The 64,657-nt window shown below is 37.1% G+C and overlaps 10 protein-coding genes and 1 pseudogene across 15 annotated transcripts; 6 read left to right on the forward strand and 5 right to left on the reverse strand.

Moving 5' to 3' along the window:
- The first annotated feature begins 1,432 nt into the window (after positions 1–1,432).
- On the forward strand, positions 1,433–2,012 carry LOC117617175 (annotated as a pseudogene).
- Positions 2,013–5,691: 3,679 nt separating this feature from the next.
- Positions 5,692–7,002, forward strand: LOC117620091. Of its 2 annotated transcripts, XM_034350194.1 has the most exons (3): positions 5,692–5,931; positions 6,156–6,425; positions 6,634–7,002. In XM_034350194.1, the coding sequence occupies exons 2-3, from the start codon at positions 6,207–6,209 to the stop codon at positions 6,745–6,747; spliced, it is 333 nt and encodes a 110-aa protein (XP_034206085.1). In that variant the 5' UTR covers positions 5,692–5,931; positions 6,156–6,206; the 3' UTR covers positions 6,748–7,002. The 2 variants fall into 2 exon arrangements, with proteins under 2 accessions (XP_034206085.1, XP_034206086.1); XM_034350195.1 differs by lacking the exon at positions 5,692–5,931 and having other exon boundaries at positions 6,139–6,425.
- A 1,257-nt stretch (positions 7,003–8,259) lies between these two features.
- Positions 8,260–8,875, forward strand: LOC117620092 (low temperature-induced protein lt101.2). The gene is made up of 2 exons (XM_034350196.1): positions 8,260–8,555; positions 8,656–8,875. The coding sequence occupies exons 1-2, from the start codon at positions 8,475–8,477 to the stop codon at positions 8,737–8,739; spliced, it is 165 nt and encodes a 54-aa protein (XP_034206087.1). The 5' UTR covers positions 8,260–8,474; the 3' UTR covers positions 8,740–8,875.
- A 5,451-nt stretch (positions 8,876–14,326) lies between these two features.
- On the reverse strand, positions 14,327–16,240 carry LOC117620364 (40S ribosomal protein S23). Its single transcript, XM_034350542.1, has 4 exons — positions 16,137–16,240; positions 15,205–15,360; positions 14,969–15,095; positions 14,327–14,784 (listed from the first exon to the last, which is right to left on the reverse strand). The coding sequence occupies exons 1-4, from the start codon at positions 16,139–16,141 to the stop codon at positions 14,644–14,646; spliced, it is 429 nt and encodes a 142-aa protein (XP_034206433.1). The 5' UTR covers positions 16,142–16,240; the 3' UTR covers positions 14,327–14,643.
- A 348-nt stretch (positions 16,241–16,588) lies between these two features.
- LOC117617348 (probable serine/threonine-protein kinase MARK-A) lies at positions 16,589–20,712 on the reverse strand. 3 transcript variants are annotated; one of them, XM_034346683.1, is made up of 9 exons: positions 19,698–20,712; positions 19,362–19,496; positions 19,061–19,252; positions 18,727–18,966; positions 18,574–18,608; positions 18,399–18,491; positions 18,126–18,276; positions 17,348–18,015; positions 16,589–17,217 (listed from the first exon to the last, which is right to left on the reverse strand). In XM_034346683.1, the coding sequence occupies exons 1-9, from the start codon at positions 19,735–19,737 to the stop codon at positions 16,675–16,677; spliced, it is 2,097 nt and encodes a 698-aa protein (XP_034202574.1). In that variant the 5' UTR covers positions 19,738–20,712; the 3' UTR covers positions 16,589–16,674. The 3 variants fall into 3 exon arrangements, with proteins under 3 accessions (XP_034202574.1, XP_034202573.1, XP_034202572.1); XM_034346682.1 differs by having other exon boundaries at positions 18,745–18,966; positions 19,061–19,496; XM_034346681.1 differs by having other exon boundaries at positions 19,061–19,496.
- A 297-nt stretch (positions 20,713–21,009) lies between these two features.
- Positions 21,010–26,432, reverse strand: LOC117617347. Its single transcript, XM_034346680.1, has 3 exons — positions 26,313–26,432; positions 22,055–26,100; positions 21,010–21,495 (listed from the first exon to the last, which is right to left on the reverse strand). The coding sequence occupies exon 2, from the start codon at positions 26,087–26,089 to the stop codon at positions 22,064–22,066; it is 4,026 nt and encodes a 1,341-aa protein (XP_034202571.1). The 5' UTR covers positions 26,090–26,100; positions 26,313–26,432; the 3' UTR covers positions 21,010–21,495; positions 22,055–22,063.
- A 2,255-nt stretch (positions 26,433–28,687) lies between these two features.
- On the reverse strand, positions 28,688–30,095 carry LOC117619932. The gene is made up of 2 exons (XM_034350009.1): positions 29,135–30,095; positions 28,688–29,037 (listed from the first exon to the last, which is right to left on the reverse strand). The coding sequence occupies exons 1-2, from the start codon at positions 30,055–30,057 to the stop codon at positions 28,812–28,814; spliced, it is 1,149 nt and encodes a 382-aa protein (XP_034205900.1). The 5' UTR covers positions 30,058–30,095; the 3' UTR covers positions 28,688–28,811.
- Positions 30,096–31,499: 1,404 nt separating this feature from the next.
- On the forward strand, positions 31,500–34,598 carry LOC117620365. Its single transcript, XM_034350543.1, has 9 exons — positions 31,500–31,702; positions 31,803–32,289; positions 32,403–32,520; positions 32,701–32,804; positions 33,235–33,320; positions 33,426–33,535; positions 33,630–33,662; positions 33,801–33,860; positions 34,374–34,598. The coding sequence occupies exons 1-8, from the start codon at positions 31,501–31,503 to the stop codon at positions 33,846–33,848; spliced, it is 1,188 nt and encodes a 395-aa protein (XP_034206434.1). The 5' UTR covers position 31,500; the 3' UTR covers positions 33,849–33,860; positions 34,374–34,598.
- Positions 34,599–35,819: 1,221 nt separating this feature from the next.
- On the forward strand, positions 35,820–39,348 carry LOC117619764 (nuclear transcription factor Y subunit B-1-like). 2 transcript variants are annotated; one of them, XM_034349791.1, is made up of 7 exons: positions 35,820–36,089; positions 36,279–36,529; positions 36,647–36,776; positions 37,040–37,045; positions 37,178–37,261; positions 37,381–37,422; positions 38,867–39,348. In XM_034349791.1, exons 2-7 carry the CDS (start codon positions 36,294–36,296, stop codon positions 38,909–38,911), a joined length of 543 nt encoding a protein of 180 aa, XP_034205682.1. In that variant the 5' UTR covers positions 35,820–36,089; positions 36,279–36,293; the 3' UTR covers positions 38,912–39,348. The 2 variants fall into 2 exon arrangements, with proteins under 2 accessions (XP_034205682.1, XP_034205683.1); XM_034349792.1 differs by having other exon boundaries at positions 35,942–36,089; positions 37,384–37,422.
- Positions 39,349–49,563: 10,215 nt separating this feature from the next.
- LOC117619269 (probable RNA-binding protein ARP1) lies at positions 49,564–51,905 on the forward strand. Of its 2 annotated transcripts, none has more exons than XM_034349185.1 (6): positions 49,564–49,921; positions 50,023–50,182; positions 50,300–50,432; positions 50,527–50,569; positions 50,667–50,901; positions 51,490–51,905. In XM_034349185.1, the coding sequence occupies exons 1-6, from the start codon at positions 49,733–49,735 to the stop codon at positions 51,507–51,509; spliced, it is 780 nt and encodes a 259-aa protein (XP_034205076.1). In that variant the 5' UTR covers positions 49,564–49,732; the 3' UTR covers positions 51,510–51,905. The 2 variants fall into 2 exon arrangements, with proteins under 2 accessions (XP_034205076.1, XP_034205075.1); XM_034349184.1 differs by having other exon boundaries at positions 51,513–51,905.
- An 8,413-nt stretch (positions 51,906–60,318) lies between these two features.
- Positions 60,319–63,431, reverse strand: LOC117618354 (protein NRT1/ PTR FAMILY 2.3-like). The gene is made up of 4 exons (XM_034347941.1): positions 63,329–63,431; positions 62,979–63,196; positions 61,892–62,427; positions 60,319–61,105 (listed from the first exon to the last, which is right to left on the reverse strand). Exons 1-4 carry the CDS (start codon positions 63,429–63,431, stop codon positions 60,319–60,321), a joined length of 1,644 nt encoding a protein of 547 aa, XP_034203832.1.
- Positions 63,432–64,657: the final 1,226 nt, after the last annotated feature.

Genomic DNA, 64,657 nt, shown 5'->3' on the forward strand with positions numbered 1-64,657 from the left:
GTGAGGTGGGGGTAAGAGGTTGGGTTGGGGAAGTTAGGGGAAGATGGTTGCTACTTGCTGGGATATGTTTTTGTTTTTTATATTTTATATTTCAGAATTTTTGGATAAATATAATAAGGTTTAAAAGGTTAGGTTTAATACAATTATGTTGATGTGGACTTGTTAAAATTCATTAAATTAATTTAAAGGTTAAAATTTTTTTAAATGCGTGTAAATATACATATGCTAAATATAGAAGCTCGGGATCCCATTCTAGGTGTATTTAATCCAGACTTTGGTGTATTCAATTATGACCTTAAAATACTCCATTAAAATTTGAGTGCATTAAAGAATAATGCTAGTCTTACCACATTTTAATACCACAATTTCATACCACATGATGTGGCAGCTGATGTGTACATACTACATCATGTAAAATAATAGTTTTTGTTTTCCTAATTTTATTTATTAAAATACACTTCATTCATTTAATTGATGTGGCATATGATATGGACATGTCACATCATGTAATATAGAAATGTGAGATAAAAATGTGGTAAGTGTAGCATTACTCTTTAAAAAAAACTCATTGATTTTAAAGGAAATACAAATTGTGGTTGATTTAGATAGATTTTGATAGGGAAGATTGTTAGGTGGTGTTTTAGTTTTGTTGTGTGCAGTGGTACTCTTTTTCCTTGACTGGATTTTCCTCGTTTGGGGATTTTTTAAGTCAAGGTTTTAACGAGGCCACATAGTTGCACTATAAATTTCTAGTAATTATGGTTGATTGTAAGATGTTTATCTGTTTTGAATGAAGTTCATTTACTTTCGATTATAAAAAAAAGAAAAAGATTTTAGACCTTTTTTTTTCGTGAAGAATCTTTGCTTCTCCCCAGAAATTTTGATAAATATATTACTTTTATTCTCAAGAATAGAGTTACCACCCCTACTACCATCATCTTGTCATGAGTATCACCACCACTGCCTCGCCGCTGCCACCACTTGACATGGCCATTAATTCATTACCACCACTCTCCCCACCACCACCATTAATGCAATTATCATCCCTACCACCATCATCTCTACTACCATCACTGCCATCATTATTTCGAATTTATAGAATTTATAAAAATCTAATAAACTTTATTTGCCTTGCCTGTTGCTTCTATAGCTTGTGTGTTATATTGTAAACAGCTTAAAGGTTCTGCTACTTTTGTGATTTTTTTTTTTATAACCTTAAGTAGACCTTTAAGCAATGTTCTTGCTGAATTTATACTTTGTTAAATCTACTAGCTTTGTTCAATTTTTGCCTCCTTCCCTTGTGAATAAGTTTCAAATATATGTTTTTGTCATTGAGTTTGCAAGATTTGCTTCTGACCATACAGTAAACATTCAATTATTCCTGAGGCAGGATGGAGAAATAGGGGGAAAAAGCTTGAGATAAAGGTTGAAAATGAGTGCTGAAGCTTTGCAAGTAGCTAAGGTGTACCGCCACCTTCTCAGGGCTGTCAAGAAACACGTTGTCAAAGAAGACAGGGCGGCGAAGCATCTAACTGTCAGATCCATCTTTCATTCAGCAGAAGATTAAGCTTGCCCATAACTACACTTTTCTTCCTAGCAGTGTACACCAACAACAGGTGTTGATGTAATTTTTCAGATCAAAGTTTTTTTTCTTTTTGCAAATTGTAAGATCCCTGTGATGTTCCATTATGTTGGTTTTCTTGCTTACTTGCTCTATCCAATATTGGGATGATTTCTTTCCAATTGCAAGTATGAATTGTGTCATTTCCAGTTCATTGTCTTTGTTTGCTCTATTTACCATGTAACTTCGTTATCAAAGAAACTATATATCTCTGCATCAGAAAGTTTCTTTAAATTACTTTTTTTTATCTCCATCAAGCATCTAACTTTGTATAATGGCTATGCAGGACCTATTATTCCCTTACAACATTGCTGTGGATAGATCATATGAGATGAAAAAAGTACTTGGAAAATCAGCTGCAAGCGTGGGTCTTCAACCTTATCAGCCTTGATATTTAGTTGGGTATGATCTACATCATCCTATTCAGGCAGAGAAAATATGCCTCCAGGGAAAAATATGCCGGCATACTATTTCTGCCTTCAACGCAGTTAAATTTGCAGGAATGAGCCATCAAGTTTCCTCAAGAAGCAAAGGATATAAAGACGAAGAGGCAAATATATTGAGAGAATCGTCAAATTTTCATAGGGAAATGTATTAATAAGGAAATAAAGAAGATTAGGCATTGTGAATCATATCATACGATGATGGGAGTAATAGATCATTTAGGTAATTTAAATCCCAAATCCCTGATTAAGAACAATGTATCGTTGATGATGAAATTATTTAATAATTTTGATGTTCATGAGGGTAAAAAGAACCTCTGCTACAGATCTAGAACATAACATGTAGTAGCTGGCTGGACTCTCTCTCTCTCTCTCTCTCTCTCCAAAAATAAAAGAAGTAAACTTTTGAACCGAGCAATCACGAGCCACCTTAGAAATCTCTGCCCTTGAATTCATCTTTCTACTGCTGAACGACCAAAACAACTGTGACAATCTGCGTCCCCTTTCTCTCTTCATCTGCAAAATCATCATAATTAGATATATAAAACACAATAACAAGATGCTTTAGTTTATGATTACAAATACACAGACAGGAATCTATACCTTCGCGGAAAACTGCTAAATCTCTCTTTCCAAATCCAAAGATTTCATGGCATCCCCCACTTCTTCTATCTTCCTCTTATGTTTTTTTTGCCGCAGCTAAAATGGAAATACAAATATAAATATATGAATTGAGTACAAGGCAATCTAAAACCTGATATATATATATATATATATATATATATATATAACAAGTACAAATTTAAAGTAAGGCATCTACCATGAAAATCCGTTGGGCTAAGATCTCGTCTCTGTTCTCATGCCAGTTTGACTCCTGAGTCATCATTAGTTAAGCAATGTGATAACAGTAAAAGGCAATCAAAAAACAGAAAAACATGATGCATGCATGCATGCATGGATATATGTACATATATAGATGTATGTATATATATATGTATGTATTTAGTTCCTTTTTTTTACCTCCTCAAGCCCATACGGAAGACGTCCGGGAAGTTGATCACCACAAAATAGTGTAGCATCGGACTCACAAAGAACGCGTGACAATTGTGGGTTTGTCCTTAAGACGATCCCAGCCGAGCACTGGGTACAATTGAAGTGAAATCTGATGTGTTTAATCCCCAAATACTCCTGTATTTAAGAAAGAAATAGAGAACACCAAAGCTTTCAGAAACTAGAGCGAGCGAGCATGAGCATCCAACATTAACAAAAATAAACGAACCCTAGAACTAGAAGAAAGAGAAAGCAAGAACGAGATACGAACTGGGCAATTAAAGCTTCAAAACCCAGACGAGATTATTATAACAACCCAAGTACGTACCAAGTTGCCGGAGGATTTTTCTTTGCGGGAATTGATCTTGGTGTCTTTGGCCATGGTATTCCTACACTAGTTGCACCGAATGTTCCTAGGCTGGCCATGGTTCAAAACAACATTCTCAATCTGCAGGTTCTTAGGCTGGGCTGCCAATGCCATCACAACTATTTGGGGTATGATGAATTCCAACAGGAGGAGAGAAGGGAAGAGGTTTAAGAGTCTGGAAGGTAATTTGCGTTGCAGCAAGGTGTCACGTGTTTTAAGTTTAGCCAGTTTGATCGTTTATTTTATTTTTTGCCAAAGTCAGAAAGGGATAGTATTAGTAGGAGATTAATCCATCAAAATCTTACAAACAAGGAAAGGATTGTAGGAGATTAAGCATTATCATCAATAACATAATGGTGTATATATGGAAAAAATAAGAGTAATAAATTACATCATCTCAACGACAAGTCATGCAAATATCAGAGCCATCAATTTGAATCCGGATCCAATGTTTTCTTAATTAAACAAATCTGATGAACCAATAATATCCAAATTGGACCATTGAGGGAGTGATCACTGCTAAATCTCGAGATCATTCTTGTTATTAAGAAAATGCTAGGGAAAATCATTTTGGTGGATTAGGGTTTATTCTAGAACAAATAAAAAGTCTCAGGTTCTAGCCTAGTGAAAAAAGGTATTGATTTGTATACCAAGGTCTCACGTTCAAACGTCTATGGCATCCTAGTTGTGTGTGTGACCATCTCTTGTACTAAAAATTTTTTATTTCAACTTTAGTGTTTGGTTATGTGATAATTATTAAGGTGGTGAATTCGAACTTCGGTGCAAAAGAGCATGCACCGCCCTTAGGCATGTACCGGTCAGTGTCACTAAGGAAATTACTTGACAACACAACATTATTCCATTATATCATACATTTCAATCATTAATAAGAAATAAAGCATACACAAAGAAAAACAGAATCCATGGAATCAAATGAAATTGGTGAATTTGAAAATGTCTTTGAAACAGCTTTAAGCAACCTGATAATAACACAATAACACATATTTATTGCCCCTAACATTTTATTCCAAAACAAATATAAGGGGTAATTAAAGAATATTGGGCAATCATATTTTTAATTGGTCAAATTGGTTTAATGCTATTTTATTAACTTTAATAAATGATTTTCTATTTTTGTAGTGTGCATGTGTGTGTGTTGTGAGAAGAATAAAAAAAAACACATGCATGACTAGAAATGTCCCCTTGAAAAGAATGAATTGTATAAACAAAGATGAAGAAGAAATGGAGTACAACCAACAAAGTGAAGCATCCAATAAATTAACACATGCAAATGGGATGGAAGCAAGAAAGAATCAATTGAATTCACATGCTTGCAAACCATGATGAGTTTGATCCAAACGATGCTTAAGTTTAGAAATTCCTCCACTGCATCTTTGATCACAAAATATGCATCTCAAGTAATTTTTTTTCCCCTCTATTTCTTTTGCATACTTCTACGCAGGGTCTTTTCGATTCATAGCTATAAAACAACACCATTAATATTTTTAAGATACAAGTATGATGCATATACGACAAATTTCACATAAACAAATAAGATAACTAATATATTGGGAAAAAAATTATATGGAACTTCAAATTACAGTTGTGAAGAATTACATAGAAAAATAAAATGGCTTACTTGCAGTCAAAAGATGAAGAAAATTCTTGAAATTGACGGAGATTATCTAGTAAGGGTAGAAATTAGGGTTGTACTATACAATATATATATATATATATAAGTCTGCCTTCTCTGCCTTATCTCGTAAGGGTAGAAATTAACCAAGGGCATTTTCTGGTATTTTGAATGTTTTACCATTCTCTGCCTTTTGCTTTATATATATAGATTAAGAATTGAAATTATTAATTAAATGAGGATAATATGGTAAATTCACTTTTTTCATATTTAAAAAAAAATAAAAACAAAAAAAGATAATAAGTCCTATTTTTATGAAACATAACTACCCATATTATCTTTTCTTAATTCTAAAATTAAAACATAAAATATAAAATAAAACCAATTGGCACGTGTGAGCATGTGCCAAGGGCTAGTTACAATAAAGGTAAGAAAAAAAAAACAGAAACTTGGGTTTTTTTTAGTCATAACACTCCAAGTGAACGATGTCGTTTCATTTAAATTTTTCTAAAACACTGCAATTGAAACGACGTCGTTTTATTACAATAAACCTATTAAAAAAAAACACGCGAGTCGTCTTCCTCGCAGAGTCGCAGCCAATTTGCAGACTCGCAAAATTTATTCCGTTCAGAAGCGTCCAGATCTGGCGCGCCTTGCTCCGCTTCGCTCGGCCTGACCACGCCTTGCAACGCCTCCTCACGCCTTACCCGCACTAAACGTGCAACTCGCGAAACAGCCGACAGCCTCGGTTGATTTCCTGCCGCCTCGCTCCGAAGCGGTCGCCGACGCGCGCGAAGGCATGCCTTTGAAAACACTGGTATTGACAACAGCTCAATGTTTCTACTAGTTTTGTATTTTGTTCTTTTTTGTACCTTATGTAGATCTATAAGAAATTTTCTTGTTGAATTTGTACTTTTTAATTAGCTTTGTTCAATTTTTACTGTCTTTCCCTTATGGATAAGTTTCTTAAATATATGTTTTTGTCATGAGTTTGCAAGATTTGCTTCTGATCATGCATCAAACATTCAATTCCTGAGGCAGGGTGGAGAAATATAAAAAAAATTAGAATAAGCTCTGAGATAAAGGTTGAAAATGAGTGCTGAAGCTTTGCAAGTTGCTAAGGTGTACCGCCACCTTCTCAGAGCTGTGAAGAAACACGTTGCCAAAGAAGACAGGGCGAGGCATTTCAAAGAATACGTAACTGAAGAATTCAGGAACAACTGCAAACTGTCAGATCCATCTTCCATTCAGCAGAAGATTAAGCTTGCCCATAACTACACTTTTCTTCTTAACAGTGTGCACCATCACCAGGTACTGATATAATTCATTGCTCTGACTGATCAATGTTTTTTTCTTTTTGCAAATTGTAAAGTCCCTGTCATGTTCCATTATGTTGGTTTTCTTTCTTACGTGTCATTTCCAGTTCAATGTCTTGCTTGCTCTGTTTACCATCAGAAATTTTTTTGTTTTAAAAATAAAATCTCCATCAAGCATCTTACTTTGTATAATGGATGTGCAGGACCTATTGTTCTCTTACAACATTGCTGTGGATAGATCAGATGAGATGAAAAAAGTACTTGGAAAATCTGCTGCAAGTGTTGGTCTTCAACTTCCTGAGGTTTATGAGCCTTGATATTTAGTTGGGTATAATCTGCTACTGTTGGATATTTATCCACTATTGTTATTTGTTTTATTTAGTTAATTTGCTTCTGCTAATAATCCCTATTTGTCAGGAAACATGGTTAGTGTTTGACCTAATCTTTAGGAGAATCCCAATAGTCTAGGGTTGTTAGACGTGGGATATTTTGTTGCTTATTTTTTTTATTATTGTTCCTTGTACGGCTATTTATGCCAGTCTTTGGAGTCAATGAATAATCACATTCTCTCAGACTTTTGCACTCTTTAGCTTTCAAAGTTCTAGTTCTTAACAATTGGTATCAGAGCTCCCCACTGGGGCCTGGTTTGATAAAGCAGCAGCTTTCATCTTGCAGCAGCAACTTCATTATCAGGCTGCAAAAAGAGTGCTCCGCTATTTGAAAGGTACTGTGGATTATGGGCTGTTTTATAAGAAGGGTGAAAGCAATGAGTTTGTGGGATTTAGTGACAGTGATTATGCTGGGGATTTGGAAGATAGAAAGAGCACATCTGGTCATGTGTTCATGTTAAGTTCAGGGGCTGTTTCATGGTCTTCAAAGAAGCAGCAAGTTGTCACTTTGTCTACAACCGAAGCTGAGTTCATAGCAGCTGCTTCTTGTGCTTGTCAGGCTGTATGGTTAAGAAGAATACTTGAGGAATTATATTGCATTCAGAAGAAGCCTACACTGATATACTGTGATAACAGTTCAACGATCAAACTTTCCAAGAATCCAGTGCTGCATGGAAGAAGCAAGCACATTGATGTCAGGTTTCATTTCCTTCGTGATCTTACAAAGGCAGGCGTTGTTGATCTAGTTCATTGTCAAAGTCAAGATCAAATTGCAGACATATTGACCAAGCCTCTGAAGCTAGAAGCATTTGAGAAGCTGCGTGGTCTACTTGGAGTTTGGTCAGGTTCTACTGTAAACTGATTGCTTGAATAGCATTCAGTTTAAGGGAGGGAATGTTGGATATTTATCCGTTATTGTTATTTGTTTTATTTAGTTAATTTGCCTCTGCTAATAATCCCTATTTGTCAGGACACATGGTTAGTGTTTGACCTAATCTTTAGAAGAATCCCAATAGTCTAGGGTTGTTAGACGTGGGATATTTTGTTGCTTATTTTTCTGATTACTTGTTCCTTGTACGGCTATTTATGCCAGTCTTTGGAGTCAATGAAGAATCACATTCTCTCAAGACTTTTGCACTCTTTAGCTTTCAAAGTTCTAGTTCTTAATAGCTACATCCTATTCTGGCAGAGATAATATGCCTCCATGGAACAATGTAGCCTGTGGAATTTTGGATTTTATTCATAAATATTCAGTGCTATTTGTTTGCTGCCAACAATGGCAAAGAATAATTTGTTTGACTGGTTATCTATTTTGACCAAAAAAACAAAAACAAGTTCTACTACAGCGGCTGAATTGATCAATTGTTCTTTTTTCCTGAGAAACAAACTGAAAAATAAAACATATTGGTATGCAGGGAACTAACCAAACAGCAAGGCCTAAATCTGACACGTGTCAATCCGCACCCCACGTGGCATTACCAGAATTTGCAGTGTGCCACCTATATGTAACTGATAAGGGTTCTTCCTTCTCTTATATATCCTCTACTTCTCTTTCACTGAAAGTAAATCTAATTCTCTCGGTCCACATTATCCTTAGCACAAGCATAAGATCCTCAACCAAATTTAGCACAACTGGTCTCATCATCTTCATCATCATGGGTTCAGAAACGTTTCTAGAAGTGATATTGGCAATTATCCTGCCACCTGTTGGGGTCTTCCTCCGCTATGGCTGTGGAGTAAATTCTTTTACCCTAATGCCCAAATGCCATTCTATTTCTGTTCTTTTTTGAGTTTTGAGTTTGATTTAATTGTTAAATCATATTGTGGAAAATGCAGGTGGAGTTCTGGATTTGTTTGTTGCTGACACTGTTGGGATATATTCCGGGAATTATATATGCGTTATATGTACTGGTCGGATGATCAAGGTTTTCTGGAGGTGAAAGAATAATAATATGGCAAACGACATGTGTGGTGTGGATTAGTTTGGTTAATGTCACTTTGACTTTGTAATTCAGGATCATAATATAGTTTTCTTATAAATTTTCCTTGTGTGCTCTGTTCTTGTTCTTTATTTTTTTGATGAAGCAAGCAATTGCACACTGTAATTACATTCACTTAATGCTAATTGACACTAATGTAGAAAGTGGAAAGTCTGAAAAAATCAAGTATAATGTTCTAGTCTCGAAAACAGAAGACAGAAAACAAAAATGTTCTAGTGTGGAAACACAAAACATATGAACACAAGTCATGGATTTGTATCTTGAAATAATAATGATCAATTTGCATGATGAGTTTCAATAAAATACAACTTTCAATGCGGTATGTTTTATATTAGGAAAGGAAAATGTTCATAATTGATTTGAACATTTTGACTTATGTGGTATGTCTTATATATGTAAATGTAAGGTATTGGAGCAAACTAAACAAGCTTCTTCAAAGTAGTTCATTTGTCAGCTCTGTATGCATGACATAAGGGGAATACTTTTTATTTATGGATGCATATTTCCTAATTCCTCCATGTCTTAGTTATTATCAAGAACAAATGAGAATGAAAAATTATTGGCAGGTTTGAGTTGTGGAATGGTTGATTTTGGAAGAATCTTAACTGTAATAATTGTAAGCTGGACGTCTAAAACAAATTGTTAGCTATCATAGTGATTGCAAATTAGTAATATTTTATACAATAAATATTGTATATTGCAACCACGTCTATAATTCTGGTTGCCATTGAAGATTGACAATGAAATTTTGATAATGTTACAATTCTTTTTTATTTCATTGTGATCCATATTTGGATAGTAGAAACTGTTTTTCATCAAAATCTCTCGTCATGTATGGCATGAACAATTTTTAATAAAGAATTAACATTACAAATCATAACTTCCCGATAGCATGTAGTCATTTCCAAAATATGTCTTCCTTGAACACATCCAATTGAATTTGAATTGGATTGATGATAATTAGGGTTGAAATAATGGGTATAATGGCAAACGACAAGTGAGGTGTGGGTTTATATTTTTGGTCAATGTCACTTTGACTTTGTAATTCAGGATCTTAATTTAGTTTCCTTATAATTATCATTGTACAAGCCAATGTGATCATTTCTGGTTTTTTGTTAAGTTTTTTTCTGTCTCAAAATATAAAACAAAAAAAATGTTCTAGTGGGAAAACACAAAACATATGAACACGATGTGAAAGATCATACAAGTCATGGCTTTATACTTTGAAATAATGATGATTAGTGTGCATGATGAGTTACAATAAAATACAACTTTTGAACATTTCGACTTATGTGAGATGTTTATATTATTTAAAAACATTTTTACTTATATATAAGATGTTGGAGCGAACTAAATATGTATATCAAGCTTCTTCCAAGATGAAAGACATAAAAAGTAACCTTTTTTTATTGGGTTAATGACCTAAATGGTCCCCCAACTATCGTTCCATTATCATTTTGGTCCATCAACTAAAATTTTCAATTCAAACGTCCTTAAACTTTTTATATTGTACCAAAATCGTCCTTCCGTCAAAGTCTGTGTATTATTCCGTTAAATTGAGGGACAAAACCATATTTTTAGGTGAGTATCCTCTTCTAAAACGACTTGGCCCCTATAGTATCGCATTCCCTCTCAATTTTGTTAGAAGCTCCACCAAAACCCCCAAATTAGAACCCAAAACATAATGCTACCAGTTGCCCCAAAATTAATAATTAAAAATTAAAACTTAAAAAAATTAAAAACCAGTAAAACACCATCGTCCAATACTGTGCTTGCTAACATGGCAAGATCATCGCTTGACCCTGTTAAGATAGGAAGATTGAAAAGAAATGTAGAGCAGAGAGAAAAGAAGTAAAGTAGAGAGAGCAGAGAGAATTTCAGAGATAGAGAAGAGACTTGTTGTATTTCTCATTAAGTTCAACTGAGCACAACTACAGACTTTATATCAGCTGAGTTAAAGCCTTGTTCACGTGTTTTCTAACCTCTCTAACATCTCTAACCTTCTCTTATCAATACTAACAGTTTTTCTAAACTGCCTAACAGGTCTAACAATATCTCAACAGCTTTATTCTTCAATATTCTTACACGTGGCAGCACTAGGACAATTGATATCTTTACAGACCCGACAACCCAAGCCCAGGACCCTATCCAGCCCTACAAATTAAAACGAGCTTCTTTATTACACGCTACAAGTCTCACGACCGGGAGAAGACGACAAAGTATAGTACGGCGGCGAAGCACAAGGAGTCAAAAACGATGTCATCCCGTCGTCCACCTCTACACTCATCACCATCACAGCTACGTCTAGCAGCACCGTCGTTGCCGTCTTCACCTCTTTCTCTGCGCACGACGAATGCGTCGTCGTCTCTGCTGAGTCCAGACCCCTTCTCTCCTCCTCCTCCTCGATCGTGAACAAAACCCTTGACGACACGCCGTACAATGCATGCTGCCACTTGAACACTTCGTCCACGTCAACGTCGACGCTGCTGTGGTGCTGTGAGTGAGGCGGGTTTTTGTGGTGCTCGATTCGGGTCTGAGACTGAGACTTCGGCCGGCGCCAAATGAGGAAGAAGAGCTGGGCTACTAGGGCTGCAAGAATGGCCGCAAACACTACAGTGAGCGCAGTCCCGAGCTTGCTCAGACCACTATTCATGTGTCTTTGCGTATAACTTAATGTCTGCAAGTTGTTTGTGTAAATGACTCTTTGGGTTTTTTCAGTGTTTTAAGTTAACGGGTGTAAATGACTCTCAAAAAGTGGCATATACCTTTCAAAACTCAGTCACGTGGCCATCGCGTGATCGAAATGACGAAATCTGTCACGGAAGGACGATTTTGGTATAAAATAAAAAGTTTAAGGACGTTTGAATTGAAAATTTTAGTTGATAGACCAAAATAATAATGGAGCGATAATTGAGGGACCATTTAGGTCATTAACCCTTTTTTATTTATGGCTGCATTTCCTAATTACTCATCCCTTAGTTGGTATTAAGAACAAATGAAAAGGAAGAATTGGAAAGACAAATAGGAACATTTTTGAGTTATGGTTGTATTTCTCCTCCAACTCCCAGTTGTTATTATGAACACATGAAAATGGAAGAATATGGTTGCATCTCCTAGTTGTTACAAGATGACTAACAATTTTAAAAATGAGAGGTAGATCTAAATTTGTATAATAGAAATTGTTTTTCATCAAAAGCTCTCTAAGTGGAAGAGGCCCAAATCCTTTTGCCTATTCAAGGAATCTTTCGGGTTCATCCACCTATCCCTTTCAGTACATTTCTCTTCCCCTCTCACGAACTCTTTAACCCTAAACCCTTCCTTTTCCCTAGGATTTTCTTGGTTGTCTCCTGGTTTGTTGCTGATGTTCATCTCCTACAACTCATCCTCAAATCTGAGTTTTTGCTCTGGAGGAGTGGGCTCTGTAGTTTAATGGTCAATTTAGACCAATCCATGGATCGTTTGAGCTTGATGCATGGTGGTGGCTTGCTTCCCCGAATACACGCTCTTCAGATCTCCTTTGTAGGTTCTCATGGACCTTCTTCTACTGGCGGCGACGACAAATTGGGTAGCAGCAGCGAATGCTTAATTCTTAGGTGAGATTTTAGGATTTTTTTTGTTGTGTTGGGCCTAATTTATGTGTATTATAGTTGGGCTTTTATTTTGTTTTATTGTGCTTTTGTTTTATTGTTATGTTTGTTGTGTTGGGCTTATTTGTAACATTCTAAGGAAATGAAATCTTTATTCCCTCGGAAAAAAAAAATATATATTCAAGGAAACTTTCCCTTCATTGCAACGAACTGAGACACCAACTATTGACTTTCACTTTCGGTGATACTTTTTTTGGGCACCAAATATGAAGGACAATGTATAAGTGGAAAACTCTTGAGAAGTCAAAGTACAATGTTCAAGTCTCAAAAACAAAAACAAAATGTGAACACATTATGAAATAATATTACAAAGCATAACTTGTCGATAAAATGCAATACCAATTGAATTGAATGATTCTACATTTCCAATATTCCATCTTCCTTGAATACATACAATTGAATTGTGAATTGGATTTACTAGTTGGATACTAGATGATAATTAGGATTTCGGGTCCTGAAGAAATAATGGGAACAAACATGTGTGGATGTTTAGTTTGGTCAATGTCACTTTTAACTTTGTGACCTTAATTTAATTTCCTTCCATTTTCCTTGCACGTGTGACATGTCACTGTGATTATTTCAAGTTTTTTATCTGAAATTTTTTGTCAAATTAAATGGTAAGTGAACAATACACAGAGTAAGCGCTTAGGCTATTTGATTATTGAGAAGTATTTTCGTCTAGGTCTTGTCACTTCCATTCCATTCCATACCACAGTGGTTGAAACTTTGAAGGCTGTTTTCACAAAAAGAAAAAAGAAGCTTAATTAGTAATAAATTGATCATGTTAACAAAAATATACAAGTGGAAACCCTTAAAAAGTTCAAGTAACATGTTTATGTTCTAGTCTCGGAAACACAAAAAATATGAACACAAGTCATAATTTTTTCCCCTGAAATAATAAAGGATCAGTTTGCATGGTATGGTACAATAAATAAAAGATTTGTTGTAATAGGTATGTCGGAGTGAAATAGAACTTGTGCTTGTTTATGTAAGGGAAAAATACATTCTAAAAAAAAAGCATATTTGGAAATAATAAGACTTTAAACATATGTTTATTTACTTTAATTTGTCGATTTATGTAAGATATTGGAGTGAACTAAATATGTTTGACAAATAGTGAAGGAGGGGTGATTTGTTGGACTACGGAAGATTATTAAAGCTTGTGGTAAGGTCTATGATTAGTTGACGAAAGACAAAGAATTCAATTAAAAACAAGCAATGGGATAGTGTATATGGATTATGGAATTGCAACTAGTGTGGGTTTTCAAGAGATGGCATAATCGGACTTGTAACAACTTTGTTGTTGTATGGGTTTCAAGTGTTGTCATAGCCTGGGATTGCATCAGCTTCCGTAGTTTTTTTTGCATGGAATAACAACTATGTTTTTGTTGTAAGAAACTATTTACTAATTACAATTACACTGGTGTTTGTTTTGTAAGTTCGGATGACATTTCTACAAAAATCCCTTGTCATATAATATAAATGAGATTCCTAGTTATGACAACTAAGACATCTCAGTTTTCTCAAATGCATTATGGCTTTTGTGATGTTAAGGACGACATCTCAAAGGTGTTTCGGTTTTAGTGATATGAAGAGCTTTGCGGTTTTGGCGATCTCAAATTCAACATCAAATTGTTGACAAACCTTTTGGTATTAGTGATCTTGAAGGCTTATGGTTTGAACAATCTTAATTTGAATTTCAAGTTGTTGACATGAAACAAGAATTCAATGTCCTAGCCTAGTAAAAGAGTCGTTAACTTGAATTTCAACTTCGTAATATGTGGGCGAGACCCTTGTAAATAGTTAACCCTACCATGTAAATGTAATTTATGGGATGCTGTTCATATCGTCTTTTTTCGGTTAATAAGAAAATGTGAGCTTTTATTGGTTAATAACCAAGTAGGAGCAATGCTCAGTCATAAAATACAAAAAAGATTTTACAAAGACCTACGACGGTACCATATTATGACATCACTGAGATCACAACCAGAACATCACCATAGATAAATACCAATTGAATTTTGACAATCCTACATTTTCAAAATTTTGTCGTCCTTGTCTAGATTGGGATAAGAAACTGTTTTCACCAAAAGTCACCGATAGGTTGAAACAACCATCATCTAAATGAAAAACAAAGCTACATGACTGAGATTTGAGGATGAGCTCACTCAACAAGCTTAAGACCTTGGCTTTTCCTTTTTCTCCTTAAAGAGGGCCAACAAAGACACACCAGATACCTTCACAACCTTGAATCTGACTCCAGGAATATCTCCCACGGCATGCCCCTTCCGACCAAATCCAGCAATCAACACCTCATCCTGCACCAAACGCAACAAATATATCATTAACTTGAGAAAATATAGGAGATGAAAGCACGCACAAACAAAGGATTCCATGACTTTATAAAAGATTTAAAACTCTTCACTAAGGTTTCCTTCCCTTTTTTTGGTCAAATTCACCAAGGTTTCCTTGAAATCTAACATGCTGAAAGATGAAACTTACATTTTCCTCAATGTAGTTTAAGCAACCATCGTTGGGCACAAAAGCTGCAATCTTCTTCCCATTTTTGATCAGCTGAACACGAGCACATTTTCTAATGGCAGAGTTCGGCTGCTTAGCTTCAATTCCACTGCATTAACAGTCCACAATTTGTGACAATTCAGTTTAAACCTGAAAGTAGCATTAGTTATAATATCCCATGTTTTAGAGCAAGCGAGGAAGAGTATCAATAATCTCACATCTTTTCTAGAACAATGCCCTTGGCATGAGATGAGCCAGCAAATGGCTTTTTCCATTCATTCCCAAGGTGAGACTTCTTGTATGACTTGTCAGCCCACCTTTGCCTTCTGCGGTGGTCCTTCAGCTTACGAGCAGCTCCCATACCACGTGTCTTCCTGCAAAATAACCACAATCTCTTCATTTCAAAATAATTTCACTCAAAACCAGTATACAAGAGCAAAAAAAAATGCAATCCAATCTCTAGGCATGAGTAATATTTGGCAACTGTTAAATTCAATGCAATCACAGAAGCATCACTGAAATGAACAATGTAAAGCCAGTTGCACAGAGTAACAAGACATGCTTCAGCTTTCTTGTATTTGAAAAAAAGAGTCAAACTTCAAGTTCCCATGCCTGTTTTGTCAGTCAACTAATACATGCCTCTTGGGCACAATTGGACATTGATACCCGCTTACCATCAGTTATAAGAATGGGGCTACCTAGAAGCCAGAAGTAATCCAATGCTGCTTTAACATCAGTTATAAGAATGGGGCTTGAAACACATTGATTAAGTTTAGCTAATTCAGACCCTATAAATAAGCATGAACTAATATCATCATCCCCTTAAGCCATGTCTAAGCTTAAGACTCGTTAGAAACCTAACAGAGCCCTACTGAAACTAAGATGCATCTCTTTTAAACCTAAAATTCAATCCTTTCATTTTTTCAGATGCTTTCTAGGCAACCAAGAAGATAATTTTTATATAAAAGAATAAATATTACATAGCAATTTCGTTGCAAAAATATGAACCCAAATTCAAATGCTTTAAAGATTTGAAATTTATCATGAAACCCCTCATTGAGATTGTAGAAATAGCCATAAACCAGATCTGAACCACTAAATTTAGCCAAAGTAAAACAATGAGATTGTAGAAACAGAAGAAATCAGGTACCCCATGGCGGCTGAGAGGGTAGAGTCCTGGACTTCTGCAGCAAAGGTACTGAGAGCACTGAGGCGGAGAGGAAATGCCGGCTGCTGGAAAACCCTAACCTTGGTTTTTCAATTCATAGGTGGGAGATTTTATATATAGCTCTGTATTGCTTCTTAGGTTTTCAGCAGGTCGAAACGGTGTCGTACCAGAAAATTACACATATGACCTCGTGAGTGTATTATATTTAGCTTCCTTTCTTTTAATTTAATTTCAGTTTATGACATATCTTATTTGTTTTTATTTATATAATATAATCTACAAAAATGTTGGAAAATAAAACCATTTTTTTTTTTTATAACGGAGGAAAATTAACAAGACAATTTTAGTGTTTATTTACGTCTTGAATCAAAACCCATAATATTGACCATGTTATAAATGTCAAAATCAGTTGGTTGGAAGAGAACAAATTTTCACAAAATTATTAGAACTGGTATTTTGTTCACAGAAGGATTTCAAGCCCAATGAGAATTGGCATTCTCTGAATTTTGTTAAAGCCAAATTACAAGCCAAGATCAATGGCACCAACATGTTTAGTTAAAGCATCAATTTGGTCTTTGAAGTAATCATTTTGAAGGGTGCAAAGGTTATTTCCAGGACAGGGCATGTTGGGGTCTTCATTCTCTTTGGTATCTTGGCTGTTCACCTTCTTGAGGACCACCATCCCAATATTATCTTCAGTTCTCAAGCATTTTTTCGTGTTCACTTTGTGGGGCAAGTCATTCTCAACTTCTGAAGTCATGGCAGCATGAGTCTTAATGGCCCTCTTCATGTCAAGCTCATTAAGGGAAGCATTTTGAACTCCAATGTGTGCTGGACGCCGAGGACTGATGCCAAAAGCAGGGCATGGAGATCCAGTTTTACGCGATGCAAGCTTTGTATTCCTTGTCCCATGGCTCCCATCTAAAGTTCTAGGAGTTTGAAGCTTGCCATATTGACTTGCCGCTCCATTGTTGTTACTTTTGCCAGTTGCACTTCTAGACACTATGCTTTGTACACCAGAATGGCACGGCATGCTGCCACTTGATCGCACGAAAGAAGTCTCCTGTCAAAGGAAGGAATATTGTACAATTAGGTATTCACTCAGCACCATGTAGGAAAATTGGAACATCAAACATTAAACTCAAAAGCAAGCTTTCATTCAGTACTAGAATGGCCCATAGATATAAACCAACCTCATCAAAAAACCCAATCTTCGGTGATGGCACTCGGAGACACGAGGGCTTGATATGTTTACAAACACTGCTAGAAACAGAGCCACTTCCCACTGACATCTTTGCTTCACGTTGATTTAGGAGCCTTGTTTTCTGATTTCCATATCCAGTGCAGGGTTTTTGATGCGAATGGCTCTCCACATCTGATGCCTGAGAGACATCACTCTCAAAAGAAACCTGCCTGCAGAGTGTTTCTAGACTGACCTCAGATTTCTTAGATCTTTGATTCACAGAAGTTGATGATGATACTGAAGAACGTCCATCAAGGGAACTAGCAGGTGATGTATGAGAGGAAGACTTCGGAGTGAAAAATAAACTAGAAGGGTGAGAAGAATTTTCCAGTTCATCCTTGTTTGTCTTCGTGGATCGGGGAGGAGTTCCCATGGTAAAACCTTTGGAAGCCGAATTGACAAGTGACGGATCAACTTGTCTTCTTGAATTGAAGGGAGATTTACCAGCAGTGTCTACTGAAGCATTCCAGAAGCCTTTATAGGGGGGAAAATAAACCCCAGACTCATGTGTGATAGTGGGAGAATGTGATGAAAGAGATTTAGGGGATGGTGTAAAACTATCATTGACACTGCAGGATACCCCCATGCAAGGCTTCTTTGACAAAGTCATAGATTGCCCTGTCAGTATACCATATGGACTGTAGTTTGAATTGCAATCCATAATTAATGAAAAAAAATAAGAAACACTGCATGATAAGTTTTACATTCTTGGTCATCTTCCGTCTTACCAGGTGCAGCTTTTGCAGTTCCCATTTTGGCATAATTTCCACCCAAACAAGCCCTTTTGGCTGCAGCTGTTGAAGATTCATTAACCCGACTTGATATCTTCGGTGGTTTACGAGATGCAGCTGAATTCAATTTCTCACTTCCAGCAGCAACCTTCAATTTATCAGTACTCAGTCGGTTAACACATTTTTGAAAAGTTTGTTCCCACATACTGACTTAAGTTATGCATCAACTAATAAGTAAAGAACAGCTCGTTCTACTTGATTTAGACACACCTGTTTTTGTGAAGAAACAGAAGCCTCCTTTAAGATCCTCTGCGGTCTATGCACATTAAGACTTTGCCTTTGGGATGCCGGCATGGATTTCATCTGAGTTTCAAAATACACATACACATTATGGAAAGACCTCAGAAATATGATAAATTATGACAAAATTATGACAAAAACTTACCCTCATCCGAGAGGAAGCATCAGGTTTCTTTGAAGCTGAAAGTTATGAACTTAACAAGGTTATGTTTACAAAAAGAACACAACAGATAAAAAGGTGAAGTATTTCATGGAAAACCGTGGTGTTTACTTGTTGCTAGAAAGGCAGTATACTTACTGTACATATTTTGCATACCTCCTCCTTTTTTCAATTTGACACTTGATGTTGGTTTTTGCACAGATGATCTGTTATCTTCAAAAAGTTCAAACTCAAGGCTTGCCAAAGAGGAACAGCCACTATTTATTGTAGAGATTGACTCGGTAGACCTCCAAACTTCTTCAATCCCAGGAAGTTGATTTGCTTTACATTTCCTGAACCCTCTGTTCACTATAGACAATTCCTTAGAATCCAAAACCCCTGAGAACAACAAGTAACCAACCAGAAACTTATGCAGTGAGAAAATGCTGATAACAGGCACATGTGCAATGAGTTTCTACCAGACAACACATACCTGCACTGGTGAAAAAGGCATTATCCCAAGCCAAACTTTTGCGAAAATTGTAGTTGTTGGGTTTTCTTGTTCTTTCAGGTTCCAGAGACTCAGAAGGCAATAGTATCTCTTCCTCTTGTCCAAGAAAGTTAAATGCATTGCCGGTATTTCGAGAATTCAGAGTCTGAAGCAGCTCCTCAGGGTCCAAAACTCCTGAAAAAATGCGCAGAATGTAAAATTTATGCAGAGAAAAAATAGCAAGAACGAAAGACCCTATAATATAATTTACAAATATAAATATGTTGCATCTCATAAAGACGACCTGGATTTGTGAAGAAGGCACTGTCCCAAGCCAAACTGTTGCGGACATTAAAATTGGTATAATTTGCTGCATTCTTGGCGTCCTGTGAGCTCCCAGAGTTGAACAGCCTAAACCCATCAAGCTTCTCTCTGTCATCTGAATTGGGTACATACAAGGCAGAAGCTTGTTTTAGAAACACTAGCATGCATGAATGTGTATCAAAGAAAAACCCTTTAGACACCCAAGAAGAGCATACTGAATTCAAAGAATCGTATTTTAACACTTTAAAAATTCAAGCATGATCATCAACAGTTGATAAGAGAGAGAGAGAGAGAGAGAGAGAGAGAGAGAGAGTACCTGGAAAGCCAAGTTCTTGAACATCTCCACTGGAGGACATGGTATTGATGGGGAGCTTCTTCAACTACAAGTCAAATATTACTGGGTTCTTGTCTTCTTGGAGAGGGAGGGAGAGAGGGAGACAGAGTTGTAGTGGGAAAAAATTCAAAGTGAAAAATAATGTGAAAGATTACGTTTTGGGGAATTGATTAAAGAGAGATCACTGGCGATACCGAAACTGAAACGGCTGATTTAATATTGGGTTTTAGTTTGCGTACAAACTCATTGAAATGGAGCGCAAGTTCTGATCCCCTGTCCTTTCTTTGTCCCACAAACTTATGATTACATTTTTTTTTTTTCCTTTTTTGGGTAAAAACTATCAGTGAGAATCTCTCCGACTTGACTATCAGTGGCTCCTCTCGACGTTTTTATAGTTTCCAGAACAATCAACCATTAATTATGCATGCAATTGCGACTTTCATTATTGTCAACCAACTATTTACCACAAAATTGGGGTCTTTCCAATTTATCTTCTTTCTTTTTTGGGGTAAACAATTTCTTTTCTTTTATAACATGCATGATGTGCATTTTTTGGTGCAGATTAGATCCCAACAAACTCCTTCTTAAGCATTCAATTTCCAAGACATATCAATAGGGTTCCTCAGCTTTCTGTAGTAATAAGGAATTAATATGGACCTCCTCTTTTGTGAAGACCAAAACAAACAAAAGAAAACTACGACGAGAAACCAATACCACAAGCATCAAATGTAACTTTCCTAGCAACATCAGACGGAATTTGCAAACTTATTACCAAGATTAGCTAGAGCATCTGCTACAAAATTAGCCTCCCCAAAAACATGCCGAAATCTCTGAACTTGCACGGTTGCACCTGCCTACTTGGTTGCATGGATTTATAATATACTCTTTAACAGCTTTCATGTAACGTTTCCAAATTATCAAACAGACGGCGTTTAATGAAATGAGGATTCTAATGATTAGATTAAACAAATCCTTTTAGATTTGATCCCATCATCCATCTGGGTGTGTAATATCATTCCAGAAAGAAAAGAAGAAAAGTAAAAAAAAAAAAAAAAGGCTGCCATGTTCAAGAACCAAGACCAGAAAAGAGAACAGCTCTTCAGCCTTCACACACAAATTAGAATCGCCATTTCAATGGGATATGAACATGAAGAATTTGATTCACTTTCTTCTGATTAAAAATCCTTTCTTCATGACATCAACGCATCCCATGGTAACATAAGACCAACTGATGGTGATGAAGAAAGAATGGACTTTGTACACAGCCTGCTTTGCATCCAGGGGAAAACAAGCAAAGGTCAACATATTATATCTCATTCACATGGCAAAAGCATAAGCACTTCTCCCAAGCATTAAAACTTATTCCAAAACAGTGCTTGCAACTCTGATTGAGGGGCAAAACGACCCTCAAACCTCCAGCATGGTTTTAGAAAAGTTCTGAGTCACTGTTATTCTGGCATGCACAATCAAATAGGATTTGTTCACCCATTTCAAGGACAGAAAATGATGCCGTAATCTAAGTCTTGCGGCCATCAAAGAAGGGTCAGCTATCTCTGCTATATATCAGATCAGACTAAGAACCGCACATAAGTGTACAGAAGCAAGAAAAAACAGGCATCTTTGTGAAAAGAAAACAGAGAGAACCCTGGCACGGATTAAATTCACGACGAGTTGATGCATAACCAGTCAGGTTACCTCCTCCAGCATCCGATTCAGCTGTGCATGTCCTATGGCATCTTTACCAGCACCGTATCTGCTTTTTCTTCAGCATTTGCTGCCCCTGCAGTAAACATGTGTAAAAGAAAAGTTAAATATCAGAAGACTACAAAACCTACGTTATGAAATTTAAGAAATTTAAAAAATAAATATATCGGATAATTGCATAGCAATCAAACAAGCAGGATATTGAGTAAAATCGGCTCATCATTTTCTACACCACATAGTAAAACCTTTTTTTCCATACATCAGTCCATGTGCCTAGGCTCATAACTCTATGACCAAATTCACTTGAAATTGTACGATATCCATAGCCCTCTCCCTCTCAATCCCACCCACCCTTCATTAGTTTTTTTATTATAAAAAACATGAGATAAAGAAATGCAATATGCTGTGATAAAGATATAAATAAAAAAAATCCTGAAGTTTAAATATTTGAGACTCCCCTACCCGATTAATGGTTCACTTAATTTGACTTTTTAATTTTTGTTTCAAAATAAACTTCAAATATACCACCTCATATGGAATTAACAGAACTAGTGGAAAATTTGTAACAAGCAAACTTAAAAGAAGAATTTCAATCATCAATGAGATGAAATTTAATCCATGACCATCATACATACCTGACAGCTTCAAACCAGGTTTTCAAAGGTGGAGAGATCAAGTTGCATCTGGTCGTGGGTGGAAAGATCAAGTTGCATCTGGTCATGGGTGGAAAGATCAAGTTGCATCTGGTCATGGGTGGAAAGATCAAGTTGCATCTGGTCATGAGTAGAAAGATCAAGTTGCATCTGGTCATGGGCGGAGAGATCAAGGTGCATCTCATGGTCATGGGGGGAGAGAACAAGTTGCATCTCCTGATCCTGGGTTGTAGCGCTGGGAGAAGCACTAAACTGGATAGACGGAGTATAGTTGAGCTGGGATAGAGTATAGTTGAGCTGGTAATTTACAAGTATTGGTCCAAAGATGTTGAATTTTCCAGCACTATTGCAAGCAACTTCCGCATCAGAAGATCTCTTAAAAACAACTCTAGCACGACTGCTTTCCCTATCAACTTCTGTTTCAGATTCCCTCAAAGGTCCAAAGCGCCTAAACATTTTATTTAGCTTTGTTTCTGAAGGAACAGAATTCACCTCAGAGAAGTTCAATACAAGTTCTGCTGGAGCATTCTCGTCCACATAGCCAACAGGTTTCTCTGCTGGCAAAGCATTATTTCCTTGAGAATACCGCCTCCTGGAGTATGGCCTGCGACCCTCTTGAGGGGATTTTTCTGGTTGGGCAAGGACGACAGGTTGAAAATTAATCTTCCTGCCCCTTCGTGACGCAGGCTCTTCAGCACCATTTTGGATTACCCTGTCTGTCCAATAAGTGTCATTCATATCGTCAAATTCAAAAGTTTCGGGCAACCCTAATCCAGAATTTGACGACTTCCTCCTTTTACCACCGACTTTGTCCACAGCTAAAAGCTCTACCCCAGCTTGCTGACCTACAGCTACTGAATTCCTAAAATCAGTGAAGAAACTAACAATAGTGTTCAAGAAATGGTATTCGTTCCGTGGATCTTCTGCTGCCGACTGAAGTTGCGACAGCAATTCACCTAATGATGCGTACTCTGTTGGATCAATTGCTCTCCCTCTATGGCCATCACCAGAACTCTGGAAAGCAACATCAGAAGTATCCCCAGCAGGTCTGTCACTGTTGGACTTCACTATGGGAGACCCTGTCAGTTGGCTTGCAACTCTCTGGATACATTCACCAATCTTAAAAGATTGCTTTGGGATATGTGTGGTATTAGAAACTTTTGCAACAGAAAGACCCTTCCTTCCATCTTGCACTGTTAAGTCATCAGCATGATACTCAAAACCCTTCCGTCTCTTTCCAGAGGATGGTGAAACCAAACCACCACTATCTTTCCCATCCAACCAATCATCACCATCTAGAGAATCTATGCCACCTTCCATTAATTCTGACAGGCTTCTTTCTTTTATCTTAGAATACACTCCATCTCTTAAATTATGTTTACGCTTATTAGAATTGCTACTCTGGACTTTTACAATGTCCGGGCCAGAAAAAGTCACCTTTTCAATCATATGCTCGTCCCTTTCACCTACATTTATTTTGTCCTCGGAAAGGGAACTATCTGTTCTATTTTCCAATAAATCTCCACAAAATTGGAATTCGGGCAAGCCACAGTAACCCTTCAAGCGGTAAAATGCCAGCAAATGAGCCTTAGCTATCACAAGTTCCAATTGGTCACTTCCACCAGATGGGAACCGTGCTAAAGCTTTTATGTATTCAAGCAATTTATTACATTCAAGAGAACTGGCACTCGCAGATTCATCCACTTCATCTCTTCTACTTGATTCCTGGCAGATCCCGGCGTTTCCAACAATCTGGAACCTAATCTTCTCATAGACATCTTTTGGTATGCAAGAGCACGCTAGTCCCAATTCGACACGTCTTGAAACTTCTTCCAGAGCACAATTGACAGCATTCTGAAACGCTTCTGAATTGCACTGCTTCTCTGCCTGGGGAAAGTAAGATCGAAAAGGCTTCAAACTAGACGGTTCATTCCAAGCAAACGTTCGGTCCCCAAAATATGCCACCAAAAAGCAGTCCTTCTTATGATATTTCATTGCCTTCTCAGATGCAACTGTATAATCAAAAATCTGTCCAGGCCACCATGGATGGCTCTTTACTTTACCCCAAACTAAATCAGACGCAGAAAACAAGCCTTCATTTTCTGGTGGCAGCTCATATCTTGGTTGAAGCAAAATATCTGAGCTACCAGGCTGCATAGCTTCTTCCATAATAATTTCCTCTTCACTGAATTTTGGTTGCTCAGTAGCTTCTGTTTCAACTTCTGTGTAATGCCCTCCATGTAAACCATCCAGCTCAGCATCAGTAACTTGTTCCTTAAGTCCTGCCTCATGCACAACATTAGTCTCGGCCACACTGGCATAATTGAAAACCTCCTCAGTGTCCATAGAAGCAATATCCCCACTATCAGTGACTTGGATATCAGTTTGTGAGCTCCTGTACAGAGTCTCAGTTTTCAAGTTCTGACCATTTGGATGCAAGAGAACATTATCATCTGCTGCTGCAATTTCAGTGCTTCCGCCTATTGTGTATTGGCCTTTATCTTCTATCTGTTCCCCTCCATATAATACATCCTCGGCATCAGTAACTTGTTCCTTGACCCCCTCCATGTCCATATTAGGATGAACTGGAGCAACATAAGCAGTCGCAGTCTTTTCTAAGGACTCTTCAGACTTCAGGGGTTGCTCTTTTTCAGCTGGCTCTGGAACATCATTGTTAGACATCAAATGTTCTCCACACCCTCCATCTAACCCAACCTGTCCAGCATCATTAACTTGGCTGTCCACTTCCATCTCTTGCCCCGTATTTGATTCAATCTGTGCAATATCATGGACCATGTTCTTGTCTATGCTCTTTTCATGTTTCGAGTGCTGATCTTTTACAGAATTCGAAGGGCTGCCTCCGTCTGTAACCGAAACTACACCTCCTGGAACTACTTCTGTTGGCAGAGATACAGAAGTTGATTCAACCAGGGAAATATCATGAACCATGTTCTCTACGCTCTCTTCAGGTTTCAAGAACTGGTCTTTCTCAAAAGTCAGAAGATCATGGTCACCTTTTACTGCAATTTCACCTCCATGAACTTCTTGAGCTGGAAGAGATGACGACACTGAATGTGCAGGTCCATTGCTGCTACTGTGGGTGCTAACACCTACTGGCTCAATCTTAACTAGCTGTTCTTCTACTGAATGACTCGAATTTTCATCAATTTTATCAGTTTCCTTGCCTGCCACTTGGGAAGTCAAAGTATCTACTCTGTCCTCCCCAGCAACATCACCAGTAGCAGCAGGAACTTGGGTTTGTTCACTCAAGGGCTTGGGATTCGAAACTTCTTCATTGATAATCACTGCAGCTTTTTCAATCCCAGGATTCCATACTTCATCATCTGAAACACTAGCTTTCTGTGTCTCCAAATCATGGAGTGCATCAACCCCACCAACAACCGACTTCGTTTCTTGTTCCACAACCTCCACCAATCCTCTCCCTGAAACTTCTACACTTTCAATAACAGTACCTTCATTCTCCACAACTTGTGTTTCACTACATAGAGCTCCAGCCGAGGAACCTCCAATTCCATTTTCAGCTGTAGAATTATCTTCTTTTTCATCTGAAGCATTAACTTCCTGTGAATTCACAACCTCCCTTGCAACCACCTCAGCTTCCTCAATATGAACAACCTGGGTTTCTCCACCTATTGAATCCGGTTCACCCACTCCACCACCATCTCCACCCAAGGACCCAACATTTCTCTCCGAACCCATATCAACTTCATCCGACTCATCACGATCCACCTCATCATCTGATTTCTCCCCATCCCCACTAGTGCAAACTCCACCAACATAAACATTAGACCCCAGAACCTCCACCATTATATCATCCCCATTACAAGAACCACCATCATCTTCACCCGCATCCTCAGTGAAAGACCCCTCAACCAGACCCTCACTCACACAAGCCTCAGACCCCGCTAGGATTTCACCAGCTACATGCCCACCGGCAGTCACCGTGGACTCTGAGCCAGTACCAACAGGAACATCATTCTCCTTTTGTTCATCCATTGAGATATTATCTGGGTATTTTTCAAAATCATCAAAGAAAGCTTCTTTTCATTTTTATTTTTATTTTAAAAAAAAAATTCACGAAATCGATAAACCCTAGAGACAAAACTGAGCAAATCTAAGCACGCAATCGAGAAATTTACCGAACAGGGAAAGCATAGCATATAAGAAACAAACAGATTTTGAAAGTTGAAAGCTTAAGGAGAGTGATTTTTGAGTTTACCTCCAGATCTTCTCGAGAAAGTGAAAGCCTTCGAGGTTTGGGGGTTTAGAAGAGAGAGAGAGAGTTTGTGATTTCGTGTATTATTTGGGTATAAGGGTAAGTGTCCTTTTGGAGATCTAAGAAAATTAATTGCGCAGAGGCCGAACAGATTGCTTTATTGTCCCTTTTCAAACTTTACAGTGATTGGTTACCTCAGCCTTCTTTAATTTTATGGAAGGTAAACGTTCACAGGTCAATTGTGAAAGTCTAATCAACTGGAGACACGTGTGCGTAGTAAATCTCTCGCTTTTCATCTTACTACGTGTCACTTTCTAATATGACGTTCGGGAGCATTAGGTGCGTGCGTCCTTTCTTATCTATTAATGATTTTATTTAATAAATTTTATCTCAATCCCATTGCTGATATGATGATACCTTATGTGATACTAATACCAAGTGAGGCAAAATCAAATCAGAAAAGGTTTCATAATAGAAGTATGGTTTTGCAATATAAACAATTTTAATGGGTTGATTTGAAGTGGAAAGATAGGAGATACAACTATTTTCTAAATACTAAAAGTGTTCGGTCTATGAAGAATTTTACGTTAATAATTAGTTAAGAATCAAAGTCGATTCGCTTTATTTAAAAATATATATGTATCAATAAACTTTCTATGAAATGATTTCACGGAATTCATCCAATTGTTTTATCCTGGAATATAATTAAGAAGTAGGAAAATTTTATTTAATCCACTAACATCTACAGTTCCAATCTCTTGGACCACAGGAGTCTAAGAGATTGTGGTCACCTACCGTTGAATATTAATCTAATAGTTCAAAAAAGTTTTTTAAAATGAGTGCAAGAGTGAGTAAATCGTTGAATGTAAATTCAACGGTGAATGACCACAAATCTCTTTAACTCTTATAGTCCAAAAAATCAAGACTGCTATCTAATAGATAACTCCAAACCAAAAGTCCTTATTGGAAAAATAAAAATTGCAGCAAAAAATAATAATATGTTCATAGAGGTAACGTTAGCAAATTTAATGAATTTGGTCCCATCAAATAATAATAATTGAAGTGGTCACAGCTGGCTGGGCAGTAGCCCTGACAAACTCACACGTGGGTCCAAGACAACCATACCACGTACTTGAATTTTTACCTTGTACAAGAAAAGATTACGGTACTTATACCAACTATTTGAACTGCAGACGCCACACCTAACCTAACGTAAGTACGCACACACAGCAGAGGAAGGAAGAAGACCTTGCATAAAATACCGCATATGAGGTGAATAAACAAAAGAGTGCTGCTAAACGAACTTTAAAATTAAATAAGTACATTTTATAATTTAAGTTTATTCTAATATTTTAATTAAAATGTAAAATTAACTAAGTACACCCTATTTAACTATCAAAAATAACCTTAGTACAATACTCTAATACCAATCTCAAACCAGATTTCTATTTTTACATGAATTTGTGCCATCTTTTTAGATTTTGAGTTTCATCAAAATCTTTAATTTCGTAATACCAATCCTAAACTAATACTCGCTACGTTATTCGTGAGCACCAAGCAATACGAAGATTTTTCTACGTCTGATAAGGGTTGAATATAGTGAGTAAGGTGTACTTATTAAAATTTTATTTGTTTCACAATTCAATATATCTTTTTTTGTTATTTTATATTATGGTAAATTAGTAATTCAATAAGTAGTTTGGTAGTATGGTGTACTCAGTTAATTTTAAGGTTTATTTAGCAGCACTCTAAACAAAATGATATTTCCTTAATATTTTCCATCATTGGCCTAAGCTATATCCTTAATATTTTACCTTTTATTGAGTACAACTAAAATTTTCTTTTATATTTTGGTATGTAAGGTTTATATGTAATTTTGACTCATCTACCCTTGACTAAATTTAATGGGTTAAATTTGCTATTGGAAAAAAATTAATATCAAATAATTGTACTTACCTTCAAAAGAAAAATGCATATCCAGTGCTTCACATGGACAAAAATTAATTTCAAATGTATTTTATGTAAATGGAAAATGTCAATGTCAATCATCGATAAATATATAGTTTAACTATCGTTCTTTTAAAACTGTACGGTTCACAAATTAAACAAATTATTTCAAGATACGTTATTGCATCTTGTTTGAAAATCTCTTGTATTTAAAAATCTATTGTTAAGATCAATAGTCTACGTGCACGTGAGAATATTGTTTGCGTGGTTGTGTACATCACAATAGTTTGTATTAGTACTATTCCTTATATGTAATACAAGAAGTTGCATTATTCACTCATAATTCGTGTGCAACATTTTTATGAAGATTCTTGAATTGTGAAGCACTGAAAACCGAAGAAACTTTTAATGCTTCAAATTGACAATACTGCTTGAGAGGTACAAAATTTATTCATCATTTAGGATACACTATATAATTGTGGGTACGTACAACTCGCAGACTCACTCAACTTCATTCTTACAAAACGAAAGACTCTTAAAGCCAAAACTACTTACTTAAACTGAAGTTACAGGTGAACTTGGTTCTCCTGGTGATTTTGATTTACGCACGTATTTCCTTGCCCAAACATGCTTCCCATTGATGGAGAATTTGGCCTTGTTTTTCCCGTCAAGAACAATTGGAATGGAGGAAATAGAACGAACCACAAGACGGGCATACAATGGTTGTTCCTCAGCAGGCACTTCTTGCATAAAAACGCCATCAATAAAGTCTCCAAATTTCCTGTCCACAAAACAAAATAGAACAAAAAACAATTTTAATTTATAATTATATAAAAAGAAATACCATACCCCAAAAAAAAAAAAAAGTGTTATATAACCTAGAAAAGAACTCTCTGACTTCAACTTCAGAAATGGGATAGCCCTTAGAAAATGTCAAGAAAATAGTCCTCTCATCAGCAGACACATCCTCTACCTCTTGCTGATCATCATTTATATTCAAACGGCTCAAAACATCCCCCATCTCCTCATTCAAAATCTGGCGCTGAGCAGCAAGGTCATAGGGATCAAAAACACCACGCAAGTAGTCTAGGGCAGCATCCCCCCTCGTCGCAGCCCTGGCCAAGAGATGAATATGCTGATAAGGCCCCAAAGACGGTGGATTATTATTCACATCCTCACCATACATTCTTTGATTTGGAAAAAGTCCCATGTTTGATACCCCAACCATGTCATAGGCGGCAACTGTAGCATTGTGAAATGATGGATTGTAAGGACGAAACGTGCCGGCATTCAACATCATTTGTTCAGCTCGATTTGGTTGTGGTTTAGGGAACAAGTTGTCAAAGGCTCTTATGCAAACCTCGTTGAACAACTTGGTGATGCCCCGAATGATGCCGAGGCGATTTTGGTGGAAGAATTCAAGGGTGGCGCAGCTTTTGGTTAGGGCATTGAATAAGGGCATGTCTTGGTTGCGGTTGGTGATGTCGACATGGAAATCGTCTTGTTGAATGCAGTTCAAGGCCACGACAGACTCATCTGCAATGCCATTAAGAAGGGTGTCAGGTAAAGTGACACATAATTTGTGCACAAAGTTATACTCCTTAGCCGCGTGTTCGAGCCACATCCACAGGGCCATGACCTGGGCAGACTCAGCCGGGTCACGCCCCAGGGGAAAGATGAGGCGAGAGAAAAGCTTGCGGTCAATGTTGTGAAAAAGGGCGAACTCTTCTTGGGAGACTGAGATAGGGGCTTGGGGTACGCCGGAGGAGGTAAAGAAAGTGGAGGAAGATGAGGCATCCATTGTTGTTGGTGATGCTGTGGAAATGAGTGAGAGAGTGATTTGGGTTTTGATAGGATTGTGTTGGGTGGAGAGTGAGGTTTGAATTTATAGGGAGGAACAGTTGTAGCGTTTGGGAGTGAAAGGGTACGCTTGTTTGTGAAAGGTGATGACCATTCTTCATTTGCATAAATGGAAAGGGCTTTCATTTGGGAGTGAAGGGGTACGCTTGGTTGTGAAAGATGATGACCATTCTTCATTTACAGAAATGGAGAGGGCTTTAATTTGTAACAGTTACTATATATATATATATATATGTATGTATATATATATTTCTTTTGTTGTCTGAATCTGGTCAAAAGTAAATCTACAACAGGTCGTTTAAATGTCACTTACCAAAAGGCCTATTGATTAAATTTTTTTCTTTAATAGGTAACCACTTGAGTTATCCATGCACGTTGGGACAAATTAGGGTTTTCTGATATACATGATTTTTTGATGCTTTTGAACACACAAACCATAAAATGACAAAAATTAATCTATAATATTAATGAACTATATATGGACTTTCTTTTGAATAATTAAGGATATGTGTGCATATCTTAATACAATTTATGTTTGTTTTTGAGATAGGGATACTAAATAAATTAAATGCATCGTTTTGTTGATACCGTTGATATTGAATGTTATTGCCTTACTTTCTCCATTAAAGAGTAAGGAAGTTAAAATACACTTACAAGCGATAAGCAAACAACAAGATTCACCCCAAAATGATGATCTAGAAATATCCAAAAACAACAAAAAAATTATACAATAGCATTGCCCCAAAACACACCTATAGCATCATTCAACAATATAATTCCAAAAGTTAACAAGTGAAATATATCAGATATGTCCATATAAAAGTATGTTTTTACTGGTGTGTAATATATTTTTAGTTTCCTCCAATATCTTATTTTAGAATTTTGTTATATAGTCAATCAGTTCTGATCTCTTGGACCACAAGAGTCTAAGAGATTGTGGTCACCCACCGTTGGATATTAATTCAATGGTTCAAAAAAAAAATTTAAAAGGAGTGCAAGATTGAGTGAACCGTTGAATTTACATCTAACGGTGAATGACTACAAGAGATCGAAACTGTATAATCAATATGTGTATAAATATTTTCTTATGTATATTTATGGTTTATTATCATGTTGAGGGCAGACATATTCATGTTAAATTGAAGCAAAAACAAATAAAATGCGTGTCCATTTTCACATATTCAATATTGAAAACTAGTAATGCTAATGCATGATGCGGTTTGTCATACATATTTTTTTTTTCTTGAATTTCTCATACATATTGAATGGTTAAATGTAATTTCTTTATGTATTTTTTTTAATTAAAAAATTGTCATTTCTTTATCTTTACAATTTGTTGTTCTAAAAACGAGAGTTTCGTACTGTCCTATATTTTTCATTACAAATGAACGACACTGTACTGGCAGTCAACCTCTTCGATCACTTTCACTACTACAAACCCAGAACCTCAACGATTAAAACTCAATGGCGACCATCAGCAACTAAATCAATGGCGACTTTAAGCCCCAGGTTCTTGTTCAGCAAGGGCGTCGTTTCACAGCCCGCCAACACTCCACCGGTTACAAGCTTCCTCGAAACGCATCCAGGTACACCATTCTCTCTGTTTCTCTGTTTGAAAATCAAATTCAATTTTTCCAAAAACAGTAACTTAAAAATCCAATTTCGCGCCTGCTCCGATCACACCAGGAGCGTACACGACGTCTCGCACTCACAAAGACGCGTCGTTCGTGCTGTTCTGGGAACGGCACTTGAAGAGACTGGTGGACTCAGTAGCAATTCTATACAATTCGAATCCTCAGCTTCTGTTCGGACCCAACAAAACGACGTCGCTTTCGTTGCCGTCGCTCTCCTCCAATTCCCCTTTGCTCCAGTCAGAGGTTCGCGAGCTCGTGAATCGTTCGATGAAACGAGTGTTGCCGATTGCTTTGAATGAGAGGAGTGAGGGAGAGGAACTGTCAATTACAGCTCTGGTCAGTGGCAATTTGGAGAAATTGAGTGAGAATGAGAGTGAGGGCTTGGACCATGAAAGATTTGGCAATGGGGTTTTTGATGTGAGTATTTACATTGGGACTTATGTGCCAACTGTGTTTGGTATCGAAGGAAACGGTGCGCATTTGGCTGTGGTGGGTCGTGGGAGAGACGATGCTTCTGCTAAGTATTCGGATTGGGTGAGGTTGGTTATATCTGACAACTTATCAATGTGTGAATGAGTTAAAGCTTGGATTTTTCTTACTTGGGCTTTAAGTATTTTCAGCAGTTTTGATTGCCGGGTTGCTTAACTTGCAGGATTAGGAAGTCTTTGGAGAGGTTGAGGCCGCCCAATGGGACCGAGCTCTTGTTGTCTAATGACGGTGACCGGATTCTTGAGGGGACGGTCTCAAACTTCTTTGTCGTCTGCCGGAAGGTTAGAGGCTCTTGGATTTTGAATTTTTTTTTAACTACATTAGATTAACTCAGTTTTAAGTGAGACTTCTTTGTCTGTTTGTTGATAAGGAGAGTATGTTTATGACCAAGTGATGTGTCTTAGACTCTCCTAGTTATGGATAGCTGTTTAATTGGAAAACAATGTGAAAGGTGCTTTCAGGATAACGATGAAGCTAAGGGGCAAAGTGTGCACTGTTTTGAAGTACAGACAGCTCCTATTATTGATCATGTCCTTCCAGGAATTATACGCCAATTGGTCATTGAGTAAGTCCCCCCCTCCTACTGTTGAACCCCTGCTATATTTTTTTCAAATATATTTACTATGTAGATTAGCGCCATCGCCACAGTTTGTGTTGTCTGGTGTCTGGTTATTTCTTTACACATGGAAGTCTTATTTTCTTTAGTATCCACAGTTTGTGTTGAATGGTGTATGTGGTTTAAAAAGGGAAGTTCTGATTAGCCTTCTCTAGTGTCCACTGGTTCTGTTGAATGTTTGAAAAAGTTAAATAAACTGTTTTGCAAGGTTTTCTCCATAGGGTTATTGAGCTCTTATGAGTGACCTTGGAGGAAGTATTAACTTGGGAATTCTGGTCCAAGATACATTTTGTATTTGAATGCACCCGGGTCACTTTTTATTAAGTGATTCCCATTTTGGTAGCTGATCAGTTGATTGTGCTTCTTGTAATTTATGTAGAGTATGCTTGAGCAAGGGAATCCCCTTTCGAGAAGTTGCACCATCGTGGTCAGAGAGTGAATTTTGGGCAGAGGCGTTCATTACAAGTAAGCCTCTACTTATCTCTTCCAACTTTAAATTTGGGCAGAGGAAACACTCTCCTAGATTCATAGAATATTTTATCATAAGATTTAAAAAGATTTACATTGCAGGTAGCTTGAGACTTCTGCAGCACGCGGAGACAATTAGTTTTCCAAGTTCATGGGAATCACTAAATTCTAAATCTTGGGAGGAGATCTCATGGAAAGACAAACATTTTGAGGTGTGTACATCTAGAGTTTTAAGATGCTGCAACTGTTCTGCCCATTTTCTTTGTTCTTTTCTTCACTATTTATTTGTTTTGCAATTATAACCAGGAGGGTCCTGGGATGGTCACTACAATAATCCAGGTAAATCTATATATTCTTCTCTGGCACCAAATGTGTCAAAATTGTTGCACACATGATGAAAGAAGAGTATATTAGTCGATTCCCCATAAATCTGATAATGAACATTGGAAGAGTTGACATTTAACTTCTTTTGCGCAGAAAGAGGTCATGGAGAAAGCAGCTTCAGAAGGGTACTTTCTCAGTTAGTTTGTATAAAAGGTGGAGGTATCTTCTTTCTTGCATAGGATGTTAATACTTGTGTCTATCATCTTGTGCCTCCATCCGATACTGGGACGTGTAACCAAGCTGGACTTTATGTGATTTGGCCATTAAGCTCTCTATGATTCTGTTCCTCCAGTTCAAGTGAACCAAGGATCATAAAATAAATGGATGTACTCTGTTTCGTATGTAAACCATCCTAGGTTCTTATATGATTATTAAGCCTCTTGTCATACATAGAAATTAGTTTGATCTCTTTGGGTACGATTTACACATGTTATGCAAAATAATTCTTGTAATTGTACCCTCTATCATCAAATATGGTTTTGTTCAAGGTAATTTGCGCTATCGTTTTGGACCCTCGGATTTCTTTAGTTGATTATTGCAGAAACATGTTTTTTGTTAATATGTAGTTTATAATTCTCCACAAAAACCATATATATTCTCCAACCAGCCTATGATTTTGCTCAAACATTTTTCTCCTGAATTTATTAGAAGAATTAATCTGTGCAGGAAATGCAGCTTGATGGCACCCTTAATTGTTAGGTACCAAGTAGCAACTTTTGCTTTCTCTAGGGCACCCCTAGGCTTTCTAGGGCATTCTGATTAAGACGTGAACCTAAAGAATCCAGGGAAGTTGAAGGAGCATTGATTGTTTGTGAACCCCAAAAGTGTAAAGGGCTTGAATGCATTCTTGTACAAGTTTTCAGTTGGAATAATACGTGTTTGACAGCCAAACAAGCATCTTCCCAAATGAAGTAGCTAATTAGTGATTTGTGGCCTAACAAATGTCTAATTTTTCTTTGTTCCATTTTGTTTCATTTATTAATTTGGACCTCGGCATTTTATAAATTCATTTTTCCTTGATCAGGTGGGTTTTGTTTGATGATAATATAATGAGTGATAAGATTAGCTTAGAGATTTGACCAAAAAAAATTAGCTTAGTTTTACAACACGATAAGACTGATTAGCATGTTGATTAAAGGATTCTACTTAAAGACCAAATGTGTTGGTTTTGCAACACGATAAGACTGATTAGCAGGTTGGTTAAAGGATTCAACTCAAGATGAATAGTTTATATAAAATTGAAACGATATGGCCCGATCAAGGACTCAATTGACATTTAAGTGAAAAAATATTTGAGCTTGACTGTCACACTGCTGCTTGGTGTTATACATTCATAATTTCAGTTCAATAAAAAAAAAAAATAATTACCTACACAAATTAACATGCCTTGTTTGTGAACAATGAGTGCAAAAGTGCAGCTTAGGCACATAGCTCATAATAATAATTCGTCACAACCACCATTGTTCAATTTGAATGGATAAGGATGATCATATTTGTATACGCCAGCTTAACCTAACCTTGAGACCCACCATAAATTATGTTAGTGCTTTATATGTTAATAATGCTCAGTCATTGTGTCGTTGGAGGTGGCCACCGAGTCGTGTCGTGTTGCCCTCATTTTCAAATTAAAACCTATCATTTATATACCTATCATAAAATAAAATAATATTCACTTTATCCTAATATAGCAAAATCATAAATAAATATTAAAAAATAATAAAATTTTTTTCACCAAAATTAAAAAGGGAAGAAGGAAAAACTCACACACATAAATAATATAGAAGTTTGAATCCAAGAACACTTAGGAGCATGCCAATCCAAATAACACTCAATTGGTCACTTTCTTTGCGTAATATCTAGTTAAACTTTCAATCATGTCAAAATTAAATTATTAGAATTTAATAGTAACCCCGATTTATTTATTTATTTATTTTATATACAAGTGATATTAGAAGAAGGACACTTAAACACAAGACTTCTAATGTATGAATAAATACTCTTAACGATTTGAACTATAAACCCCTTAATCCGACCTTTTATTATCAATAGTAGCGAGTGTTCGTAATAAAAATCAAATCGTGTTGAAATTGCGAAACCCTTTTCTAGACTCGAGTTTTTGATAAATGATTCAAAGGCTCAAAGCTTTTTTAGGCCCCTTGTGTTGTATGAAGCCCAAGATCAAGAGGCCCGCGTCCCTGTAATTCTGGAAAAAGAAGCAAACAAAACCACAACGAACGGTGTTGATAAATGATAAGCATAAAGCCAAAACCTTCTTCATTCCATCTCTCTCCATCGTCAGATCTCCTCTCCCAGCGCGCCAAATACAAACACACCATTTCTTCCTCTCTCTTTCTCTCTCCATCCCTCTATACATACCTACAGGTACGAAAAGGGCCACCTCCCTCTCTCCCTCTCTCCCTCTCTCTCCTTCACTCTCTTTCTTGAAGCTTGCACAATAATGGCAAACCTAATGGGCCGACCTAGGGCTCCAATTTCAATTCCGATGAAAAAACTATTTTATTTCTATTATACGAGCAAAAGAATGAAGATGAATTGTTTGATGAAATGCAGTGATCGATTGTGATAATGGCGGAGGCACCGACGAGCCCGGCAGGCGGGAGCCATGAAAGCGGCGGCGAGCAGAGCCCTCAGGGAGGCGGCGGCGGCGGCAGCGGCGTGCGTGAGCAGGACAGGTATCTGCCCATCGCCAACATCAGTCGCATCATGAAGAAGGCTTTGCCGCAAAACGGCAAGATCGCCAAGGACGCTAAGGACACCGTCCAGGAATGCGTCTCCGAATTCATCAGCTTCGTCACCAGCGAGTATTTTTTTTTCAGCTCCTGCTCTCTCTCCATTGATTTTGTTCTTGCTTTTTCGTTTCTCGCTGTTCAATCGCACCGCCTTTGTGTTCATTCTTTTGGGGGGTTTTGGATGTTTAGGGCCAGCGACAAGTGCCAAAAGGAGAAGCGTAAGACCATCAACGGTGATGATTTGTTGTGGGCGATGGCCACGTTAGGGTTTGAGGACTATATTGAGCCCCTCAGGATTTACTTGGCTAGGTACAGGGAGGTAATTATTGTTCAACTTTTGCCCTATATTCTTTCTGTTGTAGTGTTCATGTTGATTTTAGATGTTAATTTTTGGCTGTAGCATTTATTTGAGTTCTATTGTAGATTTTAATAATGGAGGAGCCTCAATTGAATGAGGTTTTTTCCATCTTGCTTTCAATTCATGCAATGGGTTTACTCCTTATCAGTTCAAGCTGACAATTCTCTTTCTTTTTGTTTGTTTTGGCCCTTCGTTTGATTTATGGGATCATTGCATTGTCACAGTTGGAGGTAACTAAACGTTCTTTAGTTCTGTTTAATATCTTTTTTATCTTTGATTGAACTACATTTGAATTGTTTAGTCTATTCGTTCATATCTCTTCGGTGGGGTTAGAAATAACTTTCTTGCCAAACTTTGAACAGGGTGATGCAAAGGGATCTGCTAGGGGTGGAGATGGATCTGCTAAAGGGAATGCTATTGGAGCCATGCCTGGCCCAAGTTCACAGGTCTGATTGGCTTTAGAGTTGTTGTTGTTTTTTTTTTTAAAAATTCCATTAAAATAGCTTAAACTTTGGATTATGACCTGACCCCATTCTCTTTTATTGCTGGTGGTGAATGAATACAGCAGTTTGTTCATCAGGGATCATTGAACTACGTCAATCCTCAAGTAACTCTCTCTTTCGATCTATGTACATATATAATTATATAAATACACACACACACACACACACACACACACACACACACACACATATATATGTATATATATGTATATGTATGTGTAACCCTTTGAAAAGAATGCAATCCCAACCAACAAGATTGCACAATGGGCATATTTACCCTATGTTGCTTTAAGATGGCATGATTTATTTGACGTTTTAGTGCTCATGGGAAACATTATAAATAATTATTGAGCATTTGATGTATTCTTAGAATTTGGTAAAAAATTTACTAGATAAGGCACTGGTTTTATAGAAGTGCTTCCAATCCGCGTAGTCCATTTAAGCCACCAAACTGCTCTAATGCCAAATACAATATAGAATTACATTTTTTTTTTTTTGTCTCTAGGTGAAGATGTAGTAATTCTAGGAAACATGAATTGAGTTAAGTTGTGTATAGCAAAACTTCAGTATATGTACAGTAAATCATTTGATTGATAGTGACTCAGAGAAATCTAATTTTCCCGCAAGAGGAAAGAAAAATAAATTAGAATGTGCAGCTGTTTTTAGAGTTCATACCTCCAACAAATCTCCTCCTTCCTATGAAAATATAATAGGAACAATTTAAAACTCTAAAGCAAGACTAGAGACCGTCCGTCACTTATGCAATGCTATATAGATGAATAAGTTTTTTAGTAACTTTATACATGAACTAATCTTTTAATTCTTGTATGCTTGGGAAGGATTTGATGCTTGCAATGCCAAACTGCCTTTTATTTTTGTCTTGTCCTCGAAGGTTATTGGTAGGACTTAGATTATCCAATGAGACAATCTGAAGTGAAGAAGAGATAGCTTAGGCTTTACTATCTATAGGCTGGAGGTAGTTGTCAACATGTCAATGTAAATTCTAAGGCAGTTTGCAGCAGTTGTCTGTTTGAGTTTTGGGAAAAGATAGTTTAGATTTTCCCCGGCTATAAGCTCTGGATTTCTTGAAGATGCTAATAAGATGTAGCATTTAGTCATCTGAAGCAGACTTCACATTATGGACTGATTTAAAATAGTCTTCAAATAGACACATGTCATATATAAATTTCTTAGTTCTTACTAATATTCTGTCTATTACAGTGGTAATGCCAATGCATATCAAGAACCTGTTTAAAGATGTTTTTTGAAGCCATTTTATGAAATGTTAATTAAAAGTGTTCAGGTAGCACTATACTATGTGTTTCTTTAGAATGCTTATTGATGCACCGCATTGCTATGTGCTTTCGAAAAATGATCCATCCATCTTTTATAATATCGTGTATTTGGTTAAAACATGATGTGACACTGATGTCTTTACATTTATTTTATTGCTTTTTATAAAGGATATGATTTCTTACTGCTTTATTTGGCTATTTTAGTTAAGAGAATGAATTCATTTGCCTTGTTTTTTTTCCTTCTCAATTGTAGGAGGAATATTATGTGCCTTTGAACAATATGGGAAATGGAAATTGATGCTTTTGTTTATGGTATGAGGAAGAAGAGAGGACGTGTTCCTCAATATCTTGCAATGCAGGCACATCATGCGGTTGTTGATTCCGTGCGAAGCAACAACTGGAAGTTTTAATTTGTCATATATCAATTTTTAAGAACTCGAAGGTGGTAAAGTTGTTAAGTTTCCAATACTGATAGTATCATTTATGTGAATCTGAGTTAATCAAAGAACCAAGTGTTTCTGGGGTTTCTGTTTTTGGTTGGGTTAGGAGAGTTTTGTATTTCGCAGATGCTCTCAATAGCTGGAGTTGTTTGTAAATTTTGCTTTGGCCTTATGTCTAGTTTAGTTGCCTGACCGTGTGAAGAAATACTGTTTGATAAGATTGGATGCTTTTCGAGAATCCCCGTGAAAGAAAAAGTTGAAATATATGAAGATTTTCATATGAAAAGTTTGGTTATCCATTTTATGATGTATATAGTAAATTTCCTTGTCAATGGAGGGCATGGATTTTTGGCTGCTATCCTTTCTTGTTCTTAGCATGCATGAATAATTAGTTGTTAGTGTTCCAAGGACATATGGGTTTTATAGAATAAAAAAGAGGACGAATTAGGTTCCTCAAAGTCCCTATTTACACATTGTCTAGTGTTCGGTCATGAACCCGCTAGAAAGAAACACTGAGACCACGTTTGGTGACTTGGACTGTATTTTAGACTCCAACTCCAATACGCTTTAAGCCGAGCCACCAAACGAGGCCTGTATGTTGTAAGACATGAGCGCATGACTCACGCTCAAAAACAAACACCTAGCTCCACAAGATGTCCATGTACTCTTTATCTTGTTCACAGGCCACGTGCCAGCACGTGATGAATGTCACCAAAGGTTTGAATTTTGAAAGGGTAGTTGTCACGTTGCATGCACGTGAGCTATGATAATAATAGACTCTGTGAGAGAGAGAGAGAGAGAGAGAGAGAGAGAGAGAGAGAGAAAACACATGATAATCATATTGATCTGGTCTCTTTTTCTGTCTGAAACAAATTGAGTCTGAAATTTGGTTTGCAAAGGCAAAAATCAAAACAAGAAAAATGCCGCATGAACATGAAGTAGCTGCTATAAAATAATCTCATCCCACTCCCTCCACCCCCCCACGACGTGACTATCATTTCTTGCCTGCACGAGGCTTTGCCAACTCAACCCCCTCTCATACTCTCCACCACTATCAATTTTGGACCAAGTTGTCTCTACCCTATTGGATAACAACTTAATGCACCTGGCTATTTCTAATTCCCCTTTTTTTCCTACTTATAATTTCTATCTCGTCAAACAGTATGATATGTTATGTTATGCCAGTAAATCGTGAATCTAACTTTTTGTTCATATATTATGTTATGCCAGTAAATCGTGAATCTAACTTTTTGTTCACTTGCATTTTTTAATCCTAATTTATAATCTAAGCGCTCAACATTGTTATATGTAATATATATATATATATATATATATATAACACAAGAGAATATTCTCCGCATATGGTTTTAAGGATTCAGGCTCGATTTAAGTAGGGTATTCTGCTGAATTGCCCCCTGAACTTGAACATAATTCTCAATTTACCACCTAACCTTTTTTTTTAGCGAATTAAAGGCTCGAATTAAATTTTATTATCAATGTTACCCCCACCGTCAAAATTCGAACATTTCATCCATTAGTCCGTCTATTTGACCCACGTTGATGCTTGATTGAGGGTTATTTTCGGCATTAGGCGTGGATTGAATTAGCAACCTCTCCTCTCTCACACACTTCGCACTTCTCTTTCACATTGGTAGGGTAGGGTTAGAAAGGGACTGGAATTTGGGCGGGAAAAAGGACGAAATCTAAGGTTGGAATTGAGGGAATCTGAAAGCTTTTTCATAAAGGTTCTTTTGGCTCTGTTGATTCGACGCAGCATGAGTCTGGATGTGTTGCCTTTGCAGGTGCGGAACAGAGGGCCTCCTCCCAAGTACGGTAAGTAATCGATTTTCCCAATTTGAAATTGTTTAAGCTTGTGTGGTCCTTGGTGTCGGTTGTTTGCACATTTTGTGGTGTTGTCTGATATGCTGTTTTGAATATGAAACACTTGTGGTCCCGAAGCATTTGTGTTGTTTTGTCTGCATAATTATCGGTGGACCTGAGTGAATTTGAAGTTTAGAATGGTAGTTGGGCAGTAAAGAAAAGTTGGTGTGGTAAAATAGTGGTTTTATATATAATTTTCTGTTTTTTTTAGGTGATCCAGATTTGTTCTCCCTAGAAATTCACCATGGAGGTTATATTTCAGAGGGGAAGTATGTTCGGGGTAAGGTTACTTGGGCAGACAACTGTAATGCTAACCACCTGTCAATGCTTGACCTGTTTGATGTTGCTATCTCTCTAGGATATGACCATAAAAAAATACAGTACCACTACTGGAACAAAAGAAGGGGGTTTGTTCCAATTGAAGTAGATGCCCATGTAGTTGAGTTTGTGGAGTATACACCTACTTCTAGAGTTCAACCTTTATATCTCTCATATAAGAATCAACCGCATTTCCCAGAGAGCCAGGCATCTGCATCTACTCCACAATTGGGGTTGGAAGTAGAAGTTGAAACTGAAACTGATGTTGGTGAGTTGGGGAACCAGTTTGTAGAAGTGGATGTTGATTTAGATGATGATGGTTATGATGAGGTACATAAGGAGGGAGATAATGAGGCAGATGACAGTGAAGATGATGAGGCTGAAGATGATGATAGTGTAGAAGAGGCTGAAGATGATGACAGTGAGACAGACATTGAGTTGATTGACTCCGAGTTCGAGCAGTCAGATGAAGAAGGGTTGAAGACAGTCTTGGAAGAGGATGATAACTTGTTTGATAAACATGTAGTTGATGAAGAAAATGATGAATACAATGAAGAACCTGGTGAGGTTGACAGTGAAGACTACAATACCGACGATCTTGTAAGTCTTGATGAAGAATCTGATGAGGGTGAAGGTGTGAAAAACCGTAGCCGCAGAAGAAAAGCTCCTAGATTTAAGCAGTTTAGAAGAGAATCTGATTTGCTGAAGCCAACATTTCATTTGGGAATGAAATTTACCAACATGGAGCAGTGTAGGGAAGCAATAAGGTATTATGCAGTTTCATGTGCAAGGCCATTGAAGTGGGTGAGGAATGATTCGAATAGGGTGAGGCTCAAATGTGAAGGAGATAAAAAACAAAAGGTTCCATGTCCTTGGATGCTATATGCTTCTCATGTGGGGAAAGGTCCAAGTACAAGGATTAAGACATATGTTCCAAGGCATACATGTGGAAGAAGGCAAAGAACCAAGTATGCCACTTCATCATGGCTGTCTAAGAGGTTTGATGAGGAGTTAAGAGATAATCCCAATATGAAAGTGACAGATTTCATGAAGTTAATAAGGAAACATTATGCCATAGATGTAACTGAGGCTCAAGTTTATAAAGCCAAGAGTTTTGCAAAAAAGAGAATTCAAGGCAGTATTGAAGAGCAATATGGTAAGTTGTGGGATTATTGTGAAGAGTTAAAGAGCAATAACCCTGGAAGTACTGTTATTGTGAAAACTGAATTGCAAGGTGAGAATCCTACTTTCAAGAGGATTTATGTATGTTTTGGAGCACTTAAAAAGGGATTTGTGGAAGGATGTAGACCAGTGGTGGGTTTTGATGGGTGCCATGTTAAGGGTTCTCATCCAGGACAGATTCTCAGGCCCCCTATGTCATAAGGAAGACCAATCTATTTGCTGATTCACAAGCTAGCCAAAGTTCACAAGCTCCTTCAGGACCTGCCCCAAGTTCACAAGCTCCTTCAGGACCTGCCCCAAGTAAACAAGCTCCTTCACAATCTGTCCCACATTCACAAGGTCCTTCACAACCTGCCCCAAGGTCACAAGCTCCTCCACAACCTGCCCAAAGTTCACAAGCTCATCAAGGTTCAAGTTCACAACCTCAACCTATGGTAACTTCTCCAAAAAGGCCTAGGTTAAAATCTCCAGCAAAACGAATAAGGCCATGGAGAGTTTAGTCAGTAATTTGAAGTGAATGGTTCAAGAGTTGTTATGTTTATTTTGGTGTTCTAGATCATCTTGGTTTGCAATCTATTTGCTAGTATATTGTTGAACTGATTTTGATATGAAGTGAATGGATGAAGATGTATTTTTGAAACTGAATTTGGACAAGCTTTTATGTAATCACATGTGAATTCAAATGTTGTATATTTTGGCCTTTGAAGTGCAGTTCATTTGGTGTGATAGTTACTATTTCAATGGTCAAAATGACAGCTTGCATTTTCATTCACCAAAACAGTTCTTACATTGTCAATTACACACCCTTTCTTACCCTTACAAAAAGTCAATCACCCATCTCTTTCTCACCATTACAAATTGCCAATTACCCATCTTTCTAACCATTACAAAATGCCAAGCACTCATCCCTTTCTAGCCCTTACAAAATGCCAACTACCCATCCATTTCTACAGCTGCCCATTTGTGCCTTTATCTTCATTCAAAATCAAGCACAAAATAACCCCAAACATGCACAATGACACCCAAAACCATGGGTTTTTCAGCTTCGAATTCCCTTTCTTTTTTTCTGCTTCCAAACTGTTAATTCTCCTCAGCAGTCCTAGAATTATTTGCTTAGATCTATTGCACATAACAGGGTCACCCCACTCCCACATTTGACAATGTTTCTGCAAACACACAGTTTTCAAAGGTGGAAATTCAAAACTGCAAATTTGAAACCCAAACTTCAAAATTCAACTCACCTATGCACAAACATAAAATCTTCGTCCTGGATGTGAAGAGGTCCACGAAGTCTGAATTTTTGCAACCTTCCCACAGTAGCAGACCTGTGATGGCAACATCCATGGATTGCCATCTTCCAACTCTGAACTCCCTCTGTGTGCGTTCGTCCTCATCTCTATATATCTCTCTCTCTCAGCAACCTTCAATTTCGTTCTATTCCAACCTTCGATTTCGTCCTTTTTTCCGCCCAATTTCCGGTCCCTTTCTAACCATACCCTACCAATGTGAAAGAGAAGTGCGAAGTGTGTGAGAGAAGAGAGGTTGCTAATTCAATCCGAGCCTAATGCCGAAAATAACCCTCAATCAAGCGTCAACGTGGATCAAATAGACGGACTAATGGATGAAATGTTCGAATTTTGACGGTGGGGGTAACATTGATAATAAAATTTAATTCGAGCCTTTAATTCGCTAAAAAAAAAGGTCAAGGGGTAAATTGAGAATTATGTACAAGTTTGGGGCAATTGAATACCCATTTAAGTAAAATATAAATTTGTGACCCCTCTTTTCAATCACGCGTGTGTGCGGCAACTTTTGAATTGCTGCATGCCAGCACTCCTCCTGTTATGTATGTATATGTTCATTTTCCTTGTAAATGAACAAAGCTTTTTATTGCTGTACTTGTCACACAAACATAGTGATTCCATTTCCTTCTCCAAATATATAATGCAAATGTACATAAGAATTCTTGGATGTAGACATGGAAATATTCTTTTGGTATGGTGGAGAGAAATCAAGGCCATGTAGGATTCTATACGATATATGTTATTTGTCTAATGAGTTAACGCATAACGACTGGTCAAATAAAATAACATTACTCGTTAGTATGTTACGTGACAAAAGAAATATCAAGTTATGCGAAGAAAATATCAGTGTTTGGTCATTGTTCATGAAGAGAAAAATCTCATGGAATGTGACTCCAATTTCCATCTAGCTACTATCACCAAACAAATAAGATTCCCAAATGTAACATCATCATGTTTATGGAATCATATTGATAAGAGATCGAGGCATGTGTCCGCTTAGGCCAACTCACACCCCACAAGGTCCAGCTCACATCATTAGCACCCCTTGTTGATGCCTCTCTTTATTTATTTTTTCTTATTTTCTTATTTTCTTATTTAATTTGTGACAGACCAGTTCTCAAATCTCACCTTACCATGCCCACTACCCCCAAAGTCCCAGTCTCCCACACCCTTTTGTTGGTCAAGGTCAAAACCCATGTTTTGAAATTACGAAAATACCCCGTTTGGTATACAGCTGGCCACGTTATAATCCACAGAGAAAGAGAGAAAGGGTTGGGGTGGTTTTGGGAGGTTAAGCACATCTGGCAGTTCCTTCTTCCCTCGCGTGGCCCAAAGTGCTTTGCCAAGAGAAGAGATGACAAAGCCAACCCAACGCCATGCTCTTTATATTCTCATGCCCTCACTCGCTCGCTCAACCTCTCCTCTTGTATTCTACTCACATTTTCGTACTCATATGTTGTCCATACATACATTTGAAGATGCACAAACCTACACAACATATACAACTTAACTTACTGTATCCGTTTTTCCTACGTCGTTGGCATGTTTATGTAACCTACGTCGTTGGCATGTTTATGTAACGGCAATGGATAAAGCCAAGTACCCACTGAAAGGTTCTGTGTTCCAGTCCTAGCATTCATATAGTGTATATGAGTTTAGTATGTTATCACTCCTAAAATAAATACAATGGATATATAAAGGAAGTGAATGATTTCAAGTCTTGACTTTCCCATGTTTACTAACGCACAAGGAATAAAAAAATATGTCCCACCTTCAAATCCGTAATCACATATTTTCGAAGAAAAAAAAATCATATCAACTAAAGAGGGACAGTTGATCTAATTCTCATTCATGTGCCTCTTTTACTGCTTCCAAAAATAACCTTATAACTTTACAATTTTTATTCATGTGCTAATTTCATATGGTTATTAAAGAATTTATACATATCAATTTCTCATTTGTCCCATTCTTTTTAAGTAAATATGTCAAAGTTCGATCTCCCCACTCTACATTAGAGTAAATATTAATTCATAAGTCAGGATTTTGAGTCTTGTCTTTATCTGTTCCTTAATTCCTCAAACACTTCTGATTACACGACTACTTTTTCCCAATTCCTTCACATTAATTTGTGAAGACATGTTTTCACATCAAAGTGCATGATTAGTCTCTATAATGTCGTATTCCCTCTCTCTCTCATTTGAAGATTGGGGCTTTGGAGGGAGACAAGCAGCTGTATCACAATGAAAAACAAAGCTCTTATTTCGCCGGGTGAAGTGTTTTTTATGGCAAGGCATTTTGGTCCCATTTGCCTAATTAGCTCTTTATAACAAGAAAAATGTAGAGGCCTCCTTCATTCACGCCTATAATTTTTCTTCTTGCCCATTTTTCCAATGGAATCTCTGAAAGCTAATCCTTGTGATCACACATAAAATCTCTGAAAGCTAATCCTTGTGATCACACATAAATAGCAAAGAGAGTTGTGAGAAAGAATACGTGCACCCTATCATCTTTGATTCCCACTTAAAGGGAACTATACAAATAATATTGTGTAATTTTCACCTTTACAATGCTAAAGTTTACTCACTTTTAAAGTTCAATGCCTCAAATTTTTTTCGTCTCAAACGTATACATAAATTAAGTTGATTTTCTTACAACTTTCATACATGTCGTCAGTCCTTTTGTTAACTGCTAACGTGACAACAAATGTACCACGTAGACTCACTCATATGATGTCATGTGGTCCATATATATTTTTAATAAATAAATAAACATTATTTAGTTAATTAAATTTTAAAAAAAAAAACTTAAAATTAAAAATTCATCTCTCTCTCCCTATCTCCTTGCTCTCTCTCTCTCTCTCCCTGCAGCCCCCATTGAACCCACTCCCCCAAGCACAACGCTACCATACAACCACCCTCATCCCCACCCGAGATCCACCCTCAGCCCCACCTAGGACCCGTCCAAATCATCTCTCTATCTCTCTCTCTCTCTTTGCAAATTCAAAATTTTAAAATTAAAAAAAAAATCGAACACTTTGCATTTTAGGGGTGGGGTTGCAAGTGGTTTATGGGTTATGTGGGTTCGGGGGTGGTGGGGTATCATATGAGTATGTCTACGTGGCACATTTGTTGTCATGTCAGCAATTAACAGACTTGGTAACAGAAAGATTGACGTCATATATGAAAGTGGTAAGAAAATCAACTTTGTGTATGCGACTGAGATGAAAAAAAATTGATGTATCGAACTCTAAAAGTCAGTAAACTTTACTGTAATAAAGTGAAAATTATCCAATAATATTCTTGTGTTTCTATGACTCAAAAACAAAACAAAACAAAACAAGTGTTTCAATCCAAATAATTCTAACGATAAAGTTCAGATGAGAAATTCTAACATATTGCGTGTGTTTGTGTTTTGTTTTCATCGTCTAGCTAACATGTGAGAAATATAAGTAAAATCTAAAATGAGAGATGCATAGACCCATTACGGGGAAGTTTCTCCATTACGTGAAGATGGGAAGCAAAATATATTTTCAATACAAATACTTAAAGACACACCAATTGGAATTAAAATCTTTGACAAACTGTCGGAATATTTAGGTTTTGCTCTTATCAGTTCTCATAATTAGAATATTTATGTTAGTGCTACTCTTATTGATCTCACTTAAAAACTACGAGTTGTTGAAGCTGCCCCAGCTACCAAAGTTAAGGAAATTTAACAAAGACAGATTAATTCTAATACATTATTTATTTCCCCTAATTTTTAGGCGAATATCACAAAGCCCATGACAAAGTGTTTTCTCACTTGCTTGAGTTGGGCTGCAGATTGGCAATGCCTGCATTTGATTGATCATCAGTTAACTGTAAGAGCTTCGAGACGAAAAAAACTTATTTATAACGGGGATAACACTGTTTTGCTATATTCGACCAATAACACAATAACACATAAAAAAGTTATCTTACATATCATTGCATTATTGATCGGGAATAACAAAAAGTGCTATACCCGTTACATGAGAGTTTTTCTCATTCGAGACATAGAGCTCAGAAGTGGGGTCCACAGCAGACCCCTGGCCACACTGTGGAGTGGTGGGTCCACGTGATCAAGCTCAGTTAGAGAGAGAGAGAGAGAGAGAGAGAGAGAGAGAGAGAGAGAGAGAGCATGATCTTCTTGATGCTTGACCGTTTCGTTGCTTACAAAAGTTTTCACCACATGATCGTCATATGCATCTAGACCGACTGCTGCATGCATACACACAGCAAATAGTTTCTTTTTTCTCTCCAACACCCCCATATGGCCGTTTGGTACCTTTCTTAATTTTATGTCTCTATAATGCCACGTCATACACACATTCTTAATGATAATTACTTAATGTTTTAGGAGAAAAAAGCCAAACTAAATGAAGCTAACAGCCAAGTCGAATTGGATTAAGGACAATGGTATCAAACAAATCAATTTGCTTGTTCTATCTATAAACAGGCATTATAGCTACAAACAGTACGCAACAAACACAAGCATCAAATTCTCATCTACAAAGTTCAAACATATCATTTTCGTGAACGAAATCACGAATAATGACATTAGATGAAATGCCGATTTTTTTTAAAGGGTAATTTACATTCCACTAACACTAATAAGGGATGGGATTATTTGATTTTTCAATGGCATTGGCATGGCAAATCGAGCCTGGGAGATACAGCTTGCATACGGGTGCAGGTTATTATGGGCTCAAGAAAACTACACAGAAATGCATGTCGTTTTTCTATCCTGTGTGCTGCGCAGCGTGAAGGCCTTTGGCCGTATCGTATTCGTCGACTGTCTTTCTAGGACTGCACGTCATGTACGTCCGTTTTCGTTAAAAATACGTGGGACCCATCATGTAACGTACGGCGTTTAGCTGTCTTTCTGATAACTGTTGTTCCAATTTCTAGAGTGTTCCTACGCGTCCACTAGATAGGCGAGGCCACGCGCTAGTCGCTAGTAAATGTTTTACCATATATATTTTATAATAAAAAAGGACATTCAGAAAGTGAGTATTATTCCAATAAAAGATATTCTACCCCCTTGTCTCTTGGTTCATGCCTGAGTCGATGTATTGTCGACCATATTAGCAAGGTAAAATTAATGTGCAATGTTGATTTTGTGGCATACAGTTTGAGATTTAGTTTTTACCAAAATCATGGAAGAGCCAATTAGTCAAAATACAATTTTGGGAAACACAATTTTACCATATCAAATGACTATTCAAGGCGATTTGAGCTGTATAATTGAAGAAATACTTAGCTGTAGTACCGTTACACACGTTCTTTTATCGTGTCTTTCTCTCTTCACGTGATTTGTCACAAAAAAAGAATGGTAAACCCAACAGATACACATAAGGACACTCCTAGTTATTAACGCTAACACTCTGTCACTCGGGCCAATTAAATAGTACAAAAATTTATCATATATTCTCTTATTGAGTACAAAATCTTAAGATAAAATGGAATGCTCTTAACATTATTGTACACATATAAAAATTCAAAATATTTATATTTACAACTCGTTTCACACTCACCCTCACTAAAAATAAATAGTGATTCACTTGCTCTAAACACAAGAGTAACACATGAAATACCCACCCACACAATCCACCAAAGAGAGATGAGTTTTTATGGCTCATGAGTGTGTGCTCAGTCAGGCCTCAGCAAAGTCTATCTGTCTTTGCCTCTCTGTTTTTCTCCAAATATTTTATTATTGCCACCCCACCCCTACAATCCTTCCACTCCTTCCCCCTTATATACCCTCCCTCTCCTCTCTCCCCCAAAAAGCCCCTCCCCCACCTCTCTCTCTCTCTCTCTCTCTCTCAAGCTTAAGTTTTTTTTTCTTCTTCATTAACACAAACACATTAAGCACACAAGATTAAGCTTGTTGAGCTTAATTAGGGTTTTGTTAATACCAGAAGAAGGAAGATTTGGTTGATATTATTGGGTGGTTTTTCTGGGGCAAACAATTGAAATGACAATGAGCAACAACGTAATTAATGGGCAGTTTGGAGACACCACGCTGACCAAAGTGTTCGTTGGAGGGCTGGCTTGGGAGACTCCCAAGGAGGCCTTGAGAGAGCACTTCGACAAGTACGGTGAGATCTTGGAGGCCGTCATCATCTCTGATAAGCTCACCGGCAGATCCAAGGGCTACGGTTTCGTAAGTCTTTCCTTATTGTTTTTGCAACTTTTATAGTTTGCTGCTGGTGGTGATGTTTTGAGTCCTGGTTTTTATTTGGCGTTTGTTAATGTACATTGTAGGTCACATTCAAGGAGGCTGAGGCTGCTAAGAAGGCTTGCGAGGACGCGACGCCTGTCATAAACGGCCGCCGCGCCAACTGCAATCTGGCTTCCCTCGGGGCTCGCCGCCCCAGGTCGGCTTCAACCACCACCCCTCCTCCTCCTCCTCCTCCTCAACGAGGTATATAAACTAGCCAATCACTGTCGTGCTACATACATTGCACTTTGTACATTGTAAATTGCGACAAATTTAGGATTAAATGTCTAACATTGCATTCAAATGATGATATATATGAAGGATCAAACGGTGGCGGAGCAAGATCCATGTCACCTGCACCTGCAAATCACGTGCAGTGGTACTACCCAGCACCAGCAGGTACCCCAGCTACCCCATTCCATCACCAGCATCACCAGCCTGTTCCATTCTACGGGTACGTCTATTTTAATCACATTTTTTTCCCTTTTATTTCTGCAAGGTCTATATATATTTAATATAATCATGTAAATATTTTTTCTTGTTTTCAGGTACTCCCCAACCTACATTGCTGCTGATATGAGTTACAATCATGTAAGTAACCTAATTTTCGTGTTGAAGTTTAGCGCTGTCAGCCGTTGATGCATTGCGAGATTTTTCTGATTTGATATTTGTTCTTTGTGATACACAGAAGCTAGGCTACACAGGTGGGGCCTACATGAATGGGCATTACTCTCCTCAAGTGTACCCAGGCCAGCCTATGGTGGGGCCAAACACATTGATGCCAATGTACCCTCTTTACCACTACCACCATCAATCACATACAATGGGCTTACCTGCTCACATCTTTCCACCAACCACAGCGGGACACGTGGCAGCAGTCCCAACCATCATGTCCAAACCAGCGTCAATTGCTCCCAACACAGGTAGACATATACGCGACACTGATTTTTTATGGTCTACTTCCTCACATGCTAACATATGCTCTACCTAGTCAATGTCCCAAAATGGGAACATAGGAAAAAAAAAAAAAAAAATGCCAAAACAAAATCATTCTGTCACGTGAGGTTGTGATTTTGCCAACTCTCATTTTTGCAGAACCCATGTGACTTGAACATTTGTTCAGAAAATTAAATTTAAAAAATGTAATTGTTTAAGTACTCTTTCACATTATGTTCAAAATTATGCAAATATGTATTAGGTGAGTTGGTTAAGAAAGTAAGTTCGTGTCGTTGTATTTAAGTTTGAGTCTCTCTCCACATATTAGATTAATTTAGAATACTTTAAACTATCGCTTGTATAGAAAAATTATATTCGAAATCATTGAATCAAAATGGCAAAGACAAGTAAGGCATATGTAATTTGCCAATGAGGTTTCTTTCCCTCTGTGTTGTTTTTTCTGAACTAATCCGAGTATATATGGTAAGATTCCTTGTAAAGTTGTAGGAGTTGAAGGCAAATGAATTTGGTTTGATTTATTTATATAAATGTAAAACTGATACTAGAAAAAACAGTGTGCTTGGCTGTGGAATAGCAGGGACAGTTGGCACAGAGGAAGAGAGCTTTAAAAAAGTTGGCTAAAAAGAGGCTGCACTTATTTAATTCGTTGGCAATAACAAAGGGGAAAACGTGGTGGCTGCACAGAGCAACATTATTATCTGATCTCTTGTGCCTCTTCTCTCCTATATTTTTTTTTCTTTTCTTCTTTTAATTTACTTCTTTAATTTAATTCATATTCTTAGGTGTTTGATAAGATTCTCTCATTCTCTTCTCTCTCTCTCTCTCTCTCTCTCTAACATCCATCTCAGCTTGAGCTGTGAACCATTATTCAAGAAAAGGAAGAAAGAAACAAACAATGTAACAGAAGAAGTCATTGTATCATGCTGCATGTTCTGAATTGCCCACTTCTTGTGGGTTGCTTTTCATGGCTTCTTTCTACTTTTCTCTGCCCAAAGCCTGCCTCTCTCTTTCACACATATTTTTGTTTTGGGCTGGATTGTTTTTTGGGGAGGAACTCAACCCACTTCACCAAACCGAAACTGATTAAGAGTATTTATCCATGAACCCGAGGTTTTAAATTCGGCGCTTTCCTTCCTCACTATCCCTTAAACAAAAATTCTTGCCCTTGATGACATTTATTGGTAAGTAGAAATGAGAAATAAAAGTCAACCTGAACATATTGAATATAATGACAGAGCAGCAATTTCCATCAATTAAAAGAACCGCAAGTAGCTTATGAAATGTCTCCAATTTCATCAAACAACTTGCCCATGTGCTTCGAGGAAATATTCAGGAATTTGGCCACTGGTTGTGATTCAACCAAACATAGATACCTTCTTGTCTCAAGGAAATTGATTGCCTTCACACGTACGCAAACATGGGCTGTTGGGCCTTCCAGCTCTTCCATTTCTTCCAGCTCTTCCATAGAATCTTCAACTGATCTTTTGTTCTTGTGTTCAAAATTACGTAGTTTCAAAGTTCAAGTGGTCTAGGATTCAATAGGGTATTAAACAGTGGTTCTAAAATGACGTTACTTTGGACACACACACCATTAGGAATTCTATGTGCAACACATCCGTCTTCTATCAATAGACTAGTTTTGTATCGATAACATGTCGCTACATTTATTATTAAGAAAAATATAGTTATACTCAACAAAAGGTAAAATATTAAGGATATAATCAATGGGCTAGTTTTGTTTTAGACTTAGTCAATTGTATTTGAATTTTTCTCAGGTCAAAGTCAATGGCGATTATCATGTGCTTTTGGGTATGTTTAATTTGAATTTGAACTGACGTTTATGATTTTTTTAAGTTTATGAAAATTATGAATTTTTCTCATCAATGGATATGTCTTTTTTTATGAATTACTTGGTTTCATTGCTGTTTGATATGAAAAGTCTTTGGGATTATTCTCATATGTAATTCTTGAGGAACTTTTGAACCAAAGAGGTTCTAGTTGCAGTTGGCTTTTGAGTATTGCATGCTCCAAATTTAATAGATTTATCTTTGTTTAGATGCATGGTACTTGATGGTGAGTTTTTATAGTTTTTTTTTTTCCTTCTCTTGATGGTGTAGCACTAATGTGGCGATACCTTGGCGTATGAAATATGACTTATGTCATTATCTCTCGGCCTTCTTCTTGAAAGTAGGGTTTGATTTCACAACCTTGTCCTTGTGTCACGGGATGACTTTTTTGGAGTCTTTTCTTTCGTGTGGCCTTAGACTTGATCGTCTCAAGCTAAGTCAGCCTCCTTCCTACAAAATAAGATCGAATCAAGCAAGAACACAATCGCAAGAGCAAGAACGATAAGAATGCTTAAGAGAGTTTGGGAGAATATATGCTTGTATTGCTACTCAATAATTTACAAGTTGTGAGGTGATGATACACAATGAGACAACATATAGAGTTCATATCCCACCTACCACCACAATAGATGGCTAGGATACAATCTCACCAACCGGGATCTACCTACTACTGTCACCAACCGGAGTCTACCTCTACTACTGTCAGCAACTGAAGTCTACCTACTATTGTACATTGAATCTAGACAGGTGGGCTAAGAGGTCTAGCATGATCCATCTGACGGGCTGGGCCTTGAACATGCGGGCCGTGACACTTGGTAGTCTTCAAGATTTGGGCCTTTGGATTGCTCTTCTTCATGATCTGATTTTTTACACAGGTGTTCGCATTGCAGTTTCCATTTAATTATAATTGGCTAAATTGTTTTATCATGGTATATGAGTATGATTTTTGAAGTTAATAGGAATTATACAATTGTGTCATCAATGGAAATGCCTTTTTTGACTTTGCTTATTTTGCTTGTTTTCATGATGATTTTTTTTTCTTTTTTGTTATTGTGGTTCCAACTTAATCAGCAATTGCAACGCAGTTTCTGATTGTTTAAGTTGAATTTATAAAGGCCCAATGATGATTGGATTTTAGAAGAAGTCTATATGATTTTGAAGCTAAATGTTCTTTTGACTTAGTTTTAGTACTTTGATCATGGTGTGTTTGCCTTTTTGTTGCTTTACAATTTGTTGAGGCCCAAAAAATCCAAGGTGAGGCCCAAATATATTTTCGGCCCAGTACAACACCAAGCGAAAAATTCTTATTTAAGCAACATGCCACGTTACAAGCTTAAGTGGACCCAAGCCACGGGAATGTCTGGGGCTTGCTGAGCAGTTTATGGTATGAATGGTTACGAGCCTTCACGAGACCTATTGATGGGCCAAGAAGTGGAAGTTTTGGGCTGCTTGGGAGCACCAAAACTCGAGCATATTTGTTGAGCACATACATATGGATAAGCATGAGAGAGAATGAGTGGCCCAATACCTTAGGAAAATATCCAATGGCTTGCAAACAGTTGGAGAAATCCCACATCAGCCAAAATATCCAGTACCTTGATCAAATAGGTTGTTTCCAGCAGCCAGAGCAAACTCACAGGCCGCTGGAAATAAAATACCAATAGCCCAGCCCAGCATCGTGGAAAATATTCAGCATATCTGTCAAAACCATCAAAACCAAGCAAACTCATGTGCTGATCACCTTTTTGACTAGCACTCTTACCCATTATTTCCTTTTCAAACTTTGGTAAGAAAACAAGAAACAAAAGTTGGTGGTTCCTTACCCACATGGAGAAGTTCAGCTACTTGAGGACTTTGGAACTCCAAAAAGCTTCATGCCTACATGCTCAGGCTAGGGAAGTTTCACTAAATAAGATGGAATTGAAGAAAGTGAAGGAAAATGGGAGAGGGTGGCTTGACAAAATTAAGGTTTTCAACGCCTATAAAAGGAGTCACTTTCTACTCAACAAAAACTACTCACCTTGGTTGCTGCAAGCCTCCCAGCAACCATGAGAATTCATCAAAGGCAAGCATCCCCTCTAGAACCCTTCAATTTCATGCTTTGTTCTTCCATCTTCCTTATTTCTCTCTCTCAAAACCCACATTTGGAGAGAGCAAGCATCATCTTTCATCTCCGAAACCCTTCGATTTCAAGCCTTGTTCTTCCATTGCTTCCTATTTTCTCTTCTGTCAAATCACCCAGGAGCTTGACGAAGCTTTCGTCAAGCTGCTGGAAATATGCTAAAGCCACCCATGCTTCCATCTTCTTCCTCTCTTTCCATAAACACACATCCAGAGAGCAATCATCATCTCTTATCCTTGAAATCCTTGCAATTTCGAGCCATATTCCTCCATCTCCTCCCATCTTCTCTTCTGAAAATCACAGCTCTTTCTCGCTCTCATGCTAAACTCATGAATGCTCAGCTCCCATGCCACAAGCTTCTCATGCCAAGCCAAAAATTTATCTATAAGCCACTGTTGGTTTCATTGGTGAAGAGGACCAAGGTGTTTCCTAAGCCTCAGCTACCTTTTCGAAACACTCTTGGGGTTTGATCCTTGAACTCAGACACAGGGGGTAGCTTCACCTATTTCTCTTTTTCGGCAGCCCAAGCCCATTCGTCAGGCTGTTGGAATAAAAAGACCCTTACACAATTCTGTTTGAGTTATTCACAAAAACTGCTTTGCAGTTTCTGTTTAGTGCAGTTTTGTTTTGTTTATTTTGTTATTATTCTACTTATCCTTTTATTAGATTGTAGATTGATCATTATTATTAAAATACACAATGCAATGCAATTTATATTTCTATAGAATCGGTTTTTGTTTTTGTTGTTTTTTTCCAGCCTATATTATCATTTAGTATTAGATTAGAATTTTTGTGTGTGTTATTAATTTAATAATGAATTAGAATGTTTGTTGTTTGTTCTCATTTTGACCTTGGGTTATTTGAGTATTTATAGTTTAATTTTATTTATACTTTCATAGCAGTGGATGTTGCTATGCAATCACGAATTTATAGTTTCAATTGGGGTTCTTCAATTTGATGAATTATTGGTATCCGAGAAATCGTACTTTTGAATGCACCTTGTATTAAGGGCGTAAATAGTCTAAGGTTCCCAATAAAGGAAAACAAAAATTTTAATTTAGAACCCCATTGTATCAAACCCACGAACTTAGGGCATGTTTATTTATCAATAATGGGTATGGGAGGAAATGAAATGATTTCTATTCCTAACTTCCTCTGCGTTTACTTGCAATCAGGAATGAAAAAATAAGTGGGCCCCACCTCAAAATCTGTAATCACATTCCCTCATAACTAGGTATCAGATCAACTAGGGGGGAGTAGTCGATACGATTCTCATTCCTGTTTTCTCTTAGTAACTTCCAAAAATACCACTTTACCATAATTCCAAAACACCCCAAACCCCCAAAAAAAAAAAAAAAAAAAAAAAAACTCACGCCAAGAAGTTCTAAGACACTCCAACCCTATAAAAAAATATATAAAAAAAAACTCATTTCCAAGAAGTTCTATGTATTTAATGTGTGCAGGTTATTATTATTTGATTGTTTACTAGTTATGTAGGTGAAAGATATAAATTTATTGAAGTTTATTTTTTCGTTTGAAATTGGCTATGGACAAATGTGTTATTAACATTATCATTGAACAGAGCTCTTGTTGTTCATATTGTTCAGCATATTGATTCCTCATGTTTGCACCGCCTTACTAGTTTGCTGCAGGATTAGTTTGGTCTCCTTAGCCAATTTGAGAATTATATGTGTGCTGTGGTGAAAATGGGCAGGGCATTTTAGTAATCAAATTCATTTGGATTCTGATTCATGAAAATTAGTAAACAATAACAATAGGAATCAACCTCATTCCTTTGATAATTCCATATGTTTAGTAAACAGCTTAATGGGAATGATTCTTCCCATACCGATTCAGTAGTTCTCTGATTCCTAAATTCTTTGATTCCTTACTTTCTCCATTACTGATACGTAAACATGCCCTTAATTCTTGGAAATATTATTTTGTTTATTCACCTCATGTGAGGTATTTTATGTAAGGTATAGCTGACACCATGTTGTATATACAAAGAGAAGGTTGTTTGCTTTGTGGTGAACAAAATATTCTAGATGAAGCACTCAAGCGTTTATTTTCAATCCTTCTGCGTGTAGACATTCAATATCAACGGTATCAACAAAACGACGCATTTTAATTTATTTAGTATCACTATCTCAAAAACAAACATAAATTTTATTATGATATGCACATATATCCTTAATTTTTCAAAAGAAACGTCCATATATAGTTCACTAATATTATAGATTAATTTTTGTCATTTATTGTATGTTCAAAAGCATAAAAAAAAACCATGTATAGCAGAAAACCCTAATTTGTCCTAACGTGCATGGATAACTCATGTGGTTACCTATTAAAGGAAAAAAAATTCAATCAATAGGTCTTTTGGTAAGTGACATTTAAACGACCCATCGTAGATTTACCTTTGACCAAATTCAGTCAACAAAAGAAATATATATATATACAGTAATCGTTACAAATTAAAGCCTTATTGCACATGAAGAATGGTCATCACCTTTCAAAAACAAGTGTACCCATTCACTCCCAAACACCACCAATGTTCCTTCCTATAAATTCAAACCCCACTCTCCACCTAACACAATCCCATTAAAACCTTAATAACTCTCGTACTTATTTCCATAGCACCACCAACAACAATGGATGCCTCATCTTCCTCCACTTTCTTTACCTCCTTAGGCGTAACCCAAGCCCCCGTCTCAGTCTCCCAAGAAGAGTTCGTCATTTTTCACAACATTGACCATAAGCTCTTCTCTCGCCTCGTCTTTGCTTGGGCAGTAACCCAGCTGAGTCTGCCCAGGTCATGGTCCTGTGGATGTGGCTCGAACATGCGGCCGAGTCTATCGTGGCCTTGAACTGCATTTAACAAGACGACTTCCATGACGACGCCACTAATCGCAACCAAGACATTCCCCTACTCAATGCCTTAACTAAACTGGTGCCATGTTGTTGATGGATCAGCTGCGCCATAATTGATTCAACTGCGTTCTTAACTTGTGATACTCACAAGTACACAAGCCGTTCGGTAGTATAGCATATGTAAGTGCGTGGTCGATCCCACGAGGATTGATAATAGATTGATTCAATTCGATTCCCTGTACAGAACAGAAAAGGAAACAAGATTTAAAGATGATTGTGAAAAGTACATGGATTGAAAAAAAGAAAAAAAGAAAAAAACCAACTCAAGCAAATCAATTAACAAGTTCAATTCAGATTCACGGATTGATTCTAGCTCAAGTATGATTAAGCCATCGTGTCTGGTCCTAACCTTGTATTTCTAATTCCCTAATTTGATCCTCTGTTGTCGAATCTAAATTAAGCATTAGAAATCCATTAAGCATAGAAGAATGTTTTAAACAACCAAGCATGTATCTAATCCTTGTTGTCGAATATCCATACATACTCTTTCTATCCATAGTTCAATTCGAATTAAAGCATATGGTGTCTACTCTTAATTCCAACCAAGATAGCTAACATACAAGTTTTAATGGTGATCAATCATTCAAACAAGCATATTAACTTATAAACATAATGAATAAAAACAAGAACAATAATTGAAACTTGGAAACTAATCAAACTTGAAAACTTAAAATAAGAAATTACATTACAATGAAAAATAAAGTACAATTGAGAAAAAAGTAAAGGAAAATTTAGCAAAATAGTTTTGTTACAACAATTAAGAACTTAAAAGAAAAACTAAGAAAATTTGAGGGACATGTTTGAGAGCTCCCTCCCTTGGGGTGTGCTTGTAAGCTTAGGGAACCTCATTATTTATATATAGGCCTAAGGAAAATAAAAATCTGAATTGAGTATTGCTTCTACCTACAACACCCACTTCACCTAATTTTCCCACCAAAAACAATTAGCTCAAGCATATGTCATGCATGACAATGCATTGCAGTCTGATTGTAGGCTCGTTTTGGGCTTCCTTCTTTGATAAAATTCTGGAAAAATATGGTCTTGAAGCTCTTTGTCTTATCTTTCCAACCATATTAACCCAGTTCAAGGAAAAATCTGAAAGGCCTTCAAATGTCATTTTTGGCACAGTAATGCATATGCTGCCGAATTTCACCTTAAGCAGCCAAAACTTGCATAACTTCCTTTAGAAGACTCGGAATCATGAACTGCAAAATGCTCCAGAAACTAGACTTCCACATATTTCCAATGATGTATCGCTCATTATATGGTTCTTCCTTAGCATGTACAATCGGATCCTTGAAGTTGACTGATCTGCAGACACAATTTTGAGCTAATTTGACTCCAAAATGCATTAAATGAGTCATTAAGCTTAATACACTGAAACAAACACAAAAGGGATTAAAAGCACAAGTTTAACTATAAAAAAAAAATAACGAAATCATAAGATAGAATGGTACAAAATGATATGTAATTATGCACTGATCACGCCACCCTCTAATTCTTCCACCAAAACCGCCTCGGCATGACTCGGGGCGTCACCAAGTATAGCATATGTTCCCTAAACCACAATCAAACCTGGCCAAACAAATGATGTTGAATGCCAGCATGTTTCGTCCTTATAATCCATCATTTCACAATGTTGTGGCCGCCGCCTGTCACATGGTCGGGGCATCCAACATGGGACCTTTTCCAAATCGAAGAATGTATGGTGGGGATGTGAATAATAATCCACCATCTTTGTGGCCTTATCAGCATATTCATCTCCTGGCTAGGGATACGACGAGGGGGGATTCTGCCCTAGACTCCTTGCGTGGTGTTTTTTATCCCTATGATCTTTGCTGGTCAGTGCCAGATTTTAAATGAGAAGATGGGGAACGTTTTGAGCCATTTGAATCTAAATGATGATCAGCAGAGGCAGAGGATGTGCCTACTGATGAGAGGACTATTTTCTTGACATTTTCTAAGGGTTATCCCATTTCTAAAGTTGAAGTCAAAGAGTTCTTCTCTAGGTTTATATAACACTTTTTTTATTTTGGGTATGTTAATTATTTTAATAAAATTATAAATTCAAATTATTTTTTATTTTGTTTTGTTTTGTGGACAAGAAATTTGGAGACTTTGTTGATGGTGTCTTCATGCAAGAAGTGCCTGCTGAGAAGCAACCATTGTATGCGCATCTTGTGGTTCGTTCTACTTCCTCCATTCCAATTGTTCTTAAAGGGAAAAACAAGGCCAAATTCTTCATCAGTGGGAAGCATGTTTGGGCAAGGAAATACGTGCGTAAATCAAAATCACCAGGAGAACCAAGTTCACTTGCAACTTCAATTTAAGTAATTGGTTTTGGCTTTAAGAGTCTTTCGTTCTGTAAGAATGAAGTTGAGTGAGTCTGAGAGTTGTACGTACCCACAATTATATTTTGTATCCCAGATGATGAATAAATTTTGTACCTCTCAAGCAGTATTGTCAATTTGAAGCATTAAAAGTTATACATTTTGGTTTTGACACTTGAAAAACTTGGCACAAATTAAATAGTACACAAAATTCACCACTCCAATCACAGCTGACATCCAAAATACATTATCTAGACGCCCTTGATTTATATTATTCGGTAACCACCCCGTTGTCTGCTTTACCAAATGGGTGATTGCAGTGCTGAGATAAAACCCAATTCCAATTAGCAATGACATCATAGCCGTGGAAGTACTTTTCAGAGGTTTTGGAAATTGTTCATAGTACAATGCAACTTGTCCAGGGAACTGGAACGCCTCACCAATTCCCATAACCGACATTGGTGCCACGAGCCATAGGGCTGACATGGGCACCACTGTCCCGGGCTGATTTGTGAGGTGATGTGCTCCTACCACTCCTAATCGTCCCCTTTCGAGTAGAGCTGACCCGACCAATCCAACAATGTTGATCACATGACCAATCCCTACTCGTTGGAGGGGTCTTAACTTGTGTAGTATGAAGCGATCAACTATGAAAATGGAGATGGCTGTGGCTAAGAGGTTGAAAACTGGGAATGAACCAGCAGGGATTGTGAAGTGTGGGCCAAGGTGCCTGTCCATAGATAGGGCTTGGAGTACAACGAGGCTACTAGAAATAGCTATTGTAATGCTTAAAAAGATGCCAGTAGACCATAGCGGCATGATTTTGATAAGGGTTTTAAGGTCTTCCACTTCTTTGACAGTGCACAACTTCCATGATTTTGTATATGAGCCATTAAATTGCTTGTCTTTTTCCGTTTTCAATGCTGCACGATTCAAGAATCTGTATAAAAATATTGCACGCGAATTATGAGTGAATAATGCAACTTCTTGTATTACATAGAGGGTAGAGTACTAATGCATACTATTGTGAGGTACGTAACCAAGCAAACAATATTCTCATGCGTACGTGGCGGACTACTGATCCTAACAATAAATTTTTAAATGAAAGTGATTTTCAAACAAGGTGCGATAACGTATCTCAAACTAATATTGTTTAATTTGTGAACCATACTATTTTAAAAGAAAGATAATTAAACTATACATTTATCGATGATTGACACTGGTATTTTCCATTTACATAAAATACAAACATTTGAAATTAATTTTTGTCCATATGAAGCACTGGATATGCATTTTTCTTTTGAAGGTAAGTACAATTATTTGATATTATTTTTTTTTCCAATAGCAAATTTAAACCATTAAATTTAGTCAAGAGTAGAAAAGTCAAAATTACATACCAAAAAATAAAAGAAAAATTTAGGTATACTAAATAAATGGTAAAATATTAAGGATATAGCCAAGGTTCTCAATGATGGAAAATAAAAAATTTAGTTTAGAACCCCACTGAATCAAACCCACGAACTTATTAGTTCTTGGAAATATCATTTTTGTTTATTCACCTTATGTAAGGTATAGCTAACACCACGGTGTATATACAAAGAGAAGTTATTTTATGTATGAATGTGTATACGTGGATGTAATTAGACTATATATATATATATATATATATGTGTGTGTGTATGTAATTAGACTCTAATTAACTATATAATTATGATCATAAGCATACCTGAAAGATTTAGTTGGGACTGTATTGTCAGCAAAAACCTCATCTGCATAAAAGTAGTCCGAGTCTCTTGAAGTTGCCAATGATATCTTCATTTTCCAAATCGATGCAACCAAAACTCGTGCTATGCTCATGAAGGGGCTACCCATTGGTTTAACTTGCCTGTAAAATCGCTTCCCCAACAAAAACACCAGTATCCCAATAGCATTTGCAATGAAGCAAATCCCAAACCCTAATCCCCATCCCACGTTGTCCTCGACATAGATGATGGCGGTGGAGCTGATGAGATTGGCAACATACAAGGCCATGAAATACCAATTGAAGAAAACCCCTTGGTCCTTGGGGTTTTTAAATTGGTCAGCTCCCATGGTTGCAATTGTGAAGCTAGTTCCTCCAAGCCCTAGTGAAGCTAGGGCTAATGCTCCATAGAGGACTGAGTATTGAAAGTTTGATGGACCTTCACATGTGAGTGAGCCAGGTGGACATGATGAAGGCCTCAAGGAATGCATTGTAGCTATTAGGGTTAACATGGTCATACCCTGATGAAGGTTCAAGATGATGATCAATATATGATATTGACGTGTCATTTTATTATTTGTGCACTGTCTATTCTTTACTACCATATTATTCTATTATCTCTCACGGTATATGTAATTATGCAACTAAAAGATTTTCTTTTGCATCAATATAAACTCACAAAGTAACAAGGGAAATATATTCTTACCCTCCGCAAAAAAGTGCCACTATTTAAGTAATTTGGTTCTTTTGATTCATCATGACAAAAATGAATAATATATATCATGAACTGTGGTGACACTTGCGTCATAAAAAATCATTACGACAAAAAATGTCCCTGAAATAAAATAAATAAAGACAAGCACATACAATCTTTTGCGCACACTAAAAAATCTTTATGACTTGTGATTAAGTAAAAAGCTTCTTCTTTTAGTACAAAATAAACTAAAAAATCATTATGATGTATGATTAAGAAAAAAAACATCTCACAAACAAACGTGTGAAGAGATTAGTAATTCATGATTAGACAGACTAGTATTGAGAAATAATATAGTAACTTAATTATATAAATTACCAGTAGAGAAAGGAAGGAAAAAATGACGACGACAGAAAAAGATCCCAAGAAGGAATCGGCAATGAAGGCTCCGACAATGGGGATGAGATTGTTGGTGCCAAAGATGATGTTAGTGATCTGTGTTGCGCTTATGCTCTTCACATTGAATTTTGTTATCAGAAATACTATCAAGTTGGACCCCCACCCGCCACCTGCTATCGACAGACCCAACATACTTCCTGATAGTGTGCATCATTTCATCATCAAATTCATTAACCCATTCAAAACACATAATAATGAAAAATGTTCTTTTGTCAGACTGTCTAACGAAATTAAAAAAAACTAATTGAACGAGAAATTAAGGGAGAGACCTGTAACGAAGGGGAAGGTTATCCAGCCTCCTCGTTTAGGATGATCCTCTCCATCTTCACTAAATGTTTCAACTTCTTCTACTTCTTTGGGTTTGGACTCCATTCTCTCTCTCTCTCTCTCTTCAAATGTTACATATATAATGCTCTTCACATGTTGCATATATATAGTGTGGATTAATATTTTAGAATGTAATTTTGATTAATTAATCCACCCACTTAGTATAAAACTCACTTACGTACAAAAATTGTGGAACCCCACGGAGAGACATATACCGACTCCTTTCCACAAATTGTAGACACAGCACCTAAAGTTAGCCACGAAATTGGCAAAAATTATTGTATTACCGATCATGTTTCTCTCACTCTGTTTGTTTATGCAAAAAAGGTAACGGTAGGTAAAGTCTAAACTAAACTAAACACATATTCATAGTCATAGTGGTTTGGTTTATAAAAAGAAATGCATATATATATATATATATATATAATGTATGTATGTACTAGTCCATCAATCTGACATCATTTGTGCACAAGCTACGCTATGTGAGGTTTATACGCTAACCCTGCTGCACACATTTGTTATTTTTCTTCCAAAAAGCCAATGATCCATGTTTTTAATTTGGCACATTTGCCTTGCGGCCAATGATCCATGTTTATAATATTTTATCGGTCGCATTGCACCAAAAGAAAAGAGAAACAACGAATCTAATGCTAGATTGTGGACTTGTCTGAAAGAGGAATGAGTCCCTATAGGTAAGGAGCCAAATATATTTCAATTTGTGATGCAGAATCTCTTTAATTAACAGAAGTGTGTCACTAGTTGTAGCAGTGTGTCCTCTTCCTTGCATCCGAGTTCAAATTCGCTAATATCTTATCAGTCTCCCAACTAAAATTCGCCCTCTCTGTCACAACGTTTGACCACAAGCTCTTTTCGCACCTCATATTTGCCCTGGGCTGTGACCCGGGCTAGTCTACCAAAGTCATGATCCTGTGGATGTGGCTTGAGCATGTGCCCAAGGAGTACAACTTTGTGCACAAAAATGCGTGACTCTCCGCCTTGAACTGCATTCAAAAGGAGGACTTTCATGTCGACACCACCAACCGCAACTAGGACATTCTCCATTCCACGTTCTATATTAAAATTGGATTTTTTTTTTTTTTTGGTGGATATGAAATTTGGGGACTTCATTGATGGTGTCTTTATGCAAGAAGTGCCTACTGAGGAGCAACCTCTGTACACCCTTCTTGTGGTTCATTCTGCTTCCCCCATTCCAATTGTTCTTAACGGAAAAAGCAAGGCCAATTTCCATCAATGGGAAGCATGTTTGGGCA

The sequence above is a fragment of the Prunus dulcis genome, chromosome 2, assembly GCF_902201215.1.
Source record: "Prunus dulcis chromosome 2, ALMONDv2, whole genome shotgun sequence".
In the NCBI taxonomy this organism is placed as follows: Eukaryota; Viridiplantae; Streptophyta; class Magnoliopsida; order Rosales; family Rosaceae; genus Prunus; species Prunus dulcis.

What these genes read in the sequence shown, in the direction of transcription:
- LOC117620364 (XM_034350542.1), bottom strand. An exon ending in GGCATTGTTCTAGAAAAGAT is followed by an intron (nt 15,096 to 15,204) that starts GTGAGATTATTG and finishes CTGTTAATGCAG; the next exon opens with TGGAATTGAAGCTAAGCAGC. An exon ending in TAAACTACATTGAGGAAAAT is followed by an intron (nt 14,785 to 14,968) that starts GTAAGTTTCATC and finishes CGTTTGGTGCAG; the next exon opens with GATGAGGTGTTGATTGCTGG.
- LOC117619269 (XM_034349184.1), top strand. Translation starts at nt 49,733, where the DNA reads ATGACAATGAGCAACAACGTAATTAATGGGCAGTTTGGAGACACCACG. An exon ending in GATCCAAGGGCTACGGTTTC is followed by an intron (nt 49,922 to 50,022) that starts GTAAGTCTTTCC and finishes TGTACATTGTAG; the next exon opens with GTCACATTCAAGGAGGCTGA. An exon ending in GTCAATTGCTCCCAACACAG is followed by an intron (nt 50,902 to 51,512) that starts GTAGACATATAC and finishes GTGGAATAGCAG; the next exon opens with GGACAGTTGGCACAGAGGAA.
- LOC117620365 (XM_034350543.1), top strand. Translation starts at nt 31,501, where the DNA reads ATGAACGACACTGTACTGGCAGTCAACCTCTTCGATCACTTTCACTAC. An exon ending in CTTCCTCGAAACGCATCCAG is followed by an intron (nt 31,703 to 31,802) that starts GTACACCATTCT and finishes CGATCACACCAG; the next exon opens with GAGCGTACACGACGTCTCGC. An exon ending in GGAAAGACAAACATTTTGAG is followed by an intron (nt 33,536 to 33,629) that starts GTGTGTACATCT and finishes AATTATAACCAG; the next exon opens with GAGGGTCCTGGGATGGTCAC.
- LOC117618354 (XM_034347941.1), bottom strand. Translation starts at nt 63,431, where the DNA reads ATGGAGTCCAAACCCAAAGAAGTAGAAGAAGTTGAAACATTTAGTGAA. An exon ending in AACCTTCCCCTTCGTTACAG is followed by an intron (nt 63,197 to 63,328) that starts GTCTCTCCCTTA and finishes GCACACTATCAG; the next exon opens with GAAGTATGTTGGGTCTGTCG. An exon ending in GTCCCAACTAAATCTTTCAG is followed by an intron (nt 61,106 to 61,891) that starts GTATGCTTATGA and finishes ATTTTTATACAG; the next exon opens with ATTCTTGAATCGTGCAGCAT.
- LOC117619932 (XM_034350009.1), bottom strand. Translation starts at nt 30,057, where the DNA reads ATGGATGCCTCATCTTCCTCCACTTTCTTTACCTCCTCCGGCGTACCC. An exon ending in GTCAGAGAGTTCTTTTCTAG is followed by an intron (nt 29,038 to 29,134) that starts GTTATATAACAC and finishes TTTTGTGGACAG; the next exon opens with GAAATTTGGAGACTTTATTG.
- LOC117617348 (XM_034346681.1), bottom strand. Translation starts at nt 19,721, where the DNA reads ATGTTCAAGAACTTGGCTTTCCAG. An exon ending in AGGTATGCAAAATATGTACA is followed by an intron (nt 18,609 to 18,726) that starts GTAAGTATACTG and finishes CATAACTTTCAG; the next exon opens with CTTCAAAGAAACCTGATGCT. An exon ending in ATGCTTCCTCTCGGATGAGG is followed by an intron (nt 18,492 to 18,573) that starts GTAAGTTTTTGT and finishes TTTGAAACTCAG; the next exon opens with ATGAAATCCATGCCGGCATC.
- LOC117617347 (XM_034346680.1), bottom strand. Translation starts at nt 26,089, where the DNA reads ATGGATGAACAAAAGGAGAATGATGTTCCTGTTGGTACTGGCTCAGAG.
- LOC117619764 (XM_034349791.1), top strand. Translation starts at nt 36,294, where the DNA reads ATGGCGGAGGCACCGACGAGCCCGGCAGGCGGGAGCCATGAAAGCGGC. An exon ending in ATCAGCTTCGTCACCAGCGA is followed by an intron (nt 36,530 to 36,646) that starts GTATTTTTTTTT and finishes TTGGATGTTTAG; the next exon opens with GGCCAGCGACAAGTGCCAAA. An exon ending in TGAACTACGTCAATCCTCAA is followed by an intron (nt 37,423 to 38,866) that starts GTAACTCTCTCT and finishes TCTCAATTGTAG; the next exon opens with GAGGAATATTATGTGCCTTT.
- LOC117620091 (XM_034350194.1), top strand. Translation starts at nt 6,207, where the DNA reads ATGAGTGCTGAAGCTTTGCAAGTTGCTAAGGTGTACCGCCACCTTCTC. An exon ending in ACAGTGTGCACCATCACCAG is followed by an intron (nt 6,426 to 6,633) that starts GTACTGATATAA and finishes ATGGATGTGCAG; the next exon opens with GACCTATTGTTCTCTTACAA.
- LOC117620092 (XM_034350196.1), top strand. Translation starts at nt 8,475, where the DNA reads ATGGGTTCAGAAACGTTTCTAGAAGTGATATTGGCAATTATCCTGCCA. An exon ending in TCCTCCGCTATGGCTGTGGA is followed by an intron (nt 8,556 to 8,655) that starts GTAAATTCTTTT and finishes TGGAAAATGCAG; the next exon opens with GTGGAGTTCTGGATTTGTTT.